Source organism: Hyperolius riggenbachi, chromosome 1 (genome assembly GCF_040937935.1).
Source record: "Hyperolius riggenbachi isolate aHypRig1 chromosome 1, aHypRig1.pri, whole genome shotgun sequence".
Taxonomy (NCBI): domain Eukaryota; kingdom Metazoa; phylum Chordata; class Amphibia; order Anura; family Hyperoliidae; genus Hyperolius; species Hyperolius riggenbachi.
This window is the reverse complement of record NC_090646.1, coordinates 492,944,263-493,016,351: the sequence shown is the minus strand read 5'-3', so window position 1 is coordinate 493,016,351 and position 72,089 is coordinate 492,944,263. Positions and strand designations below refer to the sequence as shown.

Genomic DNA, 72,089 nt, shown 5'->3' with positions numbered 1-72,089 from the left:
GCAGTACGTTGTGTAATGGCGCAGCGTTAGTAACGCAACGTGGGCACTGTGAACAGCCCATTGATTTTTCATTGCTGTGCGGTGGGGTGCGTTACAGGCTGCACTAACGTGCGCCTGTAACGTCCCACTGTGAAACCAGCCTTAAGCTATATGCAATTTTAAAATGACAGCGGTCGTCTACATAGTAGAACTCAGCAGGCACACTGTGGAAATATCCACTCCCATAGCGAGTACAGAGTGTGCAGGGTATTACTTGAAGGTAACTTAATAAATACAATTATAATAATTCTTCTTGAATGCACGACTGAATTCAGTGGTATATTTCGGCTAGTGTTTCACACTGAGGCATTGCATACCATCGCAATGAAGGGGAAAAGCCACATTGCACAGTACATGTGTGATGCGACACATACAGTAAAGCATGCAGTACATACAGTACAGTAAGTATACTTCACTGCAACTTTACAGCACAGCATGCCTTGCATTATGCTAAAGGATTCCATCACACCACACTTGGCAATTGTATTGTCTGATGCAATGTGTCAGTGCGCAAGTGGCCTTAGAACTGCTTGGAGTCAAGCATTAAAGGATACCTTGACACAAACAAAAATGTAAAAACGGAGAGCAAGCATGTGTAGTGGGCTCTCCTCATGTCCTCTGGAGCCCCCATTCTCCTCCGTTACTGATTCCCCAAACTTACGTCCTGGTCAGAATGGTCGGTTCGGACTGCACAGGTGCTGCCCGACGACACGTTTCCTTGATCGCATGTCCGCCGCTGGGAGTGCTCTGCACATGCGCACTACTACTAGTTGTAACGTAGTGCACATGCATAGAGCGGTCGCGCAATCAAGGACACGTGACGCCAGAAAGCAACTGCACGGTCCGCACCGACCCTCCTGAACAGGAAGTAAGTTCAGGAATCTGGAGGGAGATGTGAGCACCGGTGAGCATGAGAAGAGCCCACTACACATGCTTGCTCCCCGTTTTAAATTTTTGTTTGTAATTGGCCACTGCAGCTTTAAGGCCAAGCTGCAGGGCCGCACAACAATGCAGGAGTGATCCCCCCCCCCCTTTTCCCCCCACCAACAGAGCTCTCTGTTGGTGGCGTCGGATCGCACTCAGAGACTGAAGAGGGAGCGGAGCTCCGCCCCCCGAGCAGGAGATGCGCAATCTCCTGCAACCTGCAGCCCCAGGACTTGACGACAATCAGCGTTAGGCGGTCCTGGGGCTGCCGCCGCGTCCACGCCCATGGGCGCGGAGCGGTATCAAGGTAGTTAAAGAACAAGTGAAACCCATGGTAACCTAGAAATAATAAACACATACAGTGGGTTGCAAAAGTATTCAGCCCCCTTGAAGTTTTCCACATTACTGCCACAAACATGCATCAATTTTATTGGAATTCCACGTGAAAGACCAATACAAAGTGGTGTACATGTGAGAAGTGGATCGAAAATCATACATCATTCCAAACATTTTTTACAAATAAATAACTGCAAAGTGGGGTGTGCGTAATTATTTGGCCCCCTGAGTCAATGCTTTGTAGAACCACCTTTTGCTGCAATTACAGCTGCCAGTCTTTTAGGGAAAGTCTCTACCAGCTTTGCACATCTAGAGACTGAAATCCTTGCCCATTCTTCTTTGCAAAACAGCTCCAGCTCAGTCAGATTAGATGGACAGCGTTTGTGAACAGCAGTTTTCAGATCTTGCCACAGATTCTCGATTGGATTTAGATCTGGACTTTGACTGGGTCATTCTAACACATAGATATGTTTTGTTTTGAACCATTCCATTGTTGCCCTGGCTTTATGTTTTGGGTCTTTGTCCTGCTGGAAGGTGAACCTCCGCCCCAGTCTCAAGTCTTTTGCAGTCTCCAAGAGGTTTTCTTCCAAGTTTGCCCTGTATTTGGCTCCATCCATCTTCCCATCAACTCTGACCAGCTTCCCTGTCCCTGCTGAAGAGATGCACCCCCCGAGCATGATGCTGCCACCACCATATTTGACAGTGGGGATGGTGTGTTCAGAGTGATGCGCAGTGTTAGTTTTCTGCCACACATAGCGTTTTCCATTTTGGCCAAAAAGTTCCATTTTGGTCTCATCTGACCAAAGCACCTTCTTCCACATGTTTGCTGTGTTCCCCACATGGCTTGTGGCAAACTGCAAATGGGACTTCTTATGCTTTTCTGTTAACAATGGCTTTCTTTTTGCAACTCTTCCATAAAGGCCAACTTTGTGCAGTTCCATTTTGGTCTCATCTGACCAGAGCACCTTCTTCCACATGGTTGCTGTGTTCCCCACATGGCTTGTGGCAAACTGCAAACGGGACTTCTTATGCTTTCTGTTTCAATGCCTTTCTTCTTGCCACTCTTCCATAAAGGCCAACTTTGTACAGTGCATGACTAATAGTTGTCCTATGGACAGAGTCTCCCACCTCAACTGTAGATCTCTGCAGCTCGTCCAGAGTCACCATGGGTCTCTTGACTGCATTTCTGATCAGCGCTCTCCTTGTTCGGCCTGTGAGTTTAGGTGGATGGCCTTGTCTTGGTAGGTTTACAGTTGTGCCATACTCCTTCCATTTCTGAATGATCGCTTGAACAGTGCTCCTTGGGATGTTCAAGGCTTTGGAAATCTTTTTGTAGCCTAAGCCTGCTTTAAATTTCTCAATAACTTGATCCCTGACCTGTCTTGTGTGTTCTTTGGACTTCACGGTGTTGTTGCTCCCAATATTCTCTTAGACAACCTCTGAGGCCCTCACAGAGCAGCTGTATTTGTACTGACATTAGATTACACTCAGGCGCACTCTATTTAGTCATTAGCACTCATCAGGCAATGTCTATAGGCAACTGACTGCACTCAGATCAAAGGGGGCCGAATAATTATGCACACACCACTTTGCAGTTATTTATTTGTAAAAAAATGTTTGGAATCCTGTATGATTTTCGTTCCACTTCTCATGTGTACACCACTTTGTGTTGGTCTTTCATGTGGAATTCCAATAAAATTGATTCAAGTTTGTGGCAGTAATATGACAAAATGTGGAAAACTTCAAGGGGCTGAATACTTTTGCAACCCACTGTATATAAGTAGATAAATACTAGTTCTACTTACATAACAGATGTATTGCACTGTCCATGTTCTGATTCCTGTGAATTTTATAAAAGAAAAGCAGAGAATCCTATTCTAGGCAGTTTCCATTTTTGTTACCTGACCATTTCCTCCCTCACTTTTTTTCTCTTGTTGCCAATTGTGTATTCGTTATCCGCCCTCCTCCCAGAGTCTTCAGACACTCCCACTGAGGTCTATACTAGGAAGTCCATGGTGCACTATCTTTAGTCTTTAGAAGGAGGGCGAAATAAAGGGAAGAGGAGGAATATATTATAGATAAAATGATCCCTCAGCATGCAACATTTTGGCAATGGCTATTAAAGGGCCAGTGCTCCTAAGGTTTGTGATAACTTCAAACCATAAAAGCAGAAAAAGTTTTGAATGCAGGATTAGCATCTTTATGACTCAATACACTCAGACCAGTTGCTGTTGAAATTTGATTTTTATGGTGACAATCCCTTTAACTACTTAAAGCGGATCAGAGATGAAAAATAGTTTACACAGCAAATGTAGCTGCAAACAGCTTTAATAGAAAATTATTATTTCTTCCTGTGATACAATGACAGCAGCCATGTTGTTTGTAAACATTACACATAGGCAGGCTTATCTGTATCTTGAGCACTCAGCCTGTGGAAAAAAAACGAATCCCCCTCCTCCCTTCTGCCTCTGAAATCAATGCAGTGGCGTAGCTAAAGAGCTGTGGGCCCCGATGCAAGTTTTACATGGGGCCCCCCCAAGCACTCTATACATAACAATTGATACGGCGCACCAAAAACTGCCAAGTACAATACCAGTGTCAGAGGTGCAAGAAGGGGATGGGGAACAGTGTGTTAAGGATTACTACTATTCAAAGCATCTATAGAAGTGATTATTGCCAGCACAGGACCAATAGAGAGCTAATACTGTGATAGAGGGTGGACCCTTCGGGGCCCCTCTGCCCCAAGGGCCCCGATGCGGTCGCTACCTCTGCACCCCCTATTGCTACGCCCCTGAATCAATGGTTAGTAACACCTCCTCCTCCAGCCTAGACTGAGCTCCCTTGCTACTGCCAAGGTTCTCTGAAAACCTGTGGGCGTGGTTTATTTAGTTTATAGGGAATTAAAGTATTAAAACAAAAACAAAAAAGTATTTGGCTTGAGGAATGCCCTATAAACAATAGGAAAGGAACACAATTATGCAATGAGTAAAAGTTCACCTCGGATCCACTTTAACCACTTGAGGACCCACCCTTAGGACCAGCGTTGAATTCTGTGATCTGTGCTGGGTGGGCTCTACAGCCCCCAGCACAGATCAAACACCAGGCAGAGAGATCAGATCACCCCCCTTTTTTACCCACTAGGGGGATGATGTGCTGACGGGGTCCGATCTCTCCTGCCTGCGTGTGGCTGGCGGGGGCACCTCAAAGCCCCCCTCCGCGGCAAAATTCCGCTTCCCCCTCTCCTACCTGGCCCCCTGGTGATCGGGGCTGCACAGGACGCTATCCGTCCTGTGCAGCCTGTGACAGGACGTCCCCTGTCACATGGCGGCGATCCCCGGCTGCTGATTGGCCGGGGATCACCGATCTGCCTTACGGCGCTGCTGCGCAGCAGCGCCGTACAATGTGAACAAAGCGATTATTTCCGCTTGTGTTTACATTTAGCCTGCGAGCCGCGATCGGCGGCCCGCAGGCTATTCACGGAGCCCCCCGCCGTGAATTGACAGGAAGCAGCCGCTCGCGAGAGCGGCTGCTTCCTGATTAATTAGCCTGCAGCCGGCGACGCAGAACTGCGTCGCTGGTCCTGCAGCTGCCACTTTGCCGACGTGCGGTATGAGTGCGCGGTCGGCAAGTGGTTAAGGACTGCAGTCTTAAAACCCCTTAAGGACCAGACACTTTTTTTTCCATTCAGACCACTGCAGCTTTGCCGGTTTATTGCTCGGTCATACAACCTACTATCTAAATGAATTTCCCCTCCTTTTCTTGTCACTAATACAGCTTTCTTTTGGTGCTATTTGATTGCTGCTGTGATTTTTAGTTTATATTCTTTCTGTACTGACATTTTTCAGATAAAGTAAAATTTCTATATACCGTATTTTTCGGAATATAAGACGCACTTTTTCTTCCCCAAAACTGGCGGGAAAAAGTGGGTGCGTCTTATATTCCAAAGGTACGGTATTTTCGCCCCATAACATACTTACCGGATCCTGCCGCCGCGATCCTAGCCTCCTTCGTCTGTCCGCCGTCATCCAATGTCGCAGCAGCCGTCATCAGAGGGTCCAGCAATCCCATCCAGTATCCCCGACTGATCCCCGCTCTTTAAGTGTCCAAGTCGCCGGCTCCTCTTCACTGCAGTCATGCTTGTATGCAGGCTCGCGGTGATTACGCGCTGCCGGGGCCGCCTTCCTCCATAGTTACGGCGTCCTCTTCTTAGATACAGTGCCCCCTTCTGTGTGACAAGCGGCGCATGTGCGCAGGGGTCACGCATGACGTCAGGCGCACGTGCGCCGCTCGTCACGCAGAACGGGGCACTGTATCTAAGAAGAGGACGCTGTAACTATGGAGGAAGGCGGCCCCGGCAGCGCGTAATCACCCCGAGGCTGCATACAAGCATGACTGCAGCGAAGAGGATCCGGCAACCTGGACACTTAAAGAGCGGGGAAACTGGATGGGATTGCTGGACCCTCTGATGACACCTAATGGGACCCTCAGATGACGGCTGCTGCGACTCTCGGGTGATGACAGGCAGATGGAGGAGGGGAGGATCGCGGCGACCGGATCAGGTGAGATGCAGGGGGGTGTAGTGTAGTGTTGTTTGGGTTGGCTGAAGGGGTTACTTAGTGAAGTGTAGTGTAGTTTGGGTTGGCTGCAGGTGTTAGTGAGGGAAGTGTAGTATACTGTAGTGTAGTGTAGTTGTAGTAGGGGTTAGTGAAGTAATGTGTAGTTGATGGGGGCAGCAGGGGTAGTGAAGTGTAGTGTAGCAGGTGTTAGTATAGATGGGCAGTGTAGCTTAGATAAAGACAGTTTTGGGGGAGTTAGAGGTCCATAAGAAGCCCCTGCACCATAGATGCACCTAGGTTTAGTTTATTTTTTTTTCCTGATTTTTGCCCTCTAAATCTAGGTGCGTCTTATATGCCGGAGCGTCTTATATTCCGAAAAATACGGTACATTGTTGTCTAAATTTATTGTGCTACATGTCTTTGACCAATAAATAGACACTTATTGGATTTTTTTTTTGTTTGGGTAAAAGTTAGAGCGTTTACAAACTATGGTGCAAAAAGTGCATTTCACCGGTTTGAAGCATCTCTGACTTTTCTGAGCACCTGTCATGTTTCATAAGGTGCTAGAATTCCAGGATAGTATAAATACCCCCCAAATGACCCCATTTTGGAAAGAAGGCATCCCAAAGTATTCGCTAAGAGGCATAGTTTATAGAAGATTTTATTTTTTGTCACAAGTTAGCGGAAAATGACACTTTGTGACAAAAATAAAAACAAAAAGTTTCCATTTCTGCTAACTTGTGACCAAAAAAAATGAAATCTACAACGGACTCACCATGCCCCTCTCTGAAAACTTTGAGGTGTCTACTTTCCGAAATGGGGTCATTTGTGTGGTGTGTTTACTGTCCTGGCATTTTGGGGGGTGCTAAATTGTAAGCACCCCTGTAAAGCCGAAAGGTGCTCATAGGACTTTGGGCCCCATAGCACACCTAAGCTGCAAAAAAGTGTCACACGTGGTATCGCCGTACTCAGGAGAAATAGTATAATGTGTTTTGGGGTGTATTTTTACACATACCCATGCTGGGTGGGAGAAATATCTCGGTCAGAGAGCCACTGCTGTTCACCGGTTCGTATTCTGACCCGGATGATGCATCGGATGAAGCTTCCCATCGCACTCACCCCACAGCGGAATACCCCTTTTTTGCCATGGTGGACTGCTAAATTTAGGGGGTATTCATCTGAGACTACTCAGGAAAAAGAGCACCTACCTAGCAAAAGGGAGTTCTTGTGAAGTAGTAGGCTGTGATCAGTGAGTTTTGATTAAAAAAAAAAAATAAATAAAAAAAAACTGATCTTTACAGCGCCACAGTTATTGTACAGTGTTTTTTGCAGTGATCAGAAAGAAAATTCTGTTACTGCGGCGGGGCGGGTGAGGGTTTAGCCGGGTGATCAGAAGCCCGCAGGGGGCAGATTAGGGCCTGATCTGATGGGTAGGTGTGCTAGGGGTGACAGGTGGTGACTGATGGGTCTCTCAGGGTGTGATTAGAGGGGGGAATAGATGCAATCAATGCACTGGGGAAATGATTGGGGGGGGGGGGGGGGTCTGAGGATATTCTGAGGGTGTGGGCGGGTGATTGGGTGCGCGCAAGGGGCAGATTAGGGTCTGATCTGATTGGTAGCAGTGACAGGTGGTGACGGGGTGACAGGGTGATTGGTAGGTGATCAGGGTGTGATTAGAGGGGATAATAGATGCAATCAATGCACTGGGGAGGTGATTAGGGGGGGTCTGAGGGTGATCTGAGGGTGTGGGCGGGTGATTGGGTGCCCGCAAGGGGCAGATGAGGGTCTGATCTGATGGGTAGCAGTGACAGGGGGTGATTGATGGGTGATCAGAGGGGAGAACAGATGTAAATAATGCACTGGGGAGGTGATCAGGGGGGGTCTGAGGGTGTTTGGGTGCCCGCAAGGGGCAGATTAGGGTTGACGTTGGGGGTGGGCAGAGCCTAATGCCGGCAGATGCGCGCATGCCTGGCTAATTAGTACCCCAGGTGCCGCTGCCGATTGGCGTTACGGGGTCCTGGGGGTGCCACTTTGCCGCCGCCTATTGGTAGTGGGCGGTTGGCAAGTGGTTCCATCTTCACTTTCTGACAAGAGTTGTTTCTTTTCAACAACTAATGTTACAGGTGTAACACCTAAACAGAGTGCAAGAATAATTACCCCAGCAACCAACAATAACACAACTTCTGTTGTCCTCCAGCTCTCTGCCTAATCATGCAGTGTGAGCCCCAGGAGGGAGCCAGCCATTGTTTTGTGAGGGTTGGTTTCCTGCTATTTAGGTCCCGTAGATCTCAGGAAATGGGATGGCAGTACTTGCGGACAGCACTATGTAATGTCTGGGCAGCAGTGCTGACCTAGAATCAAAACTTAACCCCTGCCATTCCTAAAGCACCGCAGCATGTACAGGGCTGCAGCAATGCAACAGGCTACTTTCAGGGCTCGTTCACATTGCGTTCCGCTCGTGTTAGCATTAGTGTTGGGAGTTTTTTTGTCGTGATTTTTGTTTTCTAAGCGCGTTTCCTGAGCGGTTTTTTAATTCACTACCTAACTCAAGTCAGGAAGTGAACTCTTTACCCTGAAAAGAATAAATATATTTATTCTTTAAAACACGAACACAATTTCCCCACAAAGCGACTTGAGCGCTTAGCGCTCTTCATATACCTTCCATTATAGCAAAATCACCCCAAAAATGGTCCAGGCACCACTTTGCTGAACGCACAGCGCACAAACCGCGCCGAGATGGACCTTCTCATAGAGATTAATTGCACAAGCATTTTGGGGGCGATTTTGAAAATAGATTACACTCGAAAAATAGGGCAAAAACGCCCCTAGTGTGAATGAGCCCTCAGCAAGTTTTTTATTTTCTTTTGAAAACAAGCAAAAAAGAATTGAGTTAATAGACCACCTAATATAAATTGACTGGTAAAAATAGTAATGTTTTAACACACTATTATTAACTATATACTGGCACTACTTTAACTAGTTACCAAAAAGAAGGCTATTTCTACATACAAAAAAAAATATGTTTGATAGCGGTGTAATCTTTTGGATTGTTACTAAAAATAAAAAACACCACCAAAATAAAGCTATTGCAGCAACACAATGGCACTGATATGCCTCTTCACAGTTTTATGGCTTCGTTCACACTGCTTGTGCCGCAGCGGACAATATATATGACAATGCGATGCAATTATATGCTTATGGCGCTATCACATTGATTGTGGTGTGGGTCCTTCTGTTGGGATAACACACAGCATGTAGTCTGATCTCAGAGCAATGTGCACGTTTACAGTGGCAGGGAGGCATACTTTCATTGTACTGTATGTATACCTCACTGTATGGCCACTCCACAATGGTACCACTTGATGTGACTACTTGGCTATGTAGCATTGCATCCTGTGAAAGGAGCTAAAAAAATACAGCACTATTCTATTATTAAAGATGATAAACATTTTAGCATCTTTATTCCGTATAAACGTGCTCATAAATGACACTATACACTGAGCACGCAGCTCAGAAGCGAAGCAGGTGATTTCAGCACACGGAGCTCACCGCCTGACACTGAAACCACGTGTCCCATAGCAGCAATGTTATGATGCGCAGGGCACGTAAGGGTAATTCAGGGATCCAGCGGTTGCCAGACCACGAATTACATCTTCCTCCCAGCTACGACACTCAGAGGGGGAATAGTATTTAACATCGCCGGGGAGTTATGCAGCAGCAGGGAGAGCCGTCATTTGGCTCGCCCTGTGCTCAACTCATCGGCGACGTGATCAAACATACGCCTGAGATGGGAGTCTTACCTGGGCTGAGGAATAGACATTTACAGACATAACGTGAATTGGGATTTTAGTTCAGGCCTTTAACCACTTCCCGACCGCCTAACGCACAGGGGCGGCCGGGAAGTGGAGCCCGCAAGGACCAGCTCACCCACAGAGGCGGCGGTCCTTGTAAGGGCATGGGCGGAGCGATCGCGTCATCCGTGACGCGATCCTCCGCCAGCGCCCGTCTCCACATACCCGCCGCAACATCCCGCCAGCCATACGGAAGCACCGGCGGGATGTTAACCCGACGATCGCCGCATACAAAGTGTATAATACACTTTGTAATGTTTACAAAGTGTATTATACAGGCTGCCTCCTGGTCCCAGTGTCCGAGGGACCACCAGGGCAGGCTGCAGCCACCCTATGTCGCACCCAAGCACACTGATTTATCCCCCCCCCTGCCCCAGATCGCCCACAGCACCCCTCAGACCCCCCCTGCCCACCCCCCAGACCCCTGTTTGCACCCAATCACCCCCCTAATCACCCATCAATCACTCCCTGTCACTATCTGTCAACGCTATTTTTTTTATCCCCCCCCCCCGCCCCCTGCCCCCTCCTGATCACCCCCCCACCCCTCAGATTCTCCCCAGACCCCCCCCCCCCCGGTGTACTGTATGCATCTATCCCCCCTGATCACCCATCAATCACCCCCTGTCACTGCCACCCATCAATCAGCCCCTAACCTGCCCCTTGACGGCAATCTGATCACCCACACCAATAGATCGCCCGCAGATCTGACATCAGATCACCACCCAAACGCAGTGTTTCCATCTATTCTCTTCTGTAAACACCCACTAATTACCCATCAATCACCCCCTATCACCACCTGTCACTGTTACCCATCAGATCAGACCCTAATCTGCCCCTTGCGGGCACCCAATCACCCACCTACACGCTCAGATTGCCCAGCAGACCTCCCCCTTATCAATTCGCCAGGGCATTATTTACATCTGTCCTTCCCTGTAATAACCCACTGATCACCTGTCGATCACCTGTCAATCACCCGTCAATCACCCCCTGTCACTACCACCCATCAATCAGCCCCTAACCTGCCCCTTGCGGACAATCTGATCACCCACCCACACCAATAGATCGCCCGCAGATCCGACATCAGATCACCTCCCAAGTGCAGTGTTTACATCTGTTCTCTCCTCCAAACACCCACTAATTATCCATCAATCACCCCGTCACTGCTACCCATCAGATTAGACCCCTATCTGCCCCTAGGGCACTCAATCACCCGCCCATACCCTCAGAACGCCCTCAGACCCCAGCCCTGATCACCTCGCCAGTGCATTGCTTGCATCTATTCCCCCCTCTAATCACACCTTGCGACACCCATCAATCACCTCCTGTCACCCCCTAGCACTCCTATCCATCAGATCAGGCCCAATACAACCTGTCATCTAAAAGGCCACCCTGCTTATGACCGGTTCCACAAAATTCACCCCCTCATAGACCACCTGTCATCAAAATTTTCAGATGCTTATACCCCTGAACAGTCATTTTGAGACATTTGGTTTCCAGACTACTCACGGTTTTGGGCCCGTAAAATGCCAGGGCGGTATAGGAAACCCACAAGTGACCCCATTTTAGAAAAAAAGACACCCCAAGGTATTCTGTTAGGTGTATGACGAGTTCATAGATTTTATTTTTTGTCAAAAGTTAGCGGAAATTGATTTTTATTGTTCTTTTTCACAAAGTGTCATTTTTCACTAACTTGTGACAAAAAATAAAATCTTCTATGAACTCACCATACTCCTAACGGAATACCTTGGGGTGTCTTCTTTCTAAAATGGGGTCACTTGTGGGGTTCCTATACTGCCCTGCCATTTTAGGGGCCCTAAACCGTGAGGAGTAGTCTACAAAACAAATGCCTCAAAATGACCTGTGAATAGGACGTTGGGCCCCTTAGCGCACCTAGGCTGCAAAAAAGTGTCACACATGTGGTATCGCCGTACGCAGGAGAAGTAGTATAATGTGTTTTGGGGTGTATTTTTACACATACCCATGCTGGGTGGGAGAAATCTCTCTGTAAATGGACAATTGTGTGTAACAAAAAAAAATCAAAAGATTGTCATTTACAGAGATATTTCTCCCACTCAGCATGGGTATGTGTAAAAATACACCACAAAACACATTATACTACTTCTCCTGAGTACGGCGGTACCACATGTGTGGCACTTTTTTACACCCTAAGTGCAAAAGGTGGATCAGCGCAACACCAGGCCGCCTCCGAATGGCCTCCATCAGAGATGCGCTGAGCCCCCCCAGGAACTACAAACGCACCTTGAACCCAAACAGAAGCTCTGCATATACACCAAGGTGCGTTTGTAGTTCCTGGGGGGGCTCAGCGCATCTCTGATGGAGGCCATTCGGAGGCGGCCTGGTGTTGCGCTGATCCACCTTTTGCGCAATTTTCAATTTTCGATTTTATCTGATTAGCCGCACCCAGGCTATGCATATACATAGGTTAGGATTTAGTTAGTGTTAGGCCCCTCCCATGGAGGATTGACTTCTTCGCAGTGGGAGGGACGAGTACTTAATAGGTTACATGCAAGCTGTTAATGGAAACCAACATCCTCCTCTAGTGGTAGACAGGTCATGTGTATGCTCGGTGTGTATTCGACCCCACAAGTGGGGCTTGCACTCTTTTGCAGGTAGGCACTAGTCTGTTTTTAAGTAGTGCTGCTCATTTCCTTGCTATGTACTAATGTAATTCGTTTTTGGTCAGCTGCTCCCACTTAACAGCCATGCTTTTGGTGTATATGCAGAGCTTCTGTTTGGGTTCAAGGTGCGTTTGTAGTTCCTGGGGGGGCTCAGCGCATCTCTGATGGAGGCCATTCGGAGGCGGCCTGGTGTTGCGCTGAACCACCTTTTGCGCAATTTTCAATTTTATTTGATTAGCCGCACCCAGGCTATGCATATACATAGGTTAGGATTTAGTTAGTGTTAGGCCCCTCCCATGGAGGATTGACTTTTTCGCAGTGGGAGGGACGAGTACTTAATAGGTTGCATGCAAGCTGTTAATGGAAACCAACATCCTCCTCTAGTGGTAGACAGGTCATGTGTATGCTCGGTGTATATTCGACCCCACAAGTGGGGCTTGCACTCTTTTGCAGGTAGGCACTAGTCTGTTTTTAAGTAGCGCTGCTCATTTCCTTACACCCTAAGTGCGCTAAGGGGCCCAAAGTCCAATGAGTACCTTTAGGATTTCACAGGTCATTTTGCGACATTGTTGGTTTCAAGACTACTCCTCACGGTTTAAGGCCCCTAAAATGCCAGGGCAGTATAGGAACCCCACAAATGACCCCATTCTAGAAAGAAGACACCCAAAGGTATTCCGTTAGGAGTATGGTGAGTTCATAGAAGATTTTATTTTTTGTCACAAATTAGCGGAAAATGACACTTTGTGAAAAAAAGCCAATTAAAATCAATTTCCGCTAACTTGTGACAAAAATAAAATCTTCTATGAACTCACCATACTCCTAACGGAATACCTTGGCGTGTCTTCTTTCTAAAATGGGGTCATTAGTGGGGTTCCTATACTGCCCTGGCATTTTAGAGGCCCTAAACCGTGAGGAGTAGTCTTGAAACAAAAATGACCTGTGAAATCCTAAGGCTAATTTCACACCAGGACATTGCGTTAGAGGGGGCGTTAAGGTCGCATAACGTCCCCCTAACGGAACGCCTGGTGGAGCTGGATCTGGACGTCAGAGTGAACCGCGTTGTGCAGCTCACTCTGGCGTCAGTGATGCCGTGATGCGCACTCTTGTGCGCATGCGGCATCACCTGGTCCCGCCGGCCAATCGCCGCACAGAGCGGCCGCTCCAGGAAGCAAACACTGCACGTCACAACGTGCAGTGCATATTAATTAGCCATGTGCCTGGCCGCTCTCCGCTCCTCCACAAGATTACTGAGCATGTGCAAGCAGTCGCGGCTCAGCCGCGTCTAAGGTACTGCATGCAGTACGTTGTCTTGTGACGCAGCGTTACAATGTAACGCAACGTGGGCACTGTGAACAGCCCCATTGATTTTTCATTACTGTGCGGTGGGCTGAGTTACAGGCTGCTCTAACGTGCGCCTGTAACGTCCCACTGTGAAACCAGCCTAAAGGTACTCATTGGACTTTGGGCCCCTTAGCGCAGTTAGGGTGCAAAAAAGTGCCACACATGTGGTATCGCCGTATTCGGGAGAAGTAGTACAATGTGTTTTGCGGTGTATTTTTACACATACCCATGCTGGGTGGGAGAAATATCTCTGTAAATGGACAATTGTGTGTACAAAAAAATCAAAAGATTGTCATTTACAGAGATATTTCTCCCACCCAGCATGGGTAGGTGTAAAAATACACCCCAAAACACATTATACTACTTCTCCTGAGTACGGCGATACCACATGTGTGGCACTTTTTTGCACCCCAACTGTGCTAAGGGGCCCAAAGTCCAATGAGTACCTTTAAGATTTCACAGGTCATTTTGCGGCATTTGATTTCCAGACTACTCCTCATGGTTTAGGGCCCCTAAAATGCCAGGGCCGTATAGGAACCCCACAAATGACCCCATTTTAGAAAGAAGACACCCCAAGGTATTCTGTTAGGACTATGGTGAGTTCATAGAAGATTTTATTTTTTGTCACAAGTTAGCGGAAAGTGACACTTTGTGAAAAAAAACAATTCAAATCAATTTCCGCTAACTTGTGACAAAAAAAAAATCTTCTATGAACTCACCATACTCCTAACGGAATACCTTGGGGCGTCTTCTTTCTAAAATGGGGTCATTTGCAGGGTTCCTATACTGCCCTGGCATTTTAGGGGCCCTAAACCGTGAGGAGTAGTCTGGAAATCAAATTCCGCAAGATTACCTGTGAAATCCTAAAGGTACTCATTGGACTTTGGGCCCCTTAGCACAGTTGGGGTGCAAAAAAGTGCCACACATGTGGTATCGCCGTACTCAGGAGAAGTAGTACAATGTGTTTTGGGGTGTATTTTGACACATACCCATGCTGGGTGGGAGAAATCTCTCTGTAAACGGACAATTGTGTGTAAAAAAAAATCAGAAAATTGTCATTTACAGAGATATTTCTCCCACCCAGCATGGGTATGTGTAAAAATACACCTCAAAACACATTGTACTACTTCTCCTGAGTACTGCAATACCACATGTGTGGCACTTTTTTGCAGCCTAACTGCGCTAAGGGGTCCAAAGTCCAATGAGCACCTTTAGGCTTTACAGGGGTGCTTACAATTAGGCACCCCCCAAAATGCCAGGAGAGTAAACACACCCCACAAATGACCCCATTTTGGAAAGTAGACACTTCAAGGTATTCAGAGAGGGGCATGGTGAGTCCGTGGCAGATTTCATTTTTTTTTTGCCGCAAGTTAGAAGAAATGGAAACTTTTTTTTTTTTGTCACAAAGTGTCATTTTCCGCTTACTTGTGACAAAAAATAATATCTTCTATGAACTCACTATGCCTCTCAGTAATTACTTTGGGATGTCTTCTTTCCAAAATGGGGTCATTTGGGGGGGTATTTATACTATCCTGGAATTCTAGCCCCTCATGAAACATGACAGGGGGTCAGAAAAGTCATAGATGCTTGAAAATGGGAAAATTCACTTTTTGCACCATAGTTTGTAAATGCTATAACTTTTACCCAAACCAATAAATATAGGCTGAATGGGTTTTTTTTTCATCAAAAACATGTTTGTCCACATTTTTCGCGCTGCATGTATACAGAAATTTTACTTTATTTGAAAAATGTCGGCACAGAAAGTTAAAAAAGTCATTTTTTTGCCAAAATTCATGTCTTTTTTGATGAATATAATAAAAAGTAAAAATTGCAGCAGCAATGAAATAGCACCAAAAGAAAGCTTTGTTAGTGACAAGAAAAGGAGCCAAAATTCATTTAGGTGGTAGGTTGTATGAGCGAGCAATAAACCGTGAAAGCTGCAGTGGTCTGAATGGAAAAAAAGTGCCTGGTCCTTAAGGGGGTTAAAGCCCACGGTCCTCAAGTGGTTAATTCTGTCTATAATAGTAATAGAAAATGAAATACCCAAATGAACTCATCAGAGGTTAACAAATATTGAAAAATATTAAATTACAAAAGTAAGAACACAAGAAATGCTGTAGAAAAACCAACCCACATCTGCACAATGTTGTCTCTCTTCCTCTTTTTCAGCACTTCCGTTATTAGAACAGAACAGTCTTCAGTGGTATAGTTTTGCTTAAAAATAAACATTAATAAAATACCCGTCAAAATCTGCATTTGGTTTATTTTAGACAGTGGTCTGTTCTTTGTCAGAAATAGCGCGGCTTTGAAAGCTGAAGCCTTCATTTTGCATCACTGATGCGGTGGAAAGCCAGACCTTAGGATGTCTTCTTGACATCTTAAAAATGTCAGTTTCCAATACACATCTGAGTGTTCCCTGATAGAGGCAAACAGTCCAGCAAGGTCACCAGAAGGTGTGCACAGCGCGTATGTTGCTGTACATTGCGTGGAAGACACTGTACTCGTATCACGTACAAATAATTAATGACCCTCTTCAGCAACCCCTGCGCTCTTTCATGCCATGGGAATGACAGTTACAGATGATTGCAGTTGCTGCATGCACTACAGGCTGTTTACAATAACATGCAGTCACGTCCTTGGCTTGGGACATGTGGATCAGGCACTTGTGTTTGAATGAGACGCAATACAGATAAAAGCCTCACTATAAGCTGTGTGTGGACGGGTAATAAGGAAAACAAAGGTGCAGCCAATCATCCGGGTCAAATCTCAATGTCACCATCATGTGAATTTGTCACCACCTCCCTCTCAGATTCATAAGAGGCCCAGCAAACACCTGTTATAACCTAAGTGCTTAACGCAGGGGCATATCTTGGAAATATAGAGCCTATGGCAAACATTGAAATTGTGCCCCCACCAGTCAGAGCCCCCTTGCCCTCTAAAAACAGCATCCTTTCTCATGTACATGTGTTATGGTTGCCTGTGCTTTTTGGCTAAGGATATTGCTGAAATTACTTTTTGGGAAATATCTCTTATTTGCTCTCTGTCCTCTTTACTAACACTAAGCCTAGTGAGCCCTCCATACATAAATTCAGTAGCCATGTTCCCCAGATAATCTGATCTGAGGTCTGAGGCATGGCGCCTGCACCCCTCTAGATACACCTCTGGTTCGGTGTACAGAAAGTGTTTGCTTCACATAAAGCGGATTAAAACTTGAAACATTAACTATGTTGAAACAGATCACAGTCAAAATGCTTTTTGTTTGTTTATTAGCCAAATACAATGGATCTAAAGCAAACACAAACTGTAAAACCTTGTACATTGTCCAGCGCTGCGTAGTATGTTGGCACTTTATAAATACAATACATACATACACACACACACACAACATGGTTCTCGGATGAGGTGGCCAGTTGGGGCAGACTTCTGCCAAGAATGTCACGTCTACAGTAGCAGCCCCTAACCTCCTCAAGGCCTCGGCCTGCGATCTCCCTGGTAGATAGTCTCAGCTGCGTGCAGGCTGAGGGCATTGTTCTTCTCTTCACCCCGCCCACTCTGTTGTGCTCTGCCCATCAACCTTCCTGCCCCTCCATAGCAACTTCACACATCTAGCTAGTGATGTGTATGCACAGCCTAAGCCCTGCACTGGTACCTGAGGCAGGGGATACACTTGACTGTTTTCGTTGGCATTTTCTGCACAGAAAAACTAAAAACTGATGTTAGTCAATGGGCTAATTCATTCAATTTGGTATCTTTAAAAGGTGCGTACACACGCCTGGTCTCTTCAAACGATGGGTCGTCAGACCCGCCCGAGGGGCAGTCATTCTGACGAGTTTCCCCATGTGTACAGTCTGTCGGCAGGCTGATAATGCTGGTTTTGACTGATCCACTTCATGGAGTATGAGGGCCAACAGATTTTACAATATACAATAATATACAATAACATTTGTAAAGCGCTTTTCTCCCATAGGACGCAAAGTGCATAGTTGTGTCTCATACAGGGTTGCAGGCTGGGTTGTGTTACAGAGGAGATAGTCAGATGTTCATGAATGCCAGACTGAAGAGGTAGGTTTTCAGTTTAGACTTAAATGCTTCCACGGATGGAGCTGTCCTGATTGGGTGTGGCAGGGAGTTCCAAAGTGTAGGGGCAGCATGACAAAAGGCTCTGTCTCCAAAGGTTTTGAGGTGGACTCTGGGGGTGACCAAGGTGTTACGTCCTTTTGATCTAAGATTGTGGGGGATGTGATGCAGTTGCAACACGTCCTTCAGGTATCCAGGGCCCAGACTGTGCAAGGATTTGAATGTCAGTAAGCCAATCTTCAACAGAATTCTCCAATTTATCGGTAGCCAGTGGAGTGAGCACAGGGTTGGTGTTATGTGGCAATGACGCAGTTGGCTCGTTAACAGCCTTGTGGCGGCATTCTGTACTAATTGCAGGCGGCGTAAGTCTTTCTTATGCAGGCCTGTGTAGAGAACGTTGCAGTAGTCTAACCTTGATGTGACGAAGGCATGAACTAGGGTTGGGAAGATCCTCTGAAGGAATTAAGTGCTAAATCCTTGCAATACTCCTTAGATGAAAGAAGGAATGTTTCACAACAGCTGAGATTTGATTCCTGAAGCTTAATTTCCCATCAATCAGTACTCCCAGGCTGCGCACACAGTCTGAGTTGTTCAGGTCTGTGCTCCCTATCCTTAGCGGTGTTGGTTGAGACTGGGGTTGCTTTGCTGTTGAGCCCTGGCCCTCGATAACAAGAACCTCAGTTTTGTCAGCATTAAGTTTTAGCCAATTGTTGTTCATCCACTCCTGAAGCTCAGCTAAGCATGCGTTTATTTGTGGAGTAGGGTCTATGACACCAGGTTTGAATGACAAATATAGCTGGGTGTCATCAGCATAGCAATGTTATGTCAGGCCATGTTTTTGTATGATTTCTCCAAGTAGCAGCATGAATATGGTGCAAAGTAAAGGGGATAATACTGCGCCCTGAGGTACACCGTATTTTAGTGGTACAGGGTTGGAGAGGAAGAGCCCTAAGGCTACCCTTTGTGTTCTGCCAGCTAGGAAGGAGTTGAACCACCGGAGAATAATGCCATCTATGCCACAGTACTTTTGTAGCCTGTTGAGCAAGATTTCATGATCGACTGTGTCAAAAGCCGCTGAGAGGTCGAGCAAAATCAGGATGGAACATTGACCCTTGTCTCTTGCAATGAGCAGATCATTGCAAATCTGGGTGAGGGCTGTTTCACAGCTGTGATATTTCCTGAAGCCAGATTGAAGAGGGTCAATGATGTTGTTTCTGGAGAGCCTGGCTTCAAGTTGGAGGTAGACAGCCTTTTTCAATAACTTTTCCCAGAAAGAGGAGGTTTGAGACAGGTCTGTAGCTGTTTAGAGCATCTGGGTCTAAGGATAGTTTCTTGAGTAGTGGCCTGACGATTGCTTCTTTCAGAGAAGAGGGAAACCACCCTTCTTGTAAGGAACCGTTGACTATTTTGTGGAATGCCGGTGTAAATAGTTCAGGGCATTTCAACATGAACTTAGTGGGGCCAGATCGCAGGTAGTCTGGCGAAAGTTTGAGAGGATATCCAAGATGTCTTTTCCAGGGATTACCTTAAAATCAGACCATGGTGGTAGGCTATTTTTGCACCTGTTATATGGCTCTGCATGGGTTTCTGGGGCTGTGAATTGAATGGCAGATCGTATGGTGGAGACTTTGTCTGAGAAGAAGTGGGCAAATTTCTCGCACAGTTCCTGTGAAGGTCTGATGCTGGATTTCCTGCAAGATGGATTGCAGAGACCGTGCGAAAGAGTTGGGCAGGTCTGTTGGCTGCATTTGCAATTTCATGAGACAGGAATAAGGACTTATTTTTGTTAATCATCGTTTGATATTTTTTCAGGTGAGCAATTAGGGAAAGTTTGTCATCAGGGGACTGATGTTTGCACCACCTTCGTTCCAGTCTGCATCCCTGTTTCTTTAGTTCCTTTATAGAGTTGTAAAACCAGCGAGCGTGATGTAATGGTGCGGAACGTTTAACCACTTGAGGACCCACCCTTTACCCCCCCTTAAGGACCAGCGCTGTTTGTTTGGATCTGTGCTGGGTGGGCTCTGCAGCCCCCAGCACAGATCCGCGGCCACACAGAGCGATCAGATCGCCCCCCTTTTTTTCCCCCTATGGGGATGATGTGCAGGGGGGGTCTGATCGCTCCTACCTGCAGGCATGTTGCGGGGGGGGCACCTCAAAGCCCCCCTCCGCGGCGACATTCTCCCCCCTCCCTCTCCTACCTGCTCCCCCGGGAGATCTGGGCTGCACAGGACGCTATCCGTCCTGTGCAGCCAGTGACAGGACGTCCCGTCACATGGCGGCGATCCCCGGCCGCTGATTGGCCGGGGATCGCCGATCTGCCTTACGGCGCTGCTGCGCAGCAGCGCCGTACAAATGTAAACAAAGCGGATTATTTCCGCTTGTGTTTACATTTAGCCTGCGAGCCGCCATCGGCGGCCCGCAGGCTATTCACGGAGTCCCCCGCCGTGAATTGACAGGAAGCAGCCGCTCGCACGAGCGGCTGCTTCCTGATTAATCAGCCTGCAGCTGGCGACGCAGTACTGCGTCGCTGGTCCTGCAGCTGCCACTTTGCCGACGCACGGTATAAGCGTGCGGTCGGCAAGTGGTTAATATTTAAGGGAGCTATGGCGTCAAAAGCGGCTGAGACATCGTGGTTATATTTAAGGACCATGGATTCAAGGTCTAAGTTGTGATCTGTCAGTCCGCCTAGATTGAGGCTGTTCTGAAGGTGTTGGGGTGTCAAACCTTTCAAGGAACGGTATTTTATTAGTTCTTTCACTTGGCGTTTTGTAGCCGGTGCTGTAAAGGAGAAGTGGACAGTGTGGTGGTCTGACCAAACTACTGGATCAATTTCCACATTGGATATTAGGAGTTCTGAATGGAAAATGAGGTTCAAAGTGTGTCCTTTTTTGTGGGTAGGGAGGTTGACGGCTTGAGAGAAGCTCAGTTCATTCACGGAGAGAAGTAGCTAATTTCCTAATTGGGAAGAGTGTGCATCGACCCATGCGTTAAAGTCTCCCAGAATTATCCACCTAGGGTGTTTCAGTGTTATGCAAGATACAAGTTCTGCTATTTCCTTGAGAAAAGCTGAGCCAGCATCAGGGGTCGGTAGACAAGCAGTATGTTTATTTTTTTTCTCAGCTGAGAGCTCGGCTGCCAGATATTCAAAAGAGGTGGGGGCTACAGCAAGGGGTTTAATATTCAAACTGGATTTGAAGAACAGAGCTAATCCTCCTCCCTTGCGGTTTTGTCTTTCGCAGTGTAAAACTGAGTAATTGTCTGGTACCGCAGCCGCAAGAGTGGGTCCCGAGTTCTGATCCAACCATGTCTCTGTAATTAAAGCTAGATCTGAAGCCTCTATTAGATCGTGAATAACTGCTGTTTTGTTGTTTATTTTAAACACTATCAACAGATTGTATAGATAAGCTCTCACACTACACAGAAGTAGTAAAGTTGTCCAATGATTGAGATATGGTCAGCAACAATGCTCAGGTAGGCTGTGGCATTTAGAGAACTGAAATCTAAAAAAAAAAAGTTAGATACTTACCTCTGGATGGTACAGAATCCTCCCACATCCTTGTAGAGCCCATTGACCCAGCATCGTATCCCATTTCATTGCAATAGATAAGCACATCCGTACTGGTCAAGAGAGCGTAAAGTCTCCACATGCTCCATAGAACAAAGCCGCTTGCACAATTTTCTCCATTTTTCAGGCACCTCATTCTCTTGGCCATGATGAGACCTTACTTGTTCAGGTCCATAATGGATGAGCTCTTCCATGGCCACTTGAGACTAGGAGAAACCTATTCAACACTAAGTCAAATAGTTATAGAGGACTGGATTGCTGGGCTGCAGCAGAATTTTGCAGTATCTTTTTGTTAATTGTCCTTAAGGGGCCCAAAACGTGCTACTTCAGTAGAGGGAAGCCCATGGATAATCCAGAGGCTTCCCCCATTCAGTTCACATCAACTGATCCAGGCCTAGAATCACCTGAAGCTACTCGACAAGGGCTAGTGTGAGAGTGCACACAGCTGAGCTCTTGTCCGTGAACAAGCACACACTACAAATAGGTCTCTGAACTAAGACTCCATTAAAAATTCCTTTTCCAATGGTGGATTCAATAATATTAGATAACTATACCCTCCAGTATGAGCCCACCAATGAATGCTGGCATTTGCCACAAGGAATTTCAAATTGCTCTTTTTGCCTTGCATAGGCCAAGAGCTCAAATGGTAAAAAAGGTGCACTTGTGCTCTTCCCGTTGTTACCTTCAAACGATGGATGAGACCAAAGTTGAACTTTGACAATTCCAAACGGGGCATTTAGTGCAAAAACCACTTTTCAGCGCTAAAAGAATGGCATACACATGGTGAAGCATGGTGGTGGAAGTATCAATCTTTGGGGTTACTTTTCTTCAGCTGGAATTAGGGCTTTAACCAAGGTGGAGGGAATTATAAGCAGCTTCACATACCAGACACTTTTAGCCTAAAACCTTTAGGTGTGCTAGAAAGCTGAAAAATGTCACCTTTCAAACAAGAAGGACCCCAGAAAAATCCCAATCAACTGAAGAATAGCTTCCCTAGAAGAAAAATTAAATATTTGGAATGGCCCAACCAGAACCCATACAGAAATACAGTAGAAAAAATGGTGGGGTAGCCTGAGAAGGGATGGGCACAAGAGATGCCCTTTCGGAAGGAAGAGGGAACAACTATTGTATACATGGCATACATTTGACTTTTCCCATCATCTGTGATCTTGTTTTCACAGGTTATGCAACTCCCCAGTGTAAATCTAGCCTAAAAAAAAAAAAAAAAAGTGGGAAAAGTTTTGAAATGCTTTATAGTGGTCTCCCTTTTTTTCCCTCATCACAAATACTGGGGATTTTAACATTGTACATATTTGACCCACTATCTAGGATATCTGTTTGAGGCCGCATTCACAGTGGGACGTTGCGTTGTAATGCACCATTAAAGTCACAATGCAGCATTACAACGCAAAAAGGTGGTAAGGCACGCTAACAATGCATTACAAAGTTACCAGGTACAGGAAAGCACACTTTTCATTGCCTGTATGCTTTACTGTACGGGATGGTATTTAGAGGTAACGCACTGCAAGCAGTGAGTTACCATAACGCTACACGTTACAATGCGAAGCGAAGGATTAGCATTGCAGTGCGGTAAGCTGCGTTATAAGATGTTATAACGCAGCTCCATAAGGTCCCACTGTGAATGTAGCCACAAGACCACTTTTAAATGTCTTCGGGGAATGTACACCATTCTGGAATTCCACACTAACAAATGACTGGACTGATACCCACAGTAACTATGGTTCACCCAAATACACAGACCAAGATGCTGATTAAAGCCTTTTATTGTGATACCTCAAATTGAATACAACAACGTGAAACAATTGCACAAGTGTTGTACAATATAGCTAAGACAACAGCAAAGCTATGACATCTCATAAACGCAAAACAATATTGAGTGTAAATGGTGCAGAAAAAAAAAAAAAAAAGTAAAAATGTGAGGTGTCAGCACTAGGCATCACATTGTGTATTAGCAAGTCCCATTCAGAACAGTGCTTTTATCTGCAATAACTATCTTTATATATAATCTCAGGGGTGAACTTCTGAAAGTCCAGCTCAGCAGACTCCGAACACTGAAGGGGTTAAAATTCACTATATGCATGAATTAAAAATCATCATAATTGGGCCTTCCAAAGGATCAGTGAAAATAGTGCTCTGTGCTGTTGACATATTTTCCTAAGTACAGTATTATTTCACAGATGACATTTCCAAAAAACACCTAAGCAGTACAGCGACCAGCTAGGAATTTTTGGAGAGCAAAAAGTGCCTTTTTAGACTTTTTTGTTTACAACAGCCAGCTATTGAAATTGGAGATTCAAACACCACACATAATGAATTCTTTTGTTTTGTGAGGAAGATGGATGGTAAAGGAACCTTGTATTTAAGACTAAACTTAAATAGCAATCATTGCAAAAGTTCCTGCAATTATTCCTCCACCTGATGCAGCTTCTGCAGAAGTTCCATTAAGCTCATCTTTAAATCATCGCACTTTATGGCAGGCAAGAATAGAAAGATGCGGTGACTTCCATAATATTGCTATCATTTATTTAAAAAGAGTCAACATACACTATGCAATATGACACTGTCTATTTCAGGGGGCTCAGCAGGAAACCTCATAGGGAACAGTTCTCCAATCACGGCACTCTGTACAGCACACAGCGTTGTGATTAGTCCAATAGCGTGGGAGTGGTTTTCTACAACCTATCTGAAACCTAGCAGTTTGAGGAGGGTGCTGTCCACCCAAATCACATTAACCGAATATCCCTATGAGGTTTTCGGCTGGGTCCCCTAAAAGTAGACTAGCGCTTGCAACGTGGCACTTCCATAGGGATTGTACAGCGGTAAATCACAACAGTTCTCTGAACTAGGGTTGGAAAAATTCCTGGAGCCAGGCAGCCAATGTTCTAGCGCTTGACTAGAGTTTTTCTGTACAGTTGGCAATGGAAACGGATCCAGAACAGACCAGCTTATGAATTCCGTATAATCTGTCCAGCCCAGCACAAGATGCAGACTCACGCTGTGCTCTAAATTAGATTGGCTTCCACCCAAACTACGAGCTTAGGATAAAGTAACTGTTGTGAAATGTCCGTTGTACATGTCCTGCAGACAAGATATTTCCCAAGTCCCCCACAAGGGATGCTTCAGCTGATCAGCTCTCATCCACCTTCACTGACAAAATGTTTGGGAGGACAGGAAAGTCTAAAACGCTTGTATGTGGGAAATGTCAAATCTGAAAGTGAGGCAATTTTTAAAATGGAATTTCTAAAGGTCTGTACACAAGCACGATTAAAGTCGGTGCACACAAATGAGTGATGTCGGTCACACACCATTACCCGGCAGAAAGGAACAAGTAGGTTAAACAACATTAATGTTTACCAATATTCCAAATGATGTTGAATACTGTGCATGCAAGCGATAGTGACATTTAACAGAACATATGTGCGCATATATGACATCGTACACCCTGGTTGACTGCCCAATAGTTGTCTGAGGCAGAATATGCGGTATCGGTCACTCATTTGCCTACATTTTTTTTCTATATCGACTGTTGTCTGTTTCAAACAACTTTTATTCAACATGCGTATAAGGCTTAAGGCTCAGCTCCCTAGATTACTCGTGAGGGAGAATCAACATATTATATCCACATTCAGAAACTATGTTCACAAGAACAGGAGACCCTTTATGTGCAAAATAGTGGAAACTGGACAAGATGAAAAAAGTAGACAATAGAATGGTGGATCTTCATTCAGATGCCTTGTTTGATGTGATTTTTTTTCCTCACACAATTATGACAACTCCTGGGCACAGCCTGGAGTTCTGTAATATTGGTGAGCTGAGCACCCCGATCCTATGGGAGCCCATACATACGGACTTGGCACCAATTGCAGAGCTGCTGTCTATCTTTCAAATCATAGGGACAGTTAAAGCACTAGAACACCTGAACTGAAAACGGAGGGAAAAGAAAAAAATGATAGGTTTTCTTTAAAACAGCTTATAAAAACAATACATACATACACACGCACACAAACAGAAATGTGGTAAGTAGCTATGAAGGAAAAAAAAAAAAAAAAAAAGGAAGAAAACGGCAACCTTACCATAAACACACACAAAAAATTAAATATTACCCATATTATGTACAAAATTGGTTAGATGGAAAATGCTTTTTTGTCTTTTTTTTAATATATATATTTCAAGTTTTATGCAAACTGCTGAAAAAACAAACAAAAACAAGTCAGGATCAGTAACCAGACTGTCCTATATTTCGCCTTAGCCACAACCGGGAGCCTTTTCTTAAAGTTTTATTTCGTTAAGAGGGTGCTTCGTTCATGAGGTGAGGACAGGCTTCTGATGGTGGCTGGATCACTTTTCTAAAAAAATTCAGTATATAAATTTAGAGGCCAAAGATAAATCTGAACATATGCAAAAGTAAAAGCACAGTTCACTGGACACATAGCAAAGTGCATAGCAAAACCTAGGGACGAGCTAGCTAATCTCACTATTATTACTTCTTAAGTACAAGTGGAAAATTAGTTGCACAAGACATGCAATTTCAGAATTAACCCTTTAAAAAGTATAGGTATAGGGTTAACCATGTATAATGACATGGCCTTGTTAGTGCAGGCACCTATTGTCAATCACAGCCCCTTCACTGCCAGCAGAGGCCAAGTAAAGGTGTTCAAACAAACTCCAGAGTATAGCAAAGTCGGTTGATGGTTTCTGAAATGGTAGATTTCCAACTGTATAACCATGTAATTTCTATAGAAATCAATCACAATCTGGAAATGAGAAAATACAATGATTTCTTTTTTTAACCTACAGGTGTTGGCAGCGATGTCTATCACATTAATGAAAGCAGTTGTTGAAGTTTACCATAAGCATAAAGTGCAGTCCAGCCTACTACTAGAGAATGCGATAAGCAGCAGCATTACATCAGTCATTACACTGAAGAAGCTCATAGCAGTACATAGAACATGTCTAGGGGAAGAGGGGCGGGGCATTTCTATTGCAAGGCTTCCCATAGTATCTCTTAAAGTCAAAGTGCTTACAGTAGTGGTAGTGTAGTATAGAAAAATAAAATGGTCCTGCTGTTAGACTGTTTTCTTTGTACTGTTTTCTTTGTTGGGGCCTCATTTCATTATAGGGATATTAATACATTATTGATCCCTGTATTCCCTAAGGAAAAATACTTTATTAAAATTAAAGTGAACCTGCCACAAAAACCTGCAAACCAAACACTTCAACATCACTTTTGATATAACAAACTATTCTCTCCAGTCTAAATAGTAAACCTGTAAGACCTGTAAAGCTCTGTACAGACGCTAGATGAAAATCAGCCGAGAACTACAGCCCCTAACAATAATTCAGCATTTGTATGGCAGCTCTTTTGGTCAGCGATCAGACCTGGTCATTCACTTCGGCGGAGAGCATTGTTCTCCCCAATTTCCTGTCCAAGCTGCATACACTATACAATGAGAAGGGGGTGGGGGGGGGATATGCAACAGGATGGCTGCCCTATGAAGAAGGGAGAGGGTAGCACAGCAGGATGGCTGCCCTATGAGGGGGGGGGGGGGGGGGATATGCAACAGCATGGCTGCCCTATGAAGAGGGGAGGGGGTAGAACATTAGGATGGATGCCCTATGAAGGGAGGGGGTAGCACAGCAGGATGACTGTCCTATGAAGGGAGGGGTAGCACAGCAGGATGGCTGCACTATGAAGGGAGGGGGTTGCGCAGCAGGACGTCTGCACTATGAGGGAAGGGGTAGCACAGCAGGACGGCTGCACTATGAAGGGAGGGGGTTGCACAGCAGGACGTCTGCACTATGAGGGAAGGGGTAGCACAGCAGGATGGCTGCACTATGAAGGGAGGGGGTTGCGCAGCAGGACGTCTGCACTATGAGGGAAGGGGTAGCACAGCAGGACGGCTGCACTATGAAGGAAGAGGGTTGCGCAACAGGACGTCTGCACTATGAGGGAAGGGGTAGCACAGCAGGACGGCTGCACTATGAAGGGAGTGGGTTGCGCAACAGTATGGCTGCACTATGAAGGGAGGGGTAGCACAGCAGGATGACTGCACTATGAAGTAGGGGGTAGCACAGCAGGATGACTGCACTATGAGGGGGCAGCGCAGCAGGATGGTTGCACTGAGGGAGAGAGAGGGATGTGTAGCAGGACGACTGCATCCTGAGGAAGGGAGGGGGAGGCACAGCAGGATGGCTGCACCATGAAGAAAGGGGGGTGGGGGTCAATAATAGGGTCAGGTGCAGTGCATGCCTCGGCAGATGTATGTCTGTATGCAGCTTAAATTCCAAGACTTTGCTTTAATTTTTTTTTTTTGCCCTTACCAAAACCAATAATTTAAGTGGAGCAAAACTACCCCAACTGTACAATGTCTTGGCCTATGTGTAGATTGCTGTGGCAATGAGCATTGCATTGTGGGATGTAGGAAGATGTGCCAACTTGTGAAGTCTTTATTTCTACAGACAGGTATTGAGTCATCAGGAGGACAGATAGTGAAACTTAAGTCATCTACTAACTTTTGGTGCTTGTAAATAAAAGTGAAGGTTTTTAGGTTTTAATGCACACAGGTTTGCTTTAAGTTAGGCAGCACAATTTCACTACCAATGAACTAGTAATCTGGCAGGTAGAATAGGAGCCACTAAGCAGAAGACAAAAGTATGAAAATTGATGGTAGAAATTATTTATCTTGCTGAAAAATATGTCTTATGTATGATTACTCCAATAAGTATCCAAATGAAAAGAATCACGGGGAGATCTGGTGAACGAAACAAAAGGTGGATAGATTATCTGGCACTAACTGATGAGATCTATCCATCTATGGCCAGCCTTGGCTTGACCTTAAAGACAACATCAAGCACAAAAGCCTGAAACAAAATGCATGTACAGAGGATGCCCATGTGTTACTAGGGCATAAGCAATGAACAAGAGCTACATTAGTAAAAAAAAAAAAAAAAAAAGCAGCAGGCCCAGCTGTACATGATCTGCCTGAAGGAAGAAAGGTGGAAGGCTACGTCCAGCTTACACATTGTCCTTCTTACGTTCCCAGCAGCTGCAGATGTGCACATGTAACAATTCAGTTAGGTAACATTTATGTTCACACATTGTTTACGTTCATTTTTTTTTCTTTTTAAATAAAACCCCACAAACTTTGGAAATGATTTAACCAGCAAACCACCCACAACCCAAACACTTAAATTAACCATCCTACAAAAAAAAAAGGGAGATATAGTACTATACAAACAGGAAGGGACTTCTACCCAGAAAGATTCCCTATAGTGTGAGTGTGCAAAAAAGGTGGGAGCATATTTTTTTTTTTTTTTAAGGACATTTCAAATGCCCCCTTTGTCCAGTGCATGATACCAACACGGTCTTATGGAACCAGCCATAACACACGTCAGGAGCATGCAGCCCTGGTTACACTAGAACTATTTAGCAAACTTCCTAGCTCCCACACGGAGTTTGCAGAACGGCCAAGGTTAGCCGCTCCAGTAGAGGACGTCCAATCAGAAGAAAGTAAATTTGCAATTTTGAGGAGGAAAGGTTACTAGGGAGGACAATCCCCATTCCCCCATATTGGTATGTGTTAAACAGATGTAAACCAAAATAGACATCACTGAAGTGGGCGCCTCCACCCACTTATCTTCAGCGTGGAAGAAACACCCCTTAGAGCAGCACAGAAGGTAAAGTCTTAAACATGCAGTGAAGGACTTGAGAACGCCATTGCGGTTTCTTCTTTGTTTGTGGTGCCTTCAGTTCTGTAAACCTCCCTTTTTTGGATATGGAACACACGGGCTCTACAATAGGTTCCATGTTACTCAGTTTGCAGGGTGTCTTGACTGACAGTTTTGTTTGCTGGATGCACACTGGTTTCTTCAGCTCAGAACCTGGTTGGCCAAGGTGTGAGAGAAAACATGAAATACAGGCATGCACAAAAACATCATGGCAAGCCAATATAGGTGAGTGTCAAGGAATGAAGAATCTGGAGGTGCAGAGATCTCATCCAGTGTGTCCCAGCAATGTCACCATAACAGCCGGTCAACAAGAATCTTCGGGGGGGGGGAATAAAAATGGGAGGAGATAGTAAAATGGGAGAAGGAATCTTCAAGAACCTGTTGGAATTCAAGTCCAGTCACAATGTGCCCATCATCTACTCTAACAGTCCATGAGGTTACTTCTTAATATATAAAGTTCAGTGATATTTTCGGTTGCTCAACATGAAAATCCACAGTTCAGTACAACATTGGAAATGTATGTTCCACACCGAGGCAACCTGATGTGAGAACAGTGCAGAAAGCTCACTCCCAGCCATTGTCTTTAATCATGTGAGCCAGTTCAATGATAAATTTTCCTTCCTTGTATTTTTGACTGCTTTCAAAGGCATGTTCCTGTGAGAAAAACAAGAAGTCAGCATTTATATAGAGTAACTATAGCAATGGAGCTTTATAGTACTACTGCAGTCCATACATACATTATGCCTAAAATAATTGCCCCCCCCCCACCATAGCAAAAAACATATAGCATCACAAAAGTCCTTCCGGTTTGAAGTTAAAGAGACTCTAACGTTAAAAAGTGCTCCTGGGGGTACTTACCCTGGGAGGGGGAAGCCTCTGGATCCAAACGTGGCTTCCCTTATCCTCCATCCCACGGTGGTCTCGCTGTGCCCCTCGTAAGCCACAGCTGACAATTTGTCAGGCTGTGGCGCAGTAGCACCTGCAATATTTACCAGCTCCAGCACAGTAGCGTCTCTCAGCTGAGGTGGAAATAGCCGATCCCAGTCGTGTACGCTCTACTGCGCACGCAATCAGCCATTTCCGCCTGACTCTGAGCCAAAAGCCGCTACTGCGACTGCACTTGAGCCTGGAAGGTAAATATTTACATGGCCGCTGTTTTGAGAAGCCAAGCGAGACCACTGTACCACCATGGGACGGGGGGGGAGCCTCAGTAGGATCCAGAGACTTCCCCCTTCCAAGTTAAGCACCCCCTCCCCCCGCTCCCTGGGCAATTTTTAAAGTTACAGATTCTCTTTAAAAAGCCTTACTTTCATTTCCCCTGGGCTGTGGTCAAATAATTATGTCTACAGGAAGCTTCCAACTGAAACTTTCAATTAATTGGGGTTGGAACTACTAAACTAAACAACTACCTTGGAGATGTTTAAACACTGCCAAATTGCTGGAGTAGGTCCTACCATTCCACTACAATCTAATGTTAAAAAACACCAACAACCCCACACCAAGACGCAGGTGATTTGGCTGTAACGCAGAAGCCCTGCCATTTATAGTTTTCACCAATCATTGCCTGAAAAAGAAAACGAGAAGGTAGAAGGGGAATGATACTGGCTAGGTATGGATGAGATTGGATAGTCTTTGATTTTCAAACATCCCAAGTCAGTGTTGGATTCTCCAGCAATTTTTACCATCAGACTGTGCCACTCCTTTGGCTGCCGTAGAAGAGTTGTCTCAACAAGATTATACACCCTTCACTGAAAGCCACTGTGAGATCCATTGCAAAGACTCACAAAGGTTGATGCAAGCTTATTGCAGCATCACCCTCTGCAAGCTGATTTGTGGGGATAGGGAAGATTTAGTTTCTTTAAGTGGCAGTAATGAATTTAGTGCATTTTTTTATGAAAATGTGACATGCTAAACCGGAAATACAGTATTTTAAAGAAAATATAAAGCCTAAATTACACATTCCACCGATCCCTTTCGGATAAAAAGTTATTTGTTTTCAAAGATTTTATCAAGTTTTCAATTTTTCAAGAGGATACATTAACCATGTCGGTACCAGCAGCCTCTGCCCCCTTAAGGACCAGAGGCTGCTGGTACGCTAAAACGCCGCATCTCGACGATTCGCCACAATAATCTGTCGCTCCTGCCGGTCACGCCCCTCTGTCCCCGCCGCAGGCTGCTCTCTCTGCAGTCTCTAGCTTTCATTGGCTCCTGACCCTGTCACTCAATGTAAGCCAATGGGATTGGCTTACAGTAATGACAGGGCTAGGAGCCAATGAAAACGGCTCCTGCCCGGCTCACAGTGCTCTGCCGTCATAGAGGCAGCAGGGCAGAACATTGCAGCGGGTAGAAAGTGGTGAGAGCGGCGTTGACGCGTGATGAATGGGACATAGAGCTTACGTCCAGTCAGAACCGCAGCGCCACCCGCCCGATGTAGATTTAAACTGCGTCGGTCCGCATTCGGTTAAAGCGAACAACAGAGCCTAAAGGCCCATACACACATCCGTTTTTTGCGAACGACGGGTCGTTTGAACGACCTGTCGTTCGCCCGCTAAATCGGGCGTGTACAGTCTGTCGCTTGCGTGAGAAGAGTGAGTTTGTGCAAACTCACTCTTATCACGCGAACGACAGTCTGTACACACACCCGATTTAGCAGGCGAACGACGGGTCGTTCAAACGACCCGTCGTTCGCAAAAACCGGACGTGTGTATGGGCCTTAATAGTATCGTAACAGTCAACATAACATTGATCAGTAATCATACAATGAAAGGGGTGAGAACATAATTACAATGTAAACAAAAGGGTAATGCACATCTGAAAGATTTATAAAAGTGTGCCCCAGAGGACTATATCCAACTATCTGGGGTGTGTATAGGAGTTGGGGGGGGGGTCCCAGCCTGAGGCTGGGAGAAACGGTGACCCCCGGTACCCATCGTCCAGTGATAGACAGGCAACCGAAAGGTCGCTATGATGAGCTCAACTGGGGAGTTCAAGTGGAGAGAAATAAAACAGGAGAGAAAAGATGAAGAAAAGAAAAGAGGAAAGAAGAGAGAGGGCCGTCCCGACTCATAGCCTCGTGATCAGGGAACTCTCCATGAAAGGATGCTCTAATTGGATCCAGGGGTCCCAAATCTTCTCAATTTTTTTTAGGAGTGTCTTTCAAAATTCTAGTCAGTTTCTCATTGATCATAAAGGAGTTGATTCTAGATTTCACCTCACCAATGTTAACAGAGGGTTTTTTCCAGTTGCCAGCAATTGTCATGGTAGCTGCTGAGAAAACAAAGGAAGCTAATTTGTTCTGAGATAAGGTTAGCAGTTCTACTTTTTCATGCAGGAGAGCTTGCCATGGGTTTTTTGGGATGGTTACATGGAAGAGGGATGAGAGTAGTCTATAAATTTGACACCAAAACCTAGTGAGCCTGGGACAGGTCCACCATATATGTAGCATGTATCCGTGTGACCTACAGCCACGGAAGCAGAAAGGACTGGCAGAAGGAAACACCTTTGCTATTCTTGCCGGAACAAGGTACCAGCGAGTCATGACCTTGTAGGCCGCTTCTATTGTGTGCAGATTGGATGAGCAACAGGAAATTCTGCTCTATATATTTAGCCAATCCTCTCTGTCTCTCGTGCCCGACAAGTCTGATTCCCATCTGGTAGTGTAGGCATGAGTGAGCGGGCATTCTGGGCGGGTTAGGAAAGCGTAAATTCTGGAGATCAGACCTTTGGAGTTGGGGCGATGAAGGCATATGTTCTCATATGGGGTAGTATAAGGGGGGGTCCCTATTTTGGGTGAGAGACTGTATCCAGTGCTGTATTTGCAAAAAAAAAACAAAAAAACAAAAACGTATTCTCTTGGTCGGGACTTGGAAGTTTTCTTGTAGGGCTGGCCAGCTGTACAACCCTCTAGGAGTAAGGAAATGCATTAATTTGGTAAGGCCATTATCAACCCACCATCTCATATTCATTGACTTCCAGCACATAGCCTTGCCCCATTAACCTCCCTGGCGGTTTGTTAAAATCCGCCAGGGGGCAGCAAATATATATTTTTTTTTTCATGTAGCGAGACAATGTCTCGCTACATGATAGCCGCTGCTGAGCGGCATCCCCCCAGCCCCTCCGATCGCCTTCGGCGAACGGAGATCAAGAGATCCCGTTCAAAGAACAGGATCTCTTGGAGGGCTTCCCCCGTCGCCATGGCGACGGGGCGGGATGACGTTACCGACGTCGTGACGTCAAAGGGGAATCCGATCCACCCCACAGCGCTGCCTGGCACTGATTGGCCAGGCGACGGGTATAGCGGCGGATCGGCGGGTAGCGGCGGCAATCGGAGGTTACGTGTAACAAAAAAAAAAAAATTATGCAAATCGGCCCAGCGGAGCCTGAGCGGTGCCTCCCGGCGGCATAGCCCGAGCTCAGCTCGGGCTTACTGCCAGGGAGGTTAAAGAAGAGTGCTGTGGTGCTCTCTGATACAGAGAGTGCCAATGCACTTGTCTGCAAGAGGGTGGGGCTATGTGCCAGACATTGGCGCTTCGGCTATATTAAAATGGCATTTGCTTTTGGGAACAAAAAGCTCCTTGCCAAGAAGCTAACATTCTACCCAGTCAGCCATCCCGGCCTATCATTGCCAACATGACAGCCCTAGCACATCATCTGTATAATAAGATTCACCAGAGCCCCACATTAGCCTGGTTCCAGAGTGCAGCCCTACCACCTTGCAGAAAAAGGCCTCTGCCTTTGCTATATCTAACATAGAAAAAGCCAGGGCCAATTCTGCAAGGAAGCAGATCTATGAAACAGAACCCAGCTGATACGGGGGAGGGAGGGAGAGGGGGAGAGAGAGAGTTGCATTTTAACCACTTGCCGACCAGGGCTTCCTGCAATGATCGGTGCTGCTTGGGCTCTCCAGCCCGCAGCACCGATCAGGAGTGAGCCAGGGCGATCAGACTACCCCCCTTTTTTCCCCACTAGGGGGATGTCCTGCTGGGGGGGTCTGATCGCCGCCGGCTCTGTTCGTTCGGCGGGGGGGGGGCTCCTCAAAGCCCCCCTCCGCAGCCATTTTCCGCCTCCGTCCCCCTCCGGCGTTTCCCTTCCTCCTATGGGCAGCGCAGGACGGAGATCCGTCCTGCGCCGCCTACAACAGATGCCGGCGAATGAGAATGCGGCGATCCCCGGCCAATCAGAGGCCGGGGATCGCCGATCTGCCTTACGGCGCTGCTGCGCAGCAGCGCCGTATGATGTAAACAGCGGGGATTTCTTCCCCGCCTGTTTACATATTGCCGGCGAGCCGCGAGCGGCGGCTCTCCGGCTGTTCACGGAGACACCCTCCGTGAACTGACATGGAAAGGCCGCTCGATCGAGCGGCCGTTTCCATGGTAACCCGCAGACGACCAGTTTACGCCAATCGGCGTTAGCTGGTCGTCAAGAGGTTAAGTAAACTTGGGATATAGCTGTACAGTAGCCGTTTATCAGAACTCTTCCTCTATTACACATTCTTTACAGGTGATAGACAACACATCTGCATTCAATGTGCACAACATTCTCAGTAGATTCACAACAGCTCGGCAGGGAGTGCATATGTAGAATATAATACTACTATGTATGTAGAATATAGTACTACTATGTAACTTAATTTTAACATCACCAACCCCAAATTTAACATATCAAATTAACAGATTTCATGAGCAAAGGGAGTACATTTGTGTTTGCATACAAATTTTGCATAAACCTTCAACGCAGAATTATTAACATCTCATTTACTAACTACACATCAGGCTTTATTCTTACAGCAGAAATGTAATTATACATAAATGATTTTTGTATACACAGATATACTGTACAGTCACAATCAGATATGTATATCTGATTTTAAAAATACAGTGACTGCTTGATTGCATTTAGCGATTTCTAGTGTGAATGGGCCCTAACAGCTGATGCCTAATTTTTTTGGTTTAGTATAATTGTTGTAAATAGAGCTAGCTTTGAAAGATATCCTCCTGTCTCTTAATTTGGATAGACCGAATCCCAAATTCTACAATACTTTGTCCAAACCCCAGTATACAGCCTCACCACCTGTTCAAAACAGGCCTGTAGTGGCATAGCATCTGATCAGGCAATCTTCAGCAACTTCCTGCAACTAGAAATTCCAGAGCTGCTGTGGTTTAATGATGAACCAGGCAGGAGTAAACCCTTAGTAATTTCTTCAGCTGAATCACTTCAGGTTACACATTTATATAAATAAGCCTGGTCTGCCATTTTGGGCTGGTGCACACCAGAGCGGTTCTGGAGCGTTTTTAAAAAGCTAGCTGTTTGAAAACGTATTGGGTAATGCATTTCAATGGGCTGGTGCACACCACCAGCTTTACTGTAACAATATATGAAATCTGCTACATAAAAACGCTCCAAAAACCGCTACGCATGTTTGCAAAATCTCTGTAAGAGCCCATTCACACTAGAACGTTTTGCCGGTGATTTCGGCAAAACGCTCAAGCGGTAGTGCAATAATACCCTATGGGCCCGTTCCCACTTGGGCGATTTACGCAAATCGCCAAATGCAAACATGTAGCCTGCACCATTTTTAGGCGATTTCCCAGCGATCGCGTTTAGTGCTATAGAAGCGCTAATCGCGGAAAAAAAATAACTGCAGTGTCCATTGATTTGTTTGCGTTAATCACGGAAAAAGCACTCCAAGCGTTTTGCGCTTTTAGGTGTGAATGGGGCCTAAACATGCCTAGAATCGCTCTGAAAATCTGCTTCAAAAACTTCTAGCGTTTGGGGATCTGCTAGAGGTTTTTGGTGTGCACTGGCCCTATATTTTGTTTAGTGCAATAGCAATACTATATCTGTATGTTACTGGGTTAACAACTTACGTATTTCCAGCCAAGTGTGGTTTTACAATTTTCACAGTATATGTCTGCCACAGCATGCAAACCAGTTAAGAGCACCCTCTCTTCCGCTGGGCCACAGCCAACGTTCACCCTGCAGGAGAAAAAAAACAAAACAAAAAACATTTTTAACAATTGCCTAAATTTCTCTACAGCAGATCATCATAATGTACAAAAAGGTCATGGAAAGTTAAAGGGACTCAGAGCTGAAATATAAAAAATGATTTATACATACCTGGGGCTTCCTCCAGCCCCATCTACTCTGATCGCTCCCACGCCGCCGTCCTCCACTGCCCACAGCTTCGGGAACCGGGTCCCGTCACTGCAGTCAGTCGGAGCCAGTCTACGCATCTCTCCAGCAGCTGCTGGAGAGATCCGCAAAGAACACACTTCTTACGTCAAACTGGCCCCGACTGACAGAAGTGACGGGACTCCGTATCTGAACAGCAGACAGCGGAGGACGATGGTTTGGGAGCAATTTGATCGGATGGGGGCTGGAGGAAGACCCAAGTATGTATAAAACTTTTTTAAGATTTCAGCTCTGGTACACTTTAAAAGTGGTCCTATCTATAAAAACTTGAATTAGTTTGAATTTTCTCCTAGGGAGAGCCAAGAGCTTCCTCCATATGATCTGGGACATGCATGTGCCTGTGTCCCCTCCTTCACATCTGATGTCACTGCCCTACAAAGCTCCTCCTGTGAGGCACAAAGAGCTTCAAAAGTTTCCTGATGAACATAACAGGGCAATTTTTCTTTTTAATACTAAGAGCCCTTCCACATTGAAAATCGCAATGCTCTGTTCATTGCAATTTACACTTGTTTTTGAGCACCCGCAGTGGGTACGATTTTCGGTTCTCGATGTGACAAAGAAAAGAAAAAAAAAATGTGGGATGTTCTTTCAAATGGGAGATCGCAAAGGCTAAATCACAAAGCACCATGTTTGCCATGCAATATGCATTCCATCCCATTCATTCATCCTAATCGCAAATGCAGCAGGCACTAAGATTGCAATTGGGTTAAAAATAAATTGCACCACTCTGTACAGGCCACCACGGTTACTGATAATCGAAGTGACTTGTGCTCAGCAAATCGCACGCGCTTTGAAAATCGGATCAAACAGCATGCAGTGTGGAAGGGCCCTAATTAACACATTAGTGATTTATCAAGATAGATGCAGATAATAAGTCAAAGAAGTTGCTGGACCAATCCGAGTCCGGATTGCTGAATCCCATTTAATTGTTTCACTTTTGCCATTTCACGCATCAGAAATCAGCCCCACTGCCTTTTATGCTAGGTACACACCATACAATTTTCTGGCAGATTAACCTGCCAGATCGATTATTTCCAATATGTATGATGATCGATTTTCATTCAGTTATATGAAAATCAATCAAAAACTATCAAAAAAAAAAAAAAAAAAAAAAAAAAAAAAAATCGAAATTCAGATCGGACACGTTGGAAATAATCGATCTGGCAGGTTAATCTGCCAGAAAATTAAATGTTGTGTACCTAGCATTAGCAAACAACGTCATTGCATATTGCAACAGGAATGTAATATTATACATACAGATATGGGATAAAAGGAATAGGTTCACTAGCAGTAATCATTTATGCACTGAAGCTAAACGATTCCTTATATAGGACCTAAAATTAGTTAAAGGAATGAGAATCATATATGAAAGTCCATTTTGAAGCAGACATTTCAGATAGGTGATAAAGGCAGTCAGTGAGAGAAGGAAGGCACAGCTAGCAGACATTCCCAGTGTTCTCTCATTACTTGTAATCTGCACCAGGTGCTCCAGAGCAGCACAGCCACAACCTCACTGCAGCATTCTTTCCAAGGGAAGCTATTTATAGGCCACACTCTGGACAGCTACTCACAAGGTTATAAATAAGGATGTGACCTGAGTGAGAAAAGCTTTACACAGCAGATTAAAATAGTTTAGGCTTGGTGAGATGCAAATGTATAAAATGTACTAAAGGAGTTTTATTAATCACCCCAGTCTGCCACCTTGCAAGTGAGCCTGCACTGTGATTTTACATAGCAGTGCAGAAATATGATGCATCTCATAACTACTTAATTGTAGATTCGACTCAAGCCGCACATCAACTGTACACTGTCAGGACCTGCTGCGTGTGCAGAACCAGTGCAATTCCCTCACAGGTCAATTGCTGCATTTGTGGAACCTGAAGGCAAAAAGTACCTTTAAAGAGAACCCGAGGTGGGTTTGAAGAATATTATCTGCATACAGAGGCTGGATCTGCCTATACAGCCCAGCCTCTGTTGCTATCCCAAACCCCTCTAAGGTCCCCCTGCACTCTGCAATCCCTCATAAATCACAGCCATGCTGCTGACAAACAGCTTGTCAGAGCTGGCTGTGTTTATCTCTATAGTGTCAGTCTGCTGCTCTCCCCGCCTCCTGCAGAACTCCAGTCCCCGCCTGCATCCCTTCCCTCCCTGCTGATTGGAAAGAAGGGACGGAGGCAGGGACCGGAGCTATGCAGGAGGCGGGGGAGCAGCTGAGACTGACACTACAGATGTAAACAGAGCCTCACAGCACGGCTGTGATTTATGAGGGATTGCAGAGTGCAGGGGGGCCTTAGTGGGGTTTGGGATAGCAACAGAGGTTGGGCTGTATAGGCAGATCCAGCCTCTGTATGTAGATAACATTCTTTAAACACACCTCGGGTTCTCTTTAAGTAAACCGTGCAGTTAGATGAGTTAATATGTAAATGGCAGCGAGCCAGTTTTGTTTCAGCCAACAGACCAGTCGGTGGGCCTGTGCAGCCCTAGCCGAGAGTTCTCACTCACGCTGCCATACTGCGCATGAGCAGGAGGGCGGCGGAAGAGTAATAGAGGATGAGCGCAGCCAGGGCCAAGCAGGCACAGTAGCCAACAACTTTCCAGAAATGAAACTAGCTTGCTGCGGGGATCACAGGATGTCTGCAGGGGGCCACTAGAAGCCCCAGGTAAGTCAAACTCCACCCCTCCACCCAGTTAAGGTTCCCTTTCAAAACAAAATGGTCCCATTTCTGGACTGATTCGATCACCGATGAAAGGAATGACAAAAAACACCAGCTTGTGTCAGGCTGATTTTTTTTTTGGCCTTAGTGGTGTCTCAGTCACAAATGGAACGAGAATGCAGCCAGCAGGGCCGGAATAGGATTCTCACACTCCTGTGTGATCTACAAGGTGCTAGAGGCAGATCTCAGTCCAATAGTCAGGCAAGGGACAAATACTCCACATCAGTCTCACTACAGGCTTCCCTTAACCACTTCATGCCATGTGCAAAAAAAAAAAAAAAAAAAAAAAAAAAAAAGGGTATAAATGCGAATGCACAAAGCGTGGAAGTATAAGCGTCATATTTGCAGGAAATGGTTAAAGCAGCTCCTGAATAGTTTACCTTGCCTTCACCACAATCACTAGGGCAATATGGGTGACAGGCAGTCAAACAACAGAGCATCATTGTGTGTGAGGCCCAGTGCACACCAAAACTGCTAGAAGATGCGCAATATGCTAGCGGTTTTGGGAGCTGATTTCAGAGCGATTCTAGGTATGTTTAGAGAGGTTTTCTAAACATACCTAGCGGTTTTGGGTGCGTTTTTGTGTAGAAGATTACACATATTGTTATAGTAAAAGCCGTTACTGAACAGCTTCTGTAACAAAAACGCCTGGCAAACCACTCTGAAGTAGCGTTTTTCAGAGCGGTTTGCGTTTTTCCTATACTTTACATTGAGGATGAAACGCTTCAGAAAACCGCAAACGTGCAGCAGGAGGCACGTTTGCGGCTGGGCAAAAACCTCAAACCGCCGGTGTGCGACATCCCATTGCAATACATTAGCCAAGCGTTTTTACAGGCGGATGCGGCCGGCGGATCGCTCCAAAAAAACGCTCGGCGTGCACTAGGCCTAAGAAAAATATCTAGTGCAAACACAGAAAAGGGTAAGCTATAAAAAGCTCATTGGAGATAGTGATCAGTGCCTTGGTGTAAGATCTATGTGCTCGCCAGAAAAAAATTATCCTGGAGTCCTCAGCACTACACTTTTCTCTCCCCCCCCCCAAACTTCTTCCCCGGGACGGCTACAGGACGAGTTGCTAGAGGCAGCAATACAGAGGCATGTAAATATGCACAGAACAGGCATCTGTGTTCACTTAAAGAGAATCTGCATTGTTAAAAATCGCACAAAAGTAAACATACCAGTGCGTTAGGGGACATCTCCTATTACCCTCTGTCACAATTTCGCCGCTCCCCGCCACATTAAAAGTGGTTAAAAACAGTTTTAAAAAGTTTGTTTATAAACAAACAAAATGGCCACCAAAACAGGAAGTAGGTTATAGAAAATACATAGAAAATACATCCATACACAAGCAGGCTGTATACACCCTTCCTTTTGTATCTCAAGAGATCATTGTGTGTTTCTTTCCCTCTTCTGCTCTCATGCACTGAAGTTTCAGGCTGCTCTTTTCTTCTTGCAAACAGCTTTGCCCTTGTCTGTAATCCTCAGTATGTGAAAGCCCAGCTAGCTCAGAGGACGATTTATCCAGCTTGTAAAAGATAAGAGAGAAGAGAGAATCTGCCATAATCTAAATAACACACAGGCAGTGTGCAGAGAGGTGCCTGGAGGGGGGAGATTCATCACAGAACCACAACACCGCAGAACTTGGCAGCCTTCTTGACACAGGCCGACAAGTCTGACAGGGGAAAGATACATTGATTTATTACAGAGACTGTTATAGTAGAAAGTGCTGTAGTAAGCCAGAACACATTAGAATAGCTTTTGGAACTTGTAGGATGATAAAAAACAGGATGCAATTTTTGTTACGGAGTCTCTTTAAGACTTAAAATACCCGCCTCGGGTTCTCTTTAAAAGGGAGCCTGAGGTGCAAGGGATATGGAGGCTTCCATATTTATTTCCTTGTAAAGAGTGCCAGTTGCCTGCCCATCCTGTTGATCTGCTGGCACAAGTAGTGTGAGCCAAAACTCAGAAACCAGCATATGGTTAATCCAGTAAAACCTGTGTCAGCGTACCTCTGCTGCATGCCTGCTCAGGGTCTATGGCTAAAAGTAGTAGAGAGACAGGATCAGGAGGACGACTCCCAGGCAACTAGTATTGTTTAAAAGGAAATAAATATGGCAACCTCCATATCCCTCTCACCTCAGGCTCCCTTTTAGATTATTGCTCTACAAAGTGCTATCATTACCACTAGAACAACAATGGCGAGCAGATGCAGTAGCTGATGCATGCCACTCACAGTACACCCAGAACCCAACACAGTGCTAAGCACTTAAAGGGAACCTAAACTGAGAAGCATATGGATTTTTCCTTTTAAAATAATACCAATTGCCTGACTCTCCTGCCGATCCGTGTCTAATACTTTTAGCCACAGCCCCTCAACAAGCATGCAGATCAGGTGCTCTGACTGAAGTCAGACTGGATTAGCAACATGCTTGTTTCAGGTGTGTGATTCAGCCACTACTGCAGCCAAAGAGATCAGCAGGACTGCCGGGCAACTGGTACTGTTTAAAAGGAAACACCCATATCCCTTATCAGTTAAGATTCCATTTAAAGTGGATCCGAGGTGAACTTTTACACATTGCATAATTACGTTCCTTTCCTATGGTTTATAGGGCATTCCTCAAGCCAAATACTTTTAATACTCTAATTCCCTATAAACTAAAAAAGCCACACCCACAGGTTTTCAGAGAGCCTTGGCAGTAGCAAGGGCTCATGGGAGCTCAGTCTGGGCAGGAGGAGGAGGAGGGGGAGGTGTTACTAGCCATTGATTTCAGAGGCAGAGGGGAGGAGGGAGGAGAGGGGATTAGGCTGATGGCTCAAGATAAAGATAAGACTGCCTCAGTGTAATGTTTACAAATAACATGGCTGCTGTCATTGTATCGCACGAATAAATAATCATATTCTATTAAAACTGTTTGCAGCTAGATTTGCTGTGTAAACCATCTAAACTTTAGATCAGATATATAGACAAGTTACATGTTATAGTTAGTTTTTCATCTCGCATCCGCTTTAAGCCTTCTACACACACTAGCAACAGGTCTGTACAGCATTTAACCCCAACCCGAAATTGAACATGTGTATGCACCGTCAGCCATATTGGTGCTCTGCCTTAAGACTAGGTCATATCAAACAACCATGCATCAGCAGCTTGCTACATTACATGACTAATACAAATCTACACAGATAAAAGCATAGCAATGATGATATCAAGTCACTGTATATTAGCAGCAACCACAGCTAGAGATTTACTGCTGATATTAATCTGTTTCACACAGGCCTTCCTGCTGTTTGGTAAAGACAAAAAGAGTCAGCTCTACTTATAAAAGGTTGCTGACTGATTAAAACTAAGTAGACCACTACCAGTTGACATTGATGAATTAACAGGTTTCTCACTTTCTGCACTCAGTAGCTCCACAGTCTTTGCTTCGCTTTAGCCATTGTGTTCAGGGTTCCTGTCAGGCCTTCATGGCTACCGTGACGGCACGGGGCCCGTAATGTCCCCACCATACATCACCCCAACAGGCAATCCCTTACTTAACGTTGCCCAGGTCCCACCACGAGGAGGTAGCGAGCATGGAACCCACCCCACTTTATTACATTACATATATTGAAAAACAAAAAACCACCAGAAACCTAGTAAAGGCAAATAGTGAAGTTAGAATACTCACACAGAATTAAAGAGGTAGGCTCTCCCTTGACTTCCCTGAAATGACTGCAGATAAAAAGAAAATACTGTATGAATCACTTGGTTAGACACATATAAAGTCATAATTGCAGTAAGAAACTGAGATCAACTATATTAAATGCGGCTTTTAAACAGGTACTAAATCCTGCAAAATGATTCAGTCTCCACATGTAGGGCAGGCCAATTACAGAGAACCAGCTCCCAGCAATCCGATATTTACCTAAATGGAGTTAAGCAGGCTGATTGGGGGGGAAAGGCATCATTATGTACACAAAACATTTCTGCTAAAATGTTACCCAAAACATTCATAAGTTTTTTTTTTAGTTTTTTTTTTTTAGGGGACTGTCATGTAGTATGTGTAGAACTCATGGGAATAAAACTGGCCTGTATTCCAATGCTTGACTGACAGGCTACAGACTTCCTGTAGGTTAATTAGTATATTTCGGACTCGCTCGTCAGACTAAGACCCATAAATTGTTATATGCATCTATGAAAATGTTGTGACTCACTGACTCAAGTCCGGCCCATGGAAGGCTGATACGTAAAGTGATGCCAAATCTAGGGATGGTCTTTAAGCAGAGTTCCCCAACCCTGTCCTCAAGGCCTACCAACAGTGCATGTTTTGCAGAAAACCACAAACATACACAGATGAGGTAATTAGTGTCTCGGCAGAGCTTTCCACAAAACAGGCACTATTGGTGGACCTGGAGGACAGGGTTGGGGGAACACTGGTCTTTAGGAAGTGAATTAAGTCAGAACAGATACAAATGTTAATTCTGATTTTACTGCGGTTTGCCTTTCTGCATAGGTAAAAGCATGGTTTTCTGTTAAAAATTTGCAATGTTAAAACTAAAAAAGGACCCCCAGACAAGTTATTATAGCACTTTTTATAGCACTAGTGCTATTTGTACTTATGTTTGTTTCATGACACGACAGTTCAGGTATGCTTTATAGGGGACCTCAACTGAACTCCTACTTAGAGTGAGCACTTGTGTTCCCACAACAAAATACAAATGTAAAAAAAAAAACACAGAAAAACAATGTTTAAGACCCCATTCAATTGCACAAGAAGCAAAAAGAAAATGCAGCATGTAGTGTGTTAAAAACACAAATGCATTATGCAGTCTAGTAGAAAACACTACAGTGGGCTTTCTATAGCAAACATTAGTGGTTAAAGGATACCCCAACTGAAATGTGACATGATGAGATAGACATGTGTATGCACAGTGCCTAGCACACAAATAACTATGCTGTGTTCCTTTTTTTATTTTTCTGCCTGAAAGAGTTAAATATCAGGTATGCAAGTGGCTGACTCAGTCCTGACTCAGACAGGAAGTGACTGCAGTGTGACCCTCACTGATAAGAAATTCCCCTTTTTTTACCTCTTTCTTGCTCTCAGAAGCCATTTTCTGCTAGGAAAGTGTCTTATAGTTGGAATTTCTTATCAGTGAGGGTCACACTGTAGTCACTTCCTGTCTGAGTCAGGACTGAGTCAGACACTTGCATACCTTATATTTAACTCTTTCAGGCAGAAAAATAAAAAAAGGAACACAGCATAGTTATTTGTGTGCTAGGCACTGTACATACACATGTCTATCTCATTATGTCACATTTCAGTTGGGGTATCCTTTAAGAATCAGAACAAACCCTACCATGGTACTTTATTTCATTATTAGAGCAGCATTGTGGCAGCTCTGTAAGGTCCCACAAGGCTGGCAATCTACCCCCTCCCTCCCCCTGTAGCAGGCTAGCTCAAAGACATACTTATAATCTGAAAACCTTATGGGCCCCACATACAGGGCTGTTCTAAGAACCATCTCACGCTCACCTCTGGGAACATTTCCCAGCTGCTCTGGAAAGGGATGAAAGCTGTCATTGCACATTTTCTGGAGGTGGCATAGCCAAGTAGCAAAACCTGGATTTTGTGACAAAGGTGAGCTGATCTCTAGCCTCTGCTGCCTGTGATGGCAATGTGGATCTTTTTTTACTAATACCATGAGCTTGTAGGTACATGAAGAGACTCGTGATGACTCATCAGCTGTGCTCTGCAGTCCAAACAGCAGGTCCTGACCTGTCTGCATGTTCTGGAGTGCAGCAGAGAACTGTCACATTAGGTTGAGGTTATATGAACAGCTGTCTGCAGTCTTAAAATGACAACAAAAACTTTTTATTTATTTATAAAGCGCCAACATATTTTGTGGCATTGTAAGAAGTAAACATGGGGTACATAATACAATGGTGTTCACCAATATACAAAATACAGAATTGGTAAATTACAGTTACAAAAGTAACATGATGAATAAAATGTACAAATTCCAAGACACAAAAGGGAGAGAGAGCTCTGCCCATGCAAGTTTGCAATCTAAAGGCCATCTTGACAGAAAGGACCTTCTATTCCTGCCATGGGCTGAAGGGAACAAAAAGTGTGTGCAAGCAAAGCAGGAGAACAGCACAAGTTATATAAATGTTGTATATGCACTAAAGGTGCACAAACAGGAAGTCCATTTTGCAGTAAGTGGTTCATGTATTTCAACTGTGCAGTTAGCCATTTGTCTAAGGTTTACATCTGTTATACTTGACAAATAATGAAGACCTTATAACCCAGCAGACATTATCAATGCTAAAAGAAAAAAAAAAAGCCATCAGTGGTTATCTAAATCGCGTTACTCCAGTTTGCAATTTGCTTGTCGTAACAACTTTAAACAACCTTACATTTCTAAAAGTACACTAACACTTTCACAGTTTCCTGCAATATGTACAGTTATAAAAAAAAAAAAAAAAAAAAAAACTATTTGGGCACTTTTAGTGCAAATAAGACATTTATATACGGTAGGTCCATGTGCACCACAGGGGTATGCATGCATTTGAAGGCATTTATGGTGTGAGGCCTAGTGCACACCAGAGCGGTTCGGCTGCAGTTTGCGATCCGCTTGCGGGTGTGGATCCACTAGGGTAATGTATTTCAATGGGCTGGTGCACACCAGAGCGGGAGGCGTTTTGCAGAAATGCACACTCCCGGGCTGCTGCAGATTTTGGATTGCGGATGCGTTTCTGCCTCAATGTTAAGTATAGGAAAAACGCAAACCGCTCTGAAAAACGGCACTTCAGAGCGGTTTGCCAGGCGTTTTTTGTTACAGTAGCTGTTCAGTAACAGCTTTACTGTAACAATACATGAAATCTACTACACCAAAACCGCTACACAAAACCGCAAAACGCTAGCTGAAACGCTGCAGAAAAATAAGAAAAAGCGTTTCAAAATCTGCTAGCATTTTGCGGATCTGCTAGCGGTTTTTGGTGTGCACCAGGCCTGAGTGTGCGCGTGCACAGCATTTCTGCTGCTGAATACCTGTGTATCATGAAATTATTTTACAGGTTTTTAAACCTCCTGCTATGCCAATAATGATCAAAAGGTAACAGAACTACTGTCCTTGAATCTTAAATGCAAAATCTGTTTCTATAGTGACCTCCTGAAACGTTCCAATAGGAAGTCAAGCCTCACACAAACGCTAGAGCAGTGATGCCTAACCTTGGCACTCCAGCTGTGACAAAACTACAAATCCCATCATGCCTCTGCCTCCCCGAGTTATGCTCAGAGCTGTCAGAGTATTGCAATGCCTCATGGGACTTGTAGTTCCACCACAGCTGCAGTGCCAAGGTTATCACTGCGCTAGAGGGTTGCAAGCCCAGGCAGCCAAACAGGTCAGTCTCTGAGGAGATTCTAGCATGTGTACAGTGATGTACCCGATGCATCAGCCAGAGATCTGCTGTGCCAGATCTTCTCGGCCACATGCAAGCCAAATGATCCTGTACTCAACCTACTGGCTCAAAACCTTTTTGTTGTGTGCTGTCTTCCCTCCTCCTCCCCCCTCCACAGCAACAGTACATGTCACTAGCCTGAAGCATCTGTACAGAACTTGTCTGTAAACCGTCACAAGCCCCAATCCCTGTGGGCTGCAGTAATTGTGTGTATGCAGTTTTCGACAGCTGGCAAGAGAGAGAATTTTAACTTTACTACAGCTTATAGGTTTTAAAGAATGTTAAAAAAAAAAAATCTAAGATTACAAAAAATATTTTTGCCCAATCCAAGTGAACTTTATGGAGGACTCTATAAAGTAAACAGACTGCAAGAACATCAGGACTGGTGGCACCATTTACTTTACAGAAGCCATCAATGCCATTTCTACAACGACATTTACAATTTCAGATGTCACTCGTCCATGAACTGCGCTGTTTTTTGGAACAGAGACCTGAAACATGTACAGATTGTATGACCAATACTGGTCATTAGGCCTGAACGATTTTAGGAAAAGATTGAATTGCAAGATTTCTGTCAGAAATTGCGATTTCGATTCGATTCCCGATTTTCTTCAAAAGCAAGCTTTAGCATTTTTATTTATTAAGTATTTATATAGCGCTGACATATTACGCAACGCTGTACAGAGTATATATTGTCTCTAAATGTCCCTCAGAGGGGCTCACAATCTAGTCCCTAGCGTAGCCATACGTGTATGTATATAGTGTGTAATGTATGTATCATAGTCTAGGGACAATTTTTTTTTTAGGGGGAAGCCAATTAACTTATCTGTATGTTTTGGGGATGTGGGAGGAAACCAGAGTGGCCGGAGGAAACCCACACAAACACGGGGAGAACGTACAAACTCCTTGCAGATAGTGCCCAGGCTGGGATGCGAACCAGGGACCCAGTGCTGCAAGGCGAGAGAGCTAACCACTATGCCACTGTGCTGCCCATGTGCCTCATCCAGACTTCCTCTGTGCAAAGAAGGCGGGGCGGGGCAGAGCTGTGATAAATCCTAAGCCCAAATTCAAATAGACAGGGGGCCAAAATTAAACCAAGTCGAGGGGGTGGGGAGTTATCATGCACTGTCCCTTGATTCTCCATGCGGCACGTATTACTATGGGGGGGGGGGGGGGATTAAAAGTCAAGTCACAGTGGTGGTGGGGACAGTTAATGTTAGGCATATGATAGGTAGCATAAAGGTAAGCAGGGGGGGGGGGGGGGGGGGGCGGGTGTTTGCACTGATACACATGCTCACACACCTTGCAGCCCTCACTGATACACACAGATGATCATGCAGTACACATTTATATGCACACATACACACTTCTCCAGCACTCACTGATACACAGATACACACAGTCACACACTTCAGCCTTGCTTACACAATCTCCCCCACGCTGTGCAGATCTACATGCTCTCTTCTCCCGTACTTCAGCAATGGCAACTTCTGGAAGGGGGAGGAGGGAGGGAATTCCTTTTCTGCTCCCTGCGCTTGCATGGGAACTGCCTGAATACGGGGGAGGAAAAGTCAGACCAGACATAAGCTAAATAGCCATAGTCTCTCCCGGTGGTCTGCAGAGCTGGGGCATTAAACAATCAGCGGAGGAAATTAGTGTTTCCCACCTAAGCGAGAGTGAGAGCCTGCCGCTGGGCTGATGACGTAGGAGGAGGAGGAGGAGGAAGAGGAGGGGGAAGTAGGCAGAAGGAAAGATAAGCTGGCGCGGGCAGTTAGTGAGAGCTATTTTACACAGAGCTGCGCACAGCGGGAGAGCGCAGGTCCGGCAGAATATAGTAAAAAAATCGACACTGTGGCGACCACGGAATCGTCGTTTCCGTGATCGCAATTTCGATATTAAAACGATAAATCATTCAGGCCTACCGGTCAATTAACCAATTCTAAAAACAATTTTAAGCTCTTTACACACAGATTTACAGGGATGTAGTCGCATCCTGGCATGCTTTGAGGCAGGCGTGAACGTCTATGCTGGGAAAATGAAAATGTGTCGACTATCTGTAGAGAAGATGGTGACAGGCGAGAGGCCACAGGAGCAGCCCCCTGTAGTAGGTAATATCGCTCACCCTGGCACACTATTACAAACCACCCTTATGGGAAGGTTAAAAAAAAAAAAAAAAAAATTATTCCAGGTGATCAGTACGCATTAAAAGTGGTGCTACATATCTATATAAATAATGAAGTAAGTGCCTCAACCTTCAAGCAAGAAGTAGCGCCCTGCCCCCAGGGTCGGTCCAAGCAAGAAGAAGGGGCTGGTCCAAGCAAGAAGAAGAAGTAGTGTCATATCAAACCAAGGGCAAAGAGGGATAATTTGCATATTTAGTAGCAGTGCATTGTGGGTAACCACAAATGTTCATTTATAGCTGAATTATTGCAGATTTGCTTCTGTTTTAAGAAGGAAAATTAATCCAAGCTTTGCTTTTTTTAGTAGGAGGGCTTTTTGATCTCTTTTATCCTCCTATACATTCTTAGTAGTTTGGGTCACCCTGAGCTGCTTGGATACTCTGTTGTACTGGTCCAAGCCCTATCTCATACAGCCTTATCAATCCCTGCTATGTACTGATGAGAACCAAACGTCTGAAATAGGCTGTCACATGTGGGTTTGATATGACTGTGTAAAACTTAAAGCTATAGTCTTGCTTCACTTACCAAGGGTGAAAAGGAAAAATTTGCATATTTAGTAGCGGTGCATTGTGGGTAATCACAAATGTTCACTTATAGCTGAATTATTGCATATTTCCTTCTGTTTTAGGAAGGCAAATTACACCAAGCTTTGCTTTTTTTAGTAGGAGGTCTTTTTGGTCCCATTTATCCCCCTATACATTCCGAGTGGTTTGGGTCACCCTGAGCTGCTTGGTTACTCTGTTGTACTGGTCCAAGCCCTATCTCATACAGCTGTATCAATCCCTGCCATGTACTGATGAGGACCAAAAGTCTGAAACAGGCTGTCTACATGTGGGTTTGATATGGCTGTGTAAAATTTAAAGCTATATGCTTGCTATACACCAGTGGCTCTGGATGCTTGCTTGGCTAATCAAGGGGGAAAAGGGGTAGTTTGCATATTTAGTAGCAGTGCATTGTGGGTAACCACAAATGTTCACTTATAGCTGAATTATTGCAGATTTCCTTCTGTGTTAAAAAGGCAAATTACACCAACACAGTGTGCGGCATTGCAGGAAGTGACGACAGTGGAACGCAAGATGGAACACGGAAGAGGCGAGTCATCCCCGCCCGCTGCCTCTTACTAATAGCGGCGGCTGCTACTGTGCTTAAGCAGGAGGTGGAGCGCACATGGGGGACCGAGGTGAGGGGGGGTCCAATGCCCCCTCCCCGCCGCTGTGCCCAATACCCCCTTCCTGCCCTCTACCCTCTTATGCGGCATATGCTACGCTGCGGGTCGGCTAGTTGCTAATAAGTCTTTGCAGACAAAACATGTTCACAAAGACTTGACGTATTACAGGCCTTTTTGACAAGATCAGGCTGCGCATGCAGACAACTCATGCTCTTATGGTGGGAATACACAATGAGATTTTTCAGTCGTATTACTATCCGATCTCATTTTTGATCGATTTTCCAATAGATTTTCTTATCAATTTCCATTCACGTCTATGAGACATCGATCAGAAAAATTATTGAAAATAGGATCGGACATGTCAGAAATTATCGAACCATCTACCTGCTAAAAAAAAAAAAAAAAAAAAAAAAAAAAAAAAAATATCTTTATGGTGTATTCCCAGGATAAGGGTCTGATATAGTGTAATATATTTGGCACAGTCCTTGAAATAAATGTATTCATTTATTACAAAACAAAAGAAAAGAATTGTGGAGTGCACATCATTGGAGCTTGGATGAAAAGGTCACTCACCTTGGATATCAATTCATCGTGATTGGCTAAATGCGCTCTACAGTGAATACAGCTGTACGTTCTGTGGCAGTTTGGCAGGTAAGCCTGGAAAGTTTTGGATTTTGTCATTTTCACCATATCTGCTGGTGGCTCCTCACTCAGCTCCGGGCTGGCACTAGAAGAACTACAACTTTGCTGCACTCGCTGACAGAAGAAACACTGGAAAATGCAAGCAAAAGCCGTTGTTGATTTGGGGAGTGTGTGGCACTTCCCACACAGGCACCAGGGGAGAAAGTCAACCTGGGGGGATAAAAATAAAAATATATGAATTGAATGCAATGTGAACTTTGTATTGACAAAAAGGTAATGTAAAATCACATACATGAATGAAATGCATTCAGTGAGTACTGGGTAAAAGGCCTACATAAAATATAACACTGCTAACTAAATTAAAGCCCTAGATCACCTTTATGAGTTCAGGGCTATCATAAATGAGGATTTTCCGGATTCAGTCAAGATATTGGAAGTTTGTTACTCATTAAAGCCCAGCTGCAGGACTATTTTTGTCTTGCTTTGTTGTGCAAAAGGAAATTTAAATGTTTGTGGGCATTTATTGCTGGGAACTCCTTACTGGGCCAGACCACTATAGCCTGCAGAGCCATCTCAGCACTACTCCATCTCAGACCCCCCTGACAAGCACACATCACTGTATCCTCCATAAGTACTATGGCCATACTGAATAATATGCAAGGGTTGGGGAAAAGCAGTGACTGTAAGGCTGCATTTCCACTTGTGCGGTGCGAAGCGCCGCGGTAAAAATTTGCATGCGGAAGCGAAATTCGCTTGTGGGACCATGCGAATTTTTATGCGAATTCGCATGGATGACGATGTATGCGAATTTAACCATGGCAGTGCTGGTGTGCTTTTCCATTGTTTCCATGCGAATTCGCATGAAAATTCGCATACCCAAACCTCATGCGAATTTCCTATTAATTACATTGTATGCGATTCACATAGCGGTGTGCGGTATGCGAATTCTGATGGCTCTGCCATGCGAATTTTTTCTGCACAGAAAAACGCAAAGGAATCCTGACAAGTGGAAACAGTCCCATTCACTTGTATTGCTATGCGAATTTGCATGCGAAAAACGCATGCGAATTCGCGATAGTGGAAAGGAGCCCTAAGGGTCAGTCTACACTTGCCTGGTTGCAGATCGGAATGAGTTTTAAACGGATCAGTTTTTCTAAAAACGGATCAGTTTTTCAAAATGTTGTGCTTTTGCAGCATACGTTTCCAGTCGGTTTAAACATATGTCAAAAACGTGTACTTCTTTTGTGTGTTTATATCAGATAAAGAGATCCACAAAGATGACGCTGAGGGGAGGAGCAGGCAGTAGGCAATCTGCTTTGGCATCCGTTTTGTGTGCATAAGTTCTCTGTGTAGAGGGAGATCTGTTTTTTGTGTTGCCTTTCATTGCCTACGCGGGTATCCGGGCTCCGTGAAAATGTGGCAAATTCGGACTCTCCATTCAGTTTTCTGAAACTGAGCCCACGGATCCGTTTTTTGAACTGTGTGCAGACGGACACTATTTTTAACATTGGTATCCGTGGCTCAACTTTTGTCCATTGAGAAAAAAAAAAAAAAAAAAAAAAAAAAAGAAAAAAAAAAAAAAAGCAAAACAGAGCCACGGATACGGTTTTGAAACAAATGTGAACCGACCCTAAGGGGTCCACTACACACAGATTCTGGATGCAGAAAAACTGACTCCAGTGAATGTCTATGGGCCCATTTCCACCAAACACGATTTTCTGATACAGATTTCCCATAGGCAATTATTGGAGTCAGTTTTCTGCATCCATAATCCGCGTGTAGTGGAAATAGGCCCTAACTGCAAAGTCTCTGTTTCAAACAGCACTAAGCCATTCCCTCAAAAACTGACAGACTCATACATCCCTAGGTGAGTGGGGAGAACGATGCAGTTGGTGGCCATAAAATGGTTGATGGGGTCATCAGACACATCCCTTTCAGATCAATATCTATTTAATCACCCAGGGCTTGAGAGTCAAGAAACAGGGAAAAGCAGCTGGCGGGGAGAAAAGATATGGGAACCAGGCAGTGGACCGGTGAAAGCAAGCTTTGCTACCTTCACGACAAAATTGAACGCTGGTAGCGACACGCCCACGACCCGACACTGATCAAACCAAAGTTTTCTGTCCACGAGATCAACCAAAAATAGTGATCTCATTGGCCCACATTGATCACAGGGTCAGAAGCCAATTAAATCAGCTCCTAATTGGCTCACAGAGCTCTGCTGTCATAGCAATGGCAAAGAGAGTGGGCATCAGCGGCGGGAGAGTGGCGTAATCGGCGGGTCTATGTGGCGTGACGTCTGTAGGCGCCTTTTTATTGTATCAGCAATTTCTGGTCCTTAAGGGGCAAGAGACTGCTGGTACTGAAGTGGTTAAGGTAACAGCCAGGTAAGCAATGCTGTTCCAGACTTTCACCCTATCCTCTGCACCAATATGAGAGTAGTTTGGTGAGAGGAAGGGGCGGGCTGTGTATGTCTGGGGACACCAATATATTATGCACTGGAGCAGCGTCATAGGTGCGGTGTGATAGGATTTGCATAGCACTGTAATGTTAAAAATAGGCTTTGGAGATTACAGCGGCATGCAGAATAATCTCTATTCTGACTGCAAGCCAAACAATAAGTGAGGCTCTCTTACTTCCTGTGGCCGAATTAAGAATTGCACGAGAGTGTATTGACAAAATACGCTTCCACGCATACGCGACACAAACGCAAGACCGCAGCACCATTGACTTACATGGCTTTGGGTCACCGAGGTGTACCCCGGAAACACGCTGTTGTCGCTGTGGCAGATCAAATACTTCTGGCCCATCACACCACGGCAGGTATGAAAAGACACACACACACACACACACACACACACACACAAAATTTAAATCAAAAATCATGATCACCAAGCTCACAATTCAGAATAATCAAAGTGGCAATTTCTGCGATGATGTTATTTCCACATGAAAGAAGTTTGAAGAAGCGGCTTCAAACTTCCCCCAAGTCTCAGCACATGCAGCCACCAGCATAGGCAGTGTTGGACATACCTTATGAAAGAACAGGAGTCAAACGCTTTCCATCCTCTCTCGCCATCTGCAAGCTCTTGTGCACAGCATACTTCCTGGTTCCTGTATGTCACATGATATACAGGAAGTATGCCGTGCATTAGAGCATGCAGGGGGCTAAGAGGATAGACAGGCATCGCTGGACTCGTGCTGTAAGGTATACCCAGCACAGCTGCTGCTTGGGGGACAGGGGGCACAGAGAGAGGCACAAAGCTTGATTTGAAGGAAATCGTAAATCGAATCAAAATTGTGATTGCGGACAGAAATCGCTCAATTCAATTTTTTCCTAAAATCGTTCAGGACACACACACACACACACACACACACACAAAATCAGTGAAATAATCACGCAACCCATCAAGTTTACTTAGCAAGGAAATGAACAGCGTTACTTAAAAACAGGCAAGTGCCTACCTGCAAAAGAGTGCAAGCCCCACTTGTGGGATATAATACACACCGAGCATACACATGACCTGTCTACCACTGGAGGATGTTGGTTTCCTGTAACAGCTTGCATGCAACCTATTAAGTACTCGTCCCTCCCACTGCGAAGAAGTCAATCCTCCATGGGAGGGGCCTAACACTAACTAAATCCTAACCTATGTATATGCATAGCAAAACAGACAAATGATAAGCGCTCAAGGATGCACCTGAATTGTGAGCCATCAGCGGCAATGCAGAGCCCCCTAGGGCTGAATACATGCCTCTAATGCAAAACAGATGCAAAATTATGTGCTAACTCTAATCTAAAAATTTGAGAGTGAATTTAAAACAGTGAAGGCAGCTAGCCACTAGTATACTTACATTTAAGTTTGCACAGTGGGAGACATGGCAGCGCTTTCAAACAACCTCATACCTGAATGATTTAACTGCAATGGTGAGCAGAGCTCCAGAAACTGGACTAAATTACACACCCAGCATACACTGCAGGCAAAGAGAGGGAGGGGGAATTAGTGATTAAGCTGCAACGGTGGGCAGAGCTCCAGAAGCTGGACTATATTACACACCCTGCATCACTATAGACCAAGGGGGGGTGTTAGCTTCAGTGATAATTAGTGCACAAATTATGACCTAATAGACTTCCCCACGGCGGTGACGTACCCCCTTGGGGAAGACCTACCTCTAACCTAGCAATAAAAACATAATTCCTCGTGCTGCTATCCCACCGTTGCAGCTTAATCACTAATTCCCCCTCCCTCTCTTTGCCTGCAGTGTATGCTGGGTGTGTAATTTAGTCCAGTTTCTGGAGCTCTGCTCACCATTGCAGTTAAATCATTCAGGTATGAGGTTGTTTGAAAGCGCTGCCATGTCTCCCACTGTGCAAACTTAAATGTAAGTATACTAGTGGCTAGCTGCCTTCACTGTTTTAAATTCACTCTCAAATTTTTAGATTAGAGTTAGCACATAATTTTGCATCTGTTTTGCATTAGAGGCATGTATTCAGCCCTAGGGGGCTCTGCATTGCCGCTGATGGCTCACAATTCAGGTGCATCCTTGAGCGCTTATCATTTGTCTGTTTTGCTTGTCTTATGAAATGTGTATACCATTTATGAATAGCAGCACGAGGAATTATGTTTTTATTGCTAGGTTAGAGGTAGGTCTTCCCCAAGGGGGTACGTCACCGCCGTGGGGAAGTCTATTAGGTCATAATTTGTGCACTAATTATCACTGAAGCTAACACCCCCCCTTGGTCTATAGTGATGCAGGGTGTGTAATATAGTCCAGCTTCTGGAGCTCTGCCCACCGTTGCAGCTTAATCACTAATTCCCCCTCCCTCTCTTTGCCTGCAGTGTATGCTGGGTGTGTAATTTAGTCCAGTTTCTGGAGCTCTGCTCACCATTGCAGTTAAATCATTCAGGTATGAGGTTGTTTGAAAGCGCTGCCATGTCTCCCACTGTGCAAACTTATATGTATATGCATAGCCTGGGTGCGGCTAATCAAGTAAAATCGAAAATTGCGCAAAAGGTGGATCAGCGCAACACCAGGCCGCCTCCGAATGGCCTCCAATCAGAGATGCGCTGATTGACTTCTTCGCAGTGGGAGGGACGAGTACTTAATAGGTTGCATGCAAGCTGTTACAGGAAACCAACATCCTCCAGTGGTAGACAGGTCATGTGTATGCTCGGTGTGCATTATATCCCACAAGTGGGGCTTGCACTCTTTTGCAGGTAGGCACTTGCCTGTTTTTAAGTAGCGCTGTTCATTTCCTTGCTATGTACTAATTTAATTCGTTTTTGGTCTGCTGCTCCCACTTAACAGCCATGCTTTTGGTGTATATGCAGAGCTTCTGTTTGGGTTCAAGGTGCGTTTGTAGTTCCTGGGGGGGGGCTCAGCGCATCTCTGATTGGAGGCCATTCGGAGGTGGCCTGGTGTTGCGCTGATCCACCTTTTGCGCAACTATCAAGTTTACTATAAGGATTCTACTGTATTGTTTAACAAGAATATGCCACTGGTTTTACTTCCTCCTTGATGTGATCAGAAAACTGAGAACCAAAAACAAAACAACTACTTGCAAGCAAAGCAAAACCATATCTGGGCCTAGTATCTAAGAATAGGCACATAAACATACCACACATTGTTGTGTGTGTAAATTGAGAAGCCCTGCCATGTGTCATTCGCAGATAAGCAACAAAAGTCAAGCTTAGTGGCCAGAAACTGAAAACTGCACAATTACATAACCGATATAGTATGTTGTCACCTCTGTGGGCAGAAGCAGGTTATTTGGCATTGGCCAGCGTTCGGAATTAGGGGGGGGGGGGGGAATGCTATACAGCAGAATGAAAGGTTTTTTTCTTCAAAGAACTTAGTGTCTTGCTTCACTCAAAGACTAAATATTTGAAGCTTACTTTTGTAAGAGGGTATTTGTGGGGTGTGTAATTCTATAAATCTTGCAGTAATCGCATTAAAACTGGAACTGCAAAAGACACATGGGTTGTGAATGTGCAGCAAAATATAATGGCTCTAAGATCAAGATGGCAATTGGGCAGCTCTCTGTTTAATATTAGTTTTGTAACCTGCACACTGAGGACTGTGTTAAAGCAGCAGTTTCAGATTTTTACCTGCAATGGCTTTAAATGTTATCCAATGGAGTTGCAATCAACTGTTTCACAAGCAGCAAGTTAGCTATATCATCGAACATGCTGAACAACTACAGAGCTTTGCTACATATAACTGCAGTAGCAGCCTGTGACGGAGCCCTGATCACTGCTGTCTTTGACACAACCCTACAGCTGCAAATAAATAATGGCAGGGCCTAAAATGCTCATACCCTTTATGGTATTCAGAAATTGATTAATTAGTGCTAATAAATGTGTCACAACACTTATGCAAGATGTCTAGTCTGTAAACAAACATTTCCAAACTAAAATTGCTTAATCAATAACATACTTCCTGGATCATAACAGGCCTCATTCACAAAAGCACTAGAGTAGAAACCACTCACATAACTGTCGGCATCCAAAGAGAAGATCGTCCTCTCGTTCTACCAAACTAATACGTTTATAATCTCCCCCAATTACAAAATCATTAGGCAGCATGGAGGTGTAGTGGACGGCACTCTTCCCTTGCAGCACTGTGTCCCTGAGGTGGATCCCAGCCAGGACACTGTCTGCATGGCATTAGTATTTCCTCCCCATGTCTGCATGGGTTTCCTCCGGTCACTCTGCTTTCCTCTCACATAACTGGCTGCCCCCTATATTGGCTACAGTGGACATAGAACACTGGTAAGGATTAGATTGTGAGCTCTTCAGAAGGTCAGTGAATTCTGTAAAGAGTCAAAGAAAATGTATGCACTGTATAAATACTATAATAATATAGCTTAGGTTGCCCAAAGTTATTGTTCATGATTATTTCAGGCCATTTTCCCCAGAGTGTGTACAAGTGTACACCCACACCTGCAGGCTGATAATGCAGGAAAGCCATGTGTCGCCACTAATGCTTAGTCTGGTACAGGGCTGTGGAGTCGGTACAAAAATCTTCCGACTCCAACTCTGACTCCTCAGTTTATGAAACCATGACTCCGACTCCAACTCCGGGTAACCAAAATGGCCCCGACTCCGACTCCTTATGGTGGCCATACATGGTACAATTTTTTCATACAATCTTACCATTTCTATGTAGTATAAGGGTAAATTAAGTGAATATACTGAAAGGATAATTTAGGCAGTTCCCTTATATTACATAGAAATGGTAAGATTGTATGAAAAAATTGTACCATGTATGGCCACCATTAGTCTAATATTTAACAGGGCTGTGGATTTTGTACAAAAATCACCCGACTCCGAAGTTTATGAAATCACGACTCCGACTCCAACTCCGGGTGCCCAAAATTGCCCCGACTCCACAGCCCTGGTCTGGTACACACCGTGCAATTTCCTGTCAGATAGACGAATCACATCAATTGTGACAGGTCCGATCTGATTTCTGATTTGCTCCTGCTGACCCCTCTGCAATGGACACAACACTGTCTAGCAGAGAGCCGAGCATCTTGTTCTATGGGAATCAATCACAATGGATAATTTTGGGTAACCTTAGTCGCCCGGCGGATGGCTCAAAAGCAGGCTTATCACCCGAACGACAGTCTGTACACAAGCCTGATTTGGCGTGAGGACGACTGAACGACGGGACGTTCAAACAACCAGTCGTTCGCAAAAATCTGCCGTGTGTATGGGCCTTAAGAGTCAGCCCTATAGGAAGGGCAATTATGTGAATGAACTCACAGGAAATTAAAAAAAAAAAAAAAAAAAGGGGGGGGGGGGTAAAATATGTGATAGAAGGGCCTGAGAGCCTAAAAGCCATAGCCACTTACAAGGTTAATGCATAGGGAATTAGAGGAGGCCTCAGAGCTGCCTCAGTCATGTCAGAGCAAATAATGGCAACTATCTGAAAACAGTGAGTCTGCTCAGATGCTATTAATCTGGAAGAGCTTAAAGAGAAACTCCAGTGAAAATAATTTAATATAAAAAGGTGCTTAATTTTTACAATAATTATGTATACATGATTTAGTCAGTGTTTGCTCATTGTAAAATCTTTCCTCTCCCAGATTCACATTCTGACATGTATTACATGGTGACATTGTTACTGTGGGCAGATTATGTAGCTGTTCTGGCTTTAACAGACAGCTATAAACAGCCATTTCCTGTGTGTGTCATTGTTACATTGTGGCAGTTTGCCCAGAGTACCGTAGGGTACCAGAGCCTCTTGTGGGAGGGGTTTCAGCACAAAATCAGTCATACAGCGCCCCCTGATGGTCTGTTTGTGAAAATCATTATATTTTTCATGTAAAAGTGGGTATCAGCTACTGATTGGGATAAAGTTCAATTCTTGGTCGGAGTTTCTCTTTAAAGAGAACCAGACGGAAAAAGAACATATTTATACATACCTGGGGCTTCCTCCAGACCCATCAGCCTGGATCGCTCCCACGCCGCCGTCCTCTGCTGCCTCTGTCCACCGGTATCGGGTCCCATCATTTCGGCCAGTCGACGCAAGCGCAGTGCGCTCCCTCCGTACTGCGCAGGCGCATGCGTACAGAGCCAGAGTGAGCCCCTGTCCATGTGGAAGAATGGCCGCGTCCGGCGGAAGTGACGGGACCCGGTACCATCGATAGAGGCAGGGGAGGACGGCGGCGTGGGAGCGATCCAAGCTTATAGGGCTGGAGGAAGCCCCAGGTATGTATAACATCTTGGTTTCACTTTTAACAAACGTTAGACAAACAAACATTAGACGGCAACAAGTGCGGAGGCAGACACACACAAACATCAGAAGTGCATAGACTGCACTGTCTGATGTTCACATGCGGTGCGTAGCGCGAACGCAGTGCTGCACACTTTTTTTGGCAAAAGCTCGGCTGACCCATTCACTTCAGTGAATGGGATCAGCCATGCAACACATGAAAACGGGAGATTGTACGCGTTGCATTCCGACTGCACAGCCATCTGCTCGTCATGATGTGAACGAGGCCTAATTGTGAACTCCAGGAGAACAGGGTGAGAGCCCAAAAGGAGGTATGGAAGATTTAAATGAGCATTTTTATTTGTTTTTCAGCACTAACCAAAGAGATGAATCCAGTCAAATGAGATTCAGGCTGTGTTCTACCTTGAGACAAGAACAGAAACGTTTTGTTCGCTCCGCTTATTGCTAAAGTGACAGTGACCAGCTCCTATTTTATAAACCGGAGCAGTTCACACTTGTCACTCTGAAATAGATCTGTGAGATCCGTTGCGGAAAGTGGGGCGCACGTCGGTGCTGTCCGCGATAATCCCTGGCACGCGAATGTGTTTCCTTCATACAGTCTGAGCACTACACCATTAGGTAGCTCTTAAAGCACTTCTGGGTACCTCCTACACCACCTGAGTGACATACGCATCATAGGGCTGGTGCACACCAGAGTGGTTCTGGAGCATTTTTTAAACCGCTTACAGGGGGGAAAACCGCTTGGCTAATGAAAGTGAATGGGCTGGTGCACACCAGAGCGGGTCATTTTTTCCACAAATGCAAACTCAGGGGCTGCAGAATTTTTTAGATTTCTGAGGCGTTTCTGCCTCAATGTTAAAGTATAGGAAAGTGGAAAACCGCCCTGAAAAACACTAGAGCAGAGCGGTTTTCCAGGTGTTTTTGTTACAGAAGCTGTTCAGTAACAGCTTTACTGTAACAATATTTGTAATCTGCTACACAAAAAAAAAAAAAAACACTCCAAAAAACGCTAGGCATGTTTAGAAAACGTCTCTAAACATGCCTAGAATCGCTCTAAATCTGCTTCAAAAACCTCTAGAGTTTTATAGATCTGCTAATCTGCTAGAGGTTTTTGGTGTGCTCTGGCCCTTACTCTGTCTCTGACTTGGATGAGCATAGTGCGATTGCTGTCCTGAAGTTTTGCACAGCAGTGTAAATTATGTCGCAAGGTGGAAAGCCAATTACAATTTTGTTGGGCACAGAGCACAATATTATGACTATTTGGTCAAACACTGTTCTAGTTGGCTTACTGTGGAGGACTAAGTGATATGCATCTAATTGACTGGTGGCTTGTGGTCCTCACTAATGGACTGCCACTGAGCATGTGCTGCAGTCGTGGCTTAAAATCTGTAGATAGATTTTCCCTGGTAGATCATTTTCAATTTGTAATTTTTGAAATAGCTCACAAGCTAGAAAATGTGTAGGCAGCTCTGGTGTAGACCTTGCATTACCAAGGAGGCATTTGAACCAGCAGTAGCCAATGTGATTCGTTTGTGTTATTGATGAAAAAAAACTGTCTATGAAACCAGAATGAAGGGAAAATCCCTCCGATCATAACAAAGGCAAACATATTAATATGAGGGTGGTTGTAATCTTAACTTCCTCTATCTAAATCGAAATGAAAGACCTGAATTGACTTGTACTTTAATTCCTTGGAATATGAGGTCAGTAGGTGACCACATCTATATAAAGTACACTTGTGCAGCCTGTACTGACTTTTAAATGATCACTGCATGGCAATGTTTACAGAACTTACTTGCATAAGATCTTTTTGCAATTTCACATGCTCATTAGGCAGGCCAAGCATAGGACAGAAAAAAAAAAGGCATACCACAAGCAGAATACAGACCCACGCAGTGAGAAATACGAGAATTTCCTTAGACAGGAATTTCCATGCATAAATCTGCTAGACCTAAAAATTCCTAGAAATCAGGGACCGCTAAAGGCCATGCTTGAGAGATCAGCTGCACAGAGGCACTATTCAGGGAAGGTTTCCCAAGATATATACAGCAAGGACAGACTGCCAAAGCCTCAAATGCAATATGACCAAAAATACTTTGATACATAAACAAAAGAGAAGAAACTAAGATGAGCATGTGCAGACTAGAGAGCTGAGTGCCTGGTACCAAGGTAACACCCCTAAAATGACGTCAACTAGAAGAAAGCTCTTTCTAACAAACACAGTTAAGTAGTTGGCTAAAATAGACCACAATAGTCGGAGCAGCAACATAACAGCCGTACAATAGAGTAGATGCTATTAATAAGCCTTACACTAAGATACAAAGATTAGGTGTAAAAGGGAACACACAAGAAAAACAAAAACACACACAAACACTGCCGCTTTGTATGCACAAAGCAGCCTGCATTATGTCAGCTGACAACATGAGGAAGACGTGACACTAGATGTGTTTTAGTACACTTTCTTATTATAGAGTCTGGCCTTACAGGATTACTGACATTCAACTGATATCAAACAAGCCAGTGGATTCTTAGTATGTTTACACACAACGAATGCATAATGCATGTATGTATAGTACACAAAATACATGATGTACAGCTTACAAAGCCAGTTCTCTACCAAGGTATCAGACAGATAGGCCACATACAGGCTGACCTAAACACAATTTGGAAATAGTCGCCGCTTCAAACAAAGGAGTAAGCACATGGCTAACAAGCTCTAGCTTTTGTTCAGATTTTCCAGTCACAACAGACGCATTCCAGAGAATTGTTTCGAGAGCTTACAGTAGCTAGCAAAAGACTAAACACAGAAATATTTTCTAAATGAGGACTAAAACGATATTTCTGACTAACTTCCCTGACAGGGTTAATGTTAACAATCATGTCTAATATATCACTTTGTGTAAACCTTAGATTAAATGTGTGCCTTAATTATTTCACTAACCTACACATCATAATGTAAAATACTACATACACACAGACTATGCAAGCAGTGGGAAAGCAAAACGTGACTAAATGGCCATGAACACAAAAGGACTTTGCAACAGTCATTCAGGGAAAGATTTTTCCAGAATTTCTGTAACAAAGTCCACTGAGACCTTTGTTTTTCTATGCCAGGGAATGAGCACAATAACCAAGGCATACGGTCGACACAAGCGGCTGGTTTCAGAACCTCTCTGATGGCTTCAGTCTATAAATAGAAACTGTTCAGCCAGTGAGGCAAGTCTCACTGACAGCTTGGGGGTAATTACCCTATGATACATGTACAGTCAACATTCAAGCAACACTAAAAAGAACTGTGCTCACTGGCTCTGCCCAAAATGGACTGATCAAAGAAACAAAGCATGGGGGTGGGGGATGGACTGTACAAGTTACTGCAAACACAACAACATGAGTAGAGATAGTAGAAGCAGGAAGTATGGTAACAGCAGACAGTGAGAGAGATTATCTTTTCTCCATAGCTAATAAATAATCCTGTGTCCAAGCAGGCAGCCAGAAGTTCTTTATGAGAAACATTACCTTCTTTCAGAGCAGACAGTATACGTAAATATTGTTCTGTGGGTTGCCAATGCAAGCTTTTTAACAGCTGGTCACATAATGCCATGAGGCCTAAAGCCATACTAAACAGGTTAGCACACCTCTTTAAACAATAACACCCAATCTCTAATTAGGCTGTAACACAGATGCAGAAAATGCAGGACTGAGACCCTATTTCTGTAACGTAAACAATTTAAGACTGCACCTGGCTTAAGAGCTCATTCTAATCCTTTTCAGGCTACTGGGCAATGGATTGTTTATTTGTACAGTAAGAGAAATCATCTCTCTACCTGAAAATTAAGCAGTTTAGTCTACTTTACAGGTGGGGGATCATGGTCAGTCAAAGAACAACATTCTAGTTAGAGAACCGCAAAGTTCTGATAAACTCATTATTCCTCAAGTAAACCTACGGATTCTGCTGCATGACAGGCTTATGAGTTGGCAATATAATTTCATAAAAAATGACATGTTCTTTGCACATCACAATCACCAGGGGTGATAATTATCCCTTCGCTTTTGTAACAATCATCCTTGCAGCTCTACCTTATTATTAGCTGCATTCTATGTCTAGAGGCCCATGTTCAACAAACCACCTGATTGTCGATTTTGGTCTGCTAGACATGTAAACACTGAGTCGTACATGCACAATAATTGTCACATAAAGGGACCAGCACTAGATCACTAGAGATTATTTGGTGCATGAGTGTTGTACAGAAGCGTTACTAGGCTACAACTGCATGCAGTATACTGTTGCTATGGAAGGACAGGAGGTGCAACAACAACACCATTGTTTCTGTTATTTCGAGATTTAGCATATCAGATCTTGAAACAATGCATCAGGGCATGTACACACTACATTCTTGTCAATATGGCCCCGAATGGCCATCGCTGCCGAATTTAGTCTAGCATGTGTACAATGCAGTTCAGCAGAAATCTGAGTAGTTCAGATTGAAAAATCTGCTATTCTCAGCGATAGCCGTCTGTCAAAATACAAGCTGTGTGCATCTTTATGTAAAATATGAGAGCAATGCATACTGCAAAAGTAGCAAGCTATCAGTCGATATACTAGATCACAAGCCAAACAGGAACAGAGAAGAATGGGAGGAGTTTTGTGTGTGTGTGACTCAAATACTGAAGCCTAAACTTCAGCATGACAACCAGGAAGTTAGCATATAAAATAAGGATGGCAGACTGAACAGTCGAGAAAGTTCACATGCTCTTTAGACATAATTAATAATCATGCATTCATATAGAACTGCATTCTTCACACAGTATGTGTTACTATTTGTCCCTGAAAGTGCTCACAATCTACCTTCCATAGATTCTGGAAAACCAATTAACTGAACAGCATGTATTTTCGGATGTGTTAGTTAACCCTCATAGAGAACATACAAACTCCACACAGATACATGTCCTGGTTGGGAATGGAATCTGGGACCCTGGAGCTACAAGGTGAGTATACTAAACTAGTCAATAAAACTTGCAAATCTAAGATACTGTGTCAATCATCGCTGCCTGCTCCACAGCTGCAGACTCAAGGCTTGACTATGAAGGTGAACACAGCTTCCAGGCACATTATGCGAGAAAACAAGCAATTACGGACTCATGCAATCTAGTGATGTAGTGCTGGGGGGATCTGAGCCCCACTAGTGACGAAGTGCTGGGGGGGGGGGGAATCTTGAGCCCCACTAGTGATGTAGTGCTGGGGGGGGGGTCTTGAGCCCCACTAGTGATGTAGTGCTGGGGGGGGGGGGGGTCTTGAGCCCCACTAGTGATGTAGTGCTGGGGGGGGGGGGAAGGGGAGAATCTTGAGCCCCACTAGTGATGTAGTGCTGGGGGAGGGGGGAGAATCTTGAGCCCCACTAGTGATGTAGTGCTGGGGGAGAATCTTGAGCCCCACTAGTGATGTAGTGCTGGGGGAGAATCTTGAGCCCCACTAGTGATGTAGTGCTGGGGGAGGGGGGAGAATCTTGAGCCCCACTAGTGATGTAGTGCTGGGGGAGGGGGGAGAATCTTGAGCCCCACTAGTGATGTAGTGCTGGGGGAGGGGGGAGAATCTTGAGCCCCACTAGTGATGTAGTGCTGGGGGAGGGGGGAGAATCTTGAGCCCCACTAGTGATGTAGTGCTGGGGGAGGGGGGAGAATCTTGAGCCCCACTAGTGATGTAGTGCTGGGGATCTTGAGCCCCACTAGTGATGTAGTGCTGGGGATCTTGAGCCCCACTAGTGATGTAGTGCTGGGGATCTTGAGTGCACACAGTGATGCAGTTCTGAGAATCTGAGTCCATCTAATGATATAGTACTCAGGATCTGAGCCCATCTCGTGGTGTAGTCCTAAAGATCAAAGCTCATATTGTGATGCAGTCCCGGGGATCAGAGCTTATCTTGTGACGTAGTCCTGGGGATCAGATCTCATCTAGTGATGTAGTGCTGGAGATATGTACCCATCTAGTTCTGAACCTATCTAGTGATGTAGTGCGGGGGATCCGAGCTGATTTTCTTGTAAACCAGACTTCTGTGCCGTCGTAAGCCCTAACGTGTCAAACATGACAGTCTACAAGGACTTGTGGAACTCTGAGAAACCGTCCTCTAAAACCATTTTCCAATGCTGACCACTATGCAGAGCCGCAAGAGGCAGTCTACCCTATCCAGCATGGGCCTGTGTTGCCTATGCCTGCATTGCCAAACCGAGCATTGGGGTAACGACGCCACCAGACAGTCCGACTCGCTGCTCAGACACAATAGTCTCCCCTGTTCCCCTCACCCCCTCCTCCTGTACCTTATGCTTCCCCTCTGCTGTGCACGTTCCTGGCCGTGTCCTCCTGCCTTATAGCTCCTTTAGGGTGATTGTGGCTCATTCTCCGGGCGGCCTCACTTCCCGCCGCCACCTCCTCCTCCCGCCGCTTTTGTTTTGTTTCTGACTGGAAAACGATCAACGGCGGTTTAGAGGGAGAGGGGGGAGCCTACGTAAAAACACAGTCCCGAGTGACCAATCCCCGCGCGCTTCCTCTCTTCCGTCACCAAGTTGGGGGCCAACCACCCGGCGCCTCAGAACACTGAGAAAGGAGAAGCCAATCACAACTCAAATGGCTGTGCACAATAGCCAATCACTGCTTTCATTCTGGAAGCCCCGACCAATAACAAGCAAAGGCTGCCTCGAGACAAAGGATGTTTTGGTTGCGGTAGGGGAGGAGACAACACGAGGAGGCGTGGTTTAGGGTGACAGCCCAGAGCCCCCAGAGCTTTCTCACACATTGGTGGCCACGTCTGACAGTTCCGCCGGCTGCCCAATCAGGAGTAGCAGGCAGAAGCCTGGCCAGTTGTTTGGGTTCTCAACAACAGGCGCGAGCTCGGGTAGCACGCGGCGTGGGGGGAGGAGCTGCGAGAGCGCGCGGAGCAGATAAACAACAGGCGCGTGACGAATGTATGGTAGCCGCTGCAGTGATTAACCCTTCAGCAACCACTCTGCACCTAGTCGTTATCTTGGTACTTCCGGTAGCTGACGCTTTTTCTCACATGAAAAGGCACATGAAAATTGTATGCCAGCTACGTACTGTACAGTGTGTATGGCAAGCCTGATTGAAATTGTTTTCTTAGACTGGGAAAGGTTAAAGCTTTTTTTTTTTTAGGTTCCCCCACATTCTCTATATCTTAAAACAAACTAATGACTTTCAAAAACAAAAAAAGTTATAGATACATACCTCTAGAGGTTTCTCTGATCCCCCTCTACTCCACTGCTGCTTGCCAGGACCCTCTTCTGCTTAATGGCCATGCTCCAGTCTGTGTACAAGTGCAAGCGCACTGTGCATGGGCACCGACAGCCTGTGCAGTAGCACAGAGAATAAAGCTGTTAACAAGCCGCAATTGCACAGACACAAGTCATCTTGCACCTTTGCAGTGTGGCCATGTGTTTATACAGTGTGGCTGCGCAAACATTTTCAACAAGCCCTTGTCGATTATGGTCAGAGGGTCCCAGTGCTGGAATGGCTAGCTTGAAGGGGATGGTGGGGAATCCTCAATAGAGGCCTCTACTCAGGGGCGTAGCAATAGCCATAGCAACTGCTATGGGGCCTTAGAGCAGAGGGGGCCCAGGTGGTACTTAATGTGCTCGCTATTAACTCTCCTTTGTTTCTCAGTCCTCTGACTTTATCTCAGTGCCCATTGCTTAGCAATGTAAACTGCCCAATCAACTCATATCCATAGGGTAGCATTGCCCAAAAGTGCCTAGATCTGATGGCCCCATGGAAATTTTGCTATTGGGTCTCATACTCTCTAGCTACGCCACTGCCTCTACTGCGATAAATATCTTTCTCTTTAAATTTCTTTTCAGGTACAGTTTAAAAAGAACCTACATTGAAGCTCGGGTTCACCAACACATACATAAGGAAAGCTTCTGGATCCTAATGAAGCTTCCCTAGCTGTCCTCTGGTCCGCCATTGCTGTTCACAGACCCTCCAGCTCCTCTTTTGGCACGAGCGCTTGTGCTTGAAGAAGAGCATGGCCCCGATCTGCTTGAAGAGGAGCACAGCCCCGATCTGCTTTGGAGAGTCCTTGCTGGGCAACATGGGACAGTGAGGAAGGCCTCATTAGGATCCAGAGACTTACCTCTTCTTTGCTAAGTATATGAAGTTTGTGACTTTGCTTTGGCTCAGGTACACTTGAAGGGATAAAAACACCCCAATTTGAGGACTTACCTCAGGAAAGGGAAGCCTCTGGGTCCTCCTGAGACTTCCCCTGTCACCCTCTTCCTCGCCTTTCCTGCTCTGATAAGCCCGTCAACACTTGCGGGCACAGACAGCCAGTTCAGTAGCATGGGGCCAAACAGGCTCATTTTATTCCGACAAGCCCGAGCAACAGCTCCGGGTTACTGTGTAGTTGTGGTACTATCTGTGCAGTAAGTTCTGTGGAACAACAGGGATCTTAGTGCTGGAACGGAGGGGCAGGGAAGCCTCTGTGGATCCAGACGAATAATTAGCAGGTTACCGGCGGCAACAAAGGGAGGCGGCTTCAGTGACTGCGTGGGACTTAATAGCTGCAGGGGCCGGTAGAAGCCTCAGGTAAGTGACACTTTTTGTTTTAAGGCCCACAGAACCCCTTTAAAGAGAACCTGAGCCAAAGCTCAGCTTCAGAAACGCATACTTACCTAAGGAGAGGGAAGCCTCATATAGAAGGCCCTGTTTACAGTGGTCAGCTGCGTTGCAGAATAATTCTGCATGTCAACTCACTGCCCATACAATCCTATGGGCCTGTTCACAGTACTGTGTTATAACTGATCTTGTTATAATAACTCGCTGCATGCATGCTTTGTATTAAAGTCTATGTCCAGCCTCCATTGCAGTTCACAATCATTATAATGCGTACATTATGCAACTGACAACTGTGAACCTAGCCTAAAACTCTTGCTCTTACATCAAACTCAAGGCGGTTAAAGCGATCCTTAACTGAAGCTCAGGATCAAAATCAGACACTCACCTTAAAGTAAACCAGAGACAGCAAGTAACAAAAATGTTGTACTTACCCGGGGCTTCCTCCAGCCCCATAAGCATGTCTGAGTCCCTCGCCGTCCTCCCGCATGCCTCTGTTCAGCGGCAATCAGCCCCAGTGACTGGCTCATTCGGGGTCTTCTGCACATGCGTGGGGCACATGCTTATGGCTGGAGACAGGCTCAGTTGCTGAAAGAGAAACTGAGGTGCGGCTGGGGGAATGGAGAATCCTAGAGTGCGGGCACAGGCCGACTGCAGGGGGCCAGTAGAAGCCCCAGGTAAGTAAAACTGCATTTTTTTAACTGTACCCCTTTAAAGAGAACCTGAACTGAAAATTAAAAGTCAAAATAAGCATTCACAAGTCATACTTACCTTCCATGTAATCTATTCCTCAGTGTCTTTCTCCTTTCCAGCGTCCTGTTAGTTCACTGTGATCAAAGGAATTTTCCGTCCTCCATTTTGAAAATGGCTATTACCCATAACAGCTTTCTGGTCAGCACACAGTTAAACTGTAACATCGCCCACTTGAGCCATAGGGAAACATGGACATTACCTAGTACATCAGTTTTCCTCTCAGCTATAACTGACAGCAACTGATATTTTATTGACAGCAACTGATATGTTTCAGATCTGACAAAATTATTGTCAGAATTTGAAGGGATTATTGTCAGAAGAAAATGGTGAGCTTCTGAAAGGAACTGATGGCAAGGTAACTATGTAATGTTCATTTGAAGTTACCTCATGTGTGTATATGTTAATTGGTGTATATAACTGTATGTAATGCATTTTTGTTATTAAACGTTTTAAAAATCGTTTAGCGGTTATGACCTGTTGCTGAACATACACAATCGTACCTATTCTCCTGAAATCGCTACCCTGTGTTTAACAGAAGTGTGCCTTTATAACCCGTATGCGAGATCCCGGCCCAGATATAACGATCTGACCACGGTTCCTGCATACTGCTAAGGGTTAATAGAGCGTTCTCAAAGTCCTAGTATACAGGGAGTGCAGAATTATTAGGCAAGTTGTATTTTTGAGAAATAATTTTATTATTGAACAACAACCATGTTCTCAATGAACCCAAAAAACTCAATATCAAAGCTGAATATTTTTGAAAGTAGTTTTTAGTTTGTTTTTAGTTTTAGCTATTTTAGGGGGATATCTGTGTGTGCAGGTGACTATTACTGTGCATAATTATTAGGCAACTTAACAAAAAACAAACATATACCCATTTCAATTATTTATTTTTTACCAGTGAAACCAATATAACATCTCAACATTCACAAATATATATTTCTGACATTCAAAAACAAATCAGTGACCAATATAGCCACCTTTCTTTGCAAGGACACTCAAAAGCCTGCCATCCATGGATTCTGTCAGTGTTTTGATCTGTTCACCATCAACATTGCATGCAGCAGCAACCACAGCCTCCCAGACACTGTTCAAAGAGGTGTACTGTTTTCCCTCCTTGTAAATCTCACATTTTATAATGGACCACAGGTTCTCAATAGGGTTCAGATCTGGTGAACAAGGAGGCCATGTCATTAGTTTTTCTTCTTTTATACCCTTTCTTGCCAGCCACGCTGTGGAGTACTTGGACGCGTGTGATAGAGCATTGTACTGCATGAAAATCATGTTTTTCTTGAAGGATGCAGACTTCTTCCTGTACCACTGCTTGAAGAAGGTGTCTTCCAGAAACTGGCAGTAGGACTGGGAGTTGAGCTTGACTCCATCCTCAACCCGAAAAGGCCCCACAAGCTCATCTTTGATGATACCAGCCCAAACCAGTACTCCACCTCCACCTTGCTGCCGTCTGAGTTGGACTGGAGCTCTCTGCCCTTTACCAATCCAGCCACAGGCCCATCCATCTGGCCCATAAAGACGCACTTTCAATTCATCAGTCCATAAAACCTTAGAAAAATCAGTCTTGAGATATTTCTTGGCCCAGTCTTGACGTTTCAGCTTGTGTGTCTAGTTCAGTGGTGGTCGTCTTTCAGCCTCTCTTACCTTGGCCATGTCTCTGAGTATTGCACACCTTGTGCTTTTGGCCACTCTAGTGATGTTGCAGCTCTGAAATATGGCTAAACTGGTGGCAAGTGGCATCTTGGCAGCTGCACGCTTGACTTTTCTCAGTTCATGGTCAGTTATTTTGCGCCTTGGTTTTTCCACACGCTTCTTGCGACCCTGTTGACTATTTTGAATGAAACGCTTGATTGTTCGATGATCACCCTTCAGAAGCTTTGCAATTTTAAGAGTGCTGCATCCCTCTGCAAGATATCTCACTATTTTTGACTTTTCTGAGCCTGTCAAGTACTTCTTTTGACCCATTTTACCAAAGGAAAGGAAGTTGCCTAATAATTATGCACACCTGATATAGGGTGTTGATGTCATTAGACCACACCCCTTCTCATTACAGAGATGCACATCACCTAATATGCTTAATTGGTAGTAGGCTTTCGAGCCTATACAGCTTGGAGTAAGACAACATGCATAAAGAGGATGATGTGGTCAAAATACTCATTTGCCTAATAATTCTGCACTCCCTGTAATTACAGTAGCGGGCTGTGTAACCCGCTTGGTGGCAGATCTTTGAATTGCATGTGTGAGGTGAGTCCTTTGTCGTCTGAACGCTCCCTCCGCGAGTCAGTTCATCAAATTGCGGAGTCGGGTTACCCTTCGTGATGAACAAAATGACCGTGTGAGAGGATTTCTGACGCTGATCGATTGACCCCATCTGCAGACCGGCCTTGCGGTCTGTGACATTGGTTGCCAGCTTATTGGGATTTGTGTATGTTCAGAACATCAACGGCAACGTTATTTGATTAACCTGCCAGAACAGATCAAAATCTGTGGTCGATAACCGGTGCATTACCATTTATATAGACTGAACGTGTAGCACAGAGTTTCCTCCCAAACTCTTTTTCTATCCTATCTTTTATTTGGCAACCATGGCTGATGCAGCAAGATACAAGAAAATGTCAGTGCCAGACCTAGTAAGCTTGTGCGAAGAAAAAGGCATTGTGACTTATAGGAAAAAGAAATCGCAATTGGTTGAGGACTTATTGCGACTGAATACCCAGCCGGAGCAGATGCTGGGAGAGCACACTCCTGGTTCAGACGGTGCTGTAACTGGGGCAGAGGGAAGTGAGCGGTTGCAGCAAAGTAACCCACTTCCAGACCCACAGGGAAACGGCACCGCATCTGAACCGATCGCTTTAAATGCTGAGGAGCATGACGGCCGGCAGGAGCCCGCCCATGCCAACCGTTCCTGTGTTCCTGAGGCTGGAATGCAGCATGCTTTACAAAGACTGGCGGATACAAATCCTGAGCTGTACATGCAGATTGTCAGAGAAAACGCTGACCGCTCAGAACGCCAGGCGGAACGGGAAGCCTCAGAACACCAGGCGGAACGGGAAGCCTCAGAACGCCAGGCGGAACGGGAAGCCTCAGAACGCCGGTGGCTTGCCGAGAAAGAGGCGGCAGAGAGAGAATCCGCCCGCCGACACAACCTTGAAATGGCCAAACTGCGAGGGCAAGGCCAAAATCCCTCGCAAAGTGCTCCGGAATCTGGGCCCACAGCAGGCCCGTTTGGGACTCCCAAGTTTAAATTCCCAGAAATGGAGAAGAGAACCGACCCAGACACTTATTTACACTCCTTTGAAAAGACTTGTCGTCAGCATCATCTGCCCTAGGAGCAGTGGGCGAGATATCTGACACCCAACTTGCGGGACAAAGCGCTTGAGGCATTTGTGGACTTACCCGCTGACAAGGACAATGATTATGCTGCGATAAAAGCTGCAATTATCGCCAAATACCAGTTTACCCCAGAGGTCTATCGCAAAAAGTTTCGCTCCCTGCAGAAAGGCCACACCGACTCTTACACCGACCTGGAGAGTCGCCTGTTGACCGTGTTCAGGCAGT

General features: G+C 45.1%; 1 protein-coding gene across 1 annotated transcript; it reads right to left on the bottom strand.

Annotated features, from left to right (window-relative positions):
• Nucleotides 1–23,094: 23,094 nt before the first annotated feature.
• Nucleotides 23,095–65,636, bottom strand: YPEL1 (yippee like 1). Its single transcript, XM_068243087.1, has 5 exons — nucleotides 65,462–65,636; nucleotides 50,339–50,617; nucleotides 42,645–42,688; nucleotides 35,944–36,052; nucleotides 23,095–29,731 (listed from the first exon to the last, which is right to left on the bottom strand). The coding sequence occupies exons 2-5, from the start codon at nucleotides 50,453–50,455 to the stop codon at nucleotides 29,642–29,644; spliced, it is 360 nt and encodes a 119-aa protein (XP_068099188.1). The 5' UTR covers nucleotides 50,456–50,617; nucleotides 65,462–65,636; the 3' UTR covers nucleotides 23,095–29,641.
• Nucleotides 65,637–72,089: the final 6,453 nt, after the last annotated feature.

What these genes read in the sequence shown, in the direction of transcription:
- YPEL1 (XM_068243087.1), bottom strand. Translation starts at nt 50,455, where the DNA reads ATGGTGAAAATGACAAAATCCAAAACTTTCCAGGCTTACCTGCCAAAC. An exon ending in ACGATGAATTGATATCCAAG is followed by an intron (nt 42,689 to 50,338) that starts GTGAGTGACCTT and finishes TTTTATCTGCAG; the next exon opens with TCATTTCAGGGAAGTCAAGG. An exon ending in CCACACTTGGCTGGAAATAC is followed by an intron (nt 29,732 to 35,943) that starts GTAAGTTGTTAA and finishes TTTTTCTCACAG; the next exon opens with GAACATGCCTTTGAAAGCAG.